This window comes from Populus nigra, chromosome 18, assembly GCF_951802175.1.
Source record: "Populus nigra chromosome 18, ddPopNigr1.1, whole genome shotgun sequence".
NCBI classification, from domain to species: domain Eukaryota; kingdom Viridiplantae; phylum Streptophyta; class Magnoliopsida; order Malpighiales; family Salicaceae; genus Populus; species Populus nigra.
Genome location: NC_084869.1, coordinates 4,963,110 through 5,034,199, shown reverse-complemented (window position 1 = coordinate 5,034,199; position 71,090 = coordinate 4,963,110). Strand labels below are relative to the sequence as shown.

At 32.5% G+C, this 71,090-nt stretch overlaps 7 protein-coding genes across 16 annotated transcripts in view; 4 read left to right on the top strand and 3 right to left on the bottom strand.

The window, feature by feature from the left end:
- The first annotated feature begins 13,128 nt into the window (after window positions 1-13,128).
- Window positions 13,129-14,655, top strand: LOC133678117 (peptidyl-prolyl cis-trans isomerase CYP26-2, chloroplastic). The gene is made up of 2 exons (XM_062100316.1): window positions 13,129-14,346; window positions 14,461-14,655. Exons 1-2 carry the CDS (start codon window positions 13,139-13,141, stop codon window positions 14,558-14,560), a joined length of 1,308 nt encoding a protein of 435 aa, XP_061956300.1. The 5' UTR covers window positions 13,129-13,138; the 3' UTR covers window positions 14,561-14,655.
- LOC133678118 (uncharacterized) lies at window positions 14,458-17,022 on the bottom strand. Its single transcript, XM_062100317.1, has 2 exons — window positions 15,651-17,022; window positions 14,458-15,374 (listed from the first exon to the last, which is right to left on the bottom strand). Exons 1-2 carry the CDS (start codon window positions 15,856-15,858, stop codon window positions 15,121-15,123), a joined length of 462 nt encoding a protein of 153 aa, XP_061956301.1. The 5' UTR covers window positions 15,859-17,022; the 3' UTR covers window positions 14,458-15,120.
- A 6,361-nt stretch (window positions 17,023-23,383) lies between these two features.
- On the top strand, window positions 23,384-28,089 carry LOC133678177 (kinesin-like protein KIN-8A). Of its 2 annotated transcripts, none has more exons than XM_062100408.1 (7): window positions 23,384-24,541; window positions 25,237-25,510; window positions 25,919-25,969; window positions 26,079-26,171; window positions 26,285-26,650; window positions 26,876-27,559; window positions 27,720-28,089. In XM_062100408.1, exons 1-7 carry the CDS (start codon window positions 23,691-23,693, stop codon window positions 27,810-27,812), a joined length of 2,412 nt encoding a protein of 803 aa, XP_061956392.1. In that variant the 5' UTR covers window positions 23,384-23,690; the 3' UTR covers window positions 27,813-28,089. The 2 variants fall into 2 exon arrangements, with proteins under 2 accessions (XP_061956392.1, XP_061956393.1); XM_062100409.1 differs by having other exon boundaries at window positions 23,385-24,541; window positions 27,786-28,089.
- Window positions 28,090-39,370: 11,281 nt separating this feature from the next.
- LOC133678374 (protein MIZU-KUSSEI 1-like) lies at window positions 39,371-40,688 on the bottom strand. The gene has a single exon (XM_062100661.1). It carries the CDS (start codon window positions 40,450-40,452, stop codon window positions 39,703-39,705), a length of 750 nt encoding a protein of 249 aa, XP_061956645.1. The 5' UTR covers window positions 40,453-40,688; the 3' UTR covers window positions 39,371-39,702.
- Window positions 40,689-41,514: 826 nt separating this feature from the next.
- Window positions 41,515-45,833, bottom strand: LOC133677922 (protein Dr1 homolog). 3 transcript variants are annotated; one of them, XM_062100060.1, is made up of 6 exons: window positions 45,594-45,831; window positions 45,401-45,473; window positions 44,543-44,632; window positions 42,945-43,039; window positions 42,314-42,382; window positions 41,515-41,882 (listed from the first exon to the last, which is right to left on the bottom strand). In XM_062100060.1, exons 1-6 carry the CDS (start codon window positions 45,690-45,692, stop codon window positions 41,718-41,720), a joined length of 591 nt encoding a protein of 196 aa, XP_061956044.1. In that variant the 5' UTR covers window positions 45,693-45,831; the 3' UTR covers window positions 41,515-41,717. The 3 variants fall into 3 exon arrangements, with proteins under 3 accessions (XP_061956044.1, XP_061956046.1, XP_061956045.1); XM_062100062.1 differs by having other exon boundaries at window positions 45,557-45,824; XM_062100061.1 differs by lacking the exon at window positions 44,543-44,632 and having other exon boundaries at window positions 45,594-45,833.
- Window positions 45,834-52,344: 6,511 nt separating this feature from the next.
- LOC133678524 (G patch domain-containing protein TGH) lies at window positions 52,345-60,657 on the top strand. 3 transcript variants are annotated; one of them, XM_062100847.1, is made up of 16 exons: window positions 52,345-52,597; window positions 52,678-52,768; window positions 52,837-52,931; window positions 53,028-53,131; window positions 53,609-53,670; window positions 53,765-53,839; window positions 53,989-54,143; window positions 54,616-54,691; window positions 54,799-54,885; window positions 55,035-55,112; window positions 55,667-55,811; window positions 56,055-56,547; window positions 56,767-57,051; window positions 57,132-57,260; window positions 58,162-58,377; window positions 59,328-60,657. In XM_062100847.1, the coding sequence occupies exons 1-16, from the start codon at window positions 52,463-52,465 to the stop codon at window positions 60,000-60,002; spliced, it is 2,901 nt and encodes a 966-aa protein (XP_061956831.1). In that variant the 5' UTR covers window positions 52,345-52,462; the 3' UTR covers window positions 60,003-60,657. The 3 variants fall into 3 exon arrangements, with proteins under 3 accessions (XP_061956831.1, XP_061956832.1, XP_061956834.1); XM_062100848.1 differs by having other exon boundaries at window positions 52,475-52,597; window positions 52,683-52,768; XM_062100850.1 differs by lacking the exons at window positions 52,345-52,597; window positions 52,678-52,768; window positions 52,837-52,931; window positions 53,028-53,131 and adding an exon at window positions 53,160-53,416.
- A 7,887-nt stretch (window positions 60,658-68,544) lies between these two features.
- The window catches only part of LOC133677989 (putative phospholipid-transporting ATPase 9), a 9,018-nt gene continuing 6,472 nt past the window's right edge, over window positions 68,545-71,090 (top strand). The window contains exons 1-5 of one of the 5 annotated variants that reach the window (XM_062100132.1): window positions 68,545-68,748; window positions 68,853-68,920; window positions 69,022-69,120; window positions 69,529-70,092; window positions 70,730-71,090. The exon at window positions 70,730-71,090 is cut by the window's right edge and continues 991 nt beyond it. In XM_062100132.1, coding sequence (XP_061956116.1) covers window positions 69,700-70,092; window positions 70,730-71,090 — 754 coding nt within the window. In that variant the 5' untranslated portion in view covers window positions 68,545-68,748; window positions 68,853-68,920; window positions 69,022-69,120; window positions 69,529-69,699. Of the gene's footprint in view, window positions 68,749-68,852; window positions 68,921-68,953; window positions 69,121-69,141; window positions 70,093-70,729 lie in introns of those variants that run through there. The other 4 variants (XM_062100135.1, XM_062100133.1, XM_062100134.1 and 1 more) reach the window with 4 other exon arrangements.

Genomic DNA, 71,090 nt, shown 5'->3' with positions numbered 1-71,090 from the left:
TAATGTAATTTGATATCCAAAAAAATATGTGAATCTAAATTAAGTACAAATGATGTATTTAAATTAGTTTTCTTTTGAAAACACATAACCTTAATTATGTGGACTAATTTTCTTTAAAATGAATTTATATCTTGAATTATGTCATAATTAAATTAATCATCTCATTATTTGTAATATTTATTGAATAATATAATAATTGATTCATTTGAGTAAATATTAAAGAAGAAGAAGAAGAAGTTCTTATGTTTGGTTTAATACAAATACGAAAGTTTTAGATGATGGAAAAAATATTGAAATTTTTATTTATAGGTTGTGAAAATTAGTTGAGTCAATAACTTGGTATTAAAAAATTAGAGGAAACTCTGTTGAATTTTTAGTAGAAATTAAATAAAAACTCTTGTATTTTCAATGATAATACAATATATATATATATATATATATATATGGAATATTGTGTAAATAAATTAGGGTTATTACAAGTAGCCTTGCAAATCAAATGGAATATAGAAAACTCTACTTGATTTTAACATATCCAAAAGAATGAACTTGAGGCTAAACTAAACATAAAAAATGTAAGAAATCAAAATAAAAAAGATAAAGCTATAAAGACTGTAAACAAAAGCAAAGAAATATAAATAAAGGATAGTTAAAAAAGATAAATTATAGAAGAAATGTGAATTGCATATAAAAATATATGTGTATATGGGGTTGACTATCATTTCCAATATATGTATGAACTTGCAAATCAAATGAAATATAGAGAAACCTATTTGATTTTAATAGATTCAAAAGAAAGAACACAAGGATAAACTAAACTAGAAAAATATAAAAAAACAATATAAAAAAGATAAGCTATAAATATCATAAAGAAAAGTAAGGAAATATAAATAAAGGATAACTTAAAAACGATAAATTATAAAAGAAAGGTAAATTCTATAAAAACAAATATATATATATATATATAGAGGGTTGACCATCATTTCCAATATTTGAATAACCTTTTTATATTGGAATCCTATAAGAACACAATTTTTAACTTTATATAAATGATTCATAGCAAATTAGAAGCTCAGAAAGTGGAATCCTAATACAATTCATATCACTATCAACATCTCTCCTTCATAGTAGTCACATGATTTCTAACTAACTTGTAACTTTTACTATTATATTTGCTATAGACTCTTATCAAAAGTAGAACTTGGTTTTCTAGTCAATAAAGTGAACATTTTTCTCTATGGTTGATTACTTTTTCCAAGTACATCATGACTTCTAACTCTTTTAGACAATCATGACTTTTAATTCTCTTGGTTGATTGCTTCCTAAAAATGATCATAACTTCTAATTTCCTTGGTTAATCGCTTTTTAATTTCTTTGATCGATTTGGACTCTTCCTAGATCTAATCAATTTCACTATTAATGATCAATTTTATCATTCATTTTCATATTTGACAATGAATAAATACTATTCTTACTTACTCGATATGTGGATGTTTGTCTTTGGTGTAAATAATACTCCTCGTATTTTTTTTATTTTAGAGCAAATGAAGGAATATCCATTGTCATTTAAATGCTAAAATGAATGGAAGGAATTGACCCTAAATGATGTGAAAAATAAAACTTATTACCCAAAAACATCAACTATACCTTTTTGTGTAACATGTCAGCTAATTAAATCATTTCAAACGAGCATGATTTAGCTATTTATATGCAAAACTTAGGTTTTGAGAGACTAAAAATTTTATATTGCAATTATTACCTACCTTATCATTTCCTTCATAAAATCTCAAGCTAAAATGTTTATATTGCAATTTTTACCTAGCTTATCATCTCCTTCATAAAATCCCTAACTCTCTTTCATACAAAAATCATAAAGATTTAGAAAAGAATGGAGCCACAAACCAAGATATGCTCTTACCTTTGTAACCCATTTTCAAAATCACATTGATTGTTTCCCCTATCTAAACTTATGTGTTATCAATAACACATCAGCAAATATGACTAAGAAATTTCTTAATCATCTCTAAAAAAATATTCCTAAGGAAAAACAATTATTGAAAAAGAAGATCTCCACTTCAAAACTATCATATAGATCTCAACAATAAGAAAAATGATATTCCTATATGGCTTATCATTGCTACTGCAAACTATATTGGATGGTTCAACAAATACAACAACATTATAGTGAGGAATAAAGATTCTATAAGATTGTTTATGAGATTCAATTGTCTAGAATTCTTACTAAACTAGACAAAAGATTACTAACAATCAAGGAACTACTAGTTGTCATTTCTCTATTCCATGGTTTCATATAGGGACTTGACATATTGCTAGTTTTTCTTTAACAAATAGACAATGAAGTTCACATGCATTTGAACATTTAGGAGAACTATTCATCTTCCATTTTATAGTTACTAACAATAACATCTATTGTAAAGATCTCTCCTTAATTGAAACTTTTCAATTTCCTTGATCTTATTAACTGACACGACCAAAAGATTGATGTCTTCTCCCAAGTGCAGGAGTGTCAAAGTAATAAATAACCCGGCAAGACCGGGGTCGAACCACAGGGAGGTTACTTGTATAAATTATAGATAACAATAATACAACAACAACAATAATAATAATAGTGAAGAAGAAGAGGAAGAAGTTGATGAGAACTTTGAGATGAAAGATTAACGTAAGGATTAAACAATGATAACAACAAATGTCAAGGTTCAAGGATCCACTAATGGTACTTCAAACAAGTATAGTATAAACTCTTATTATTTAATTGGAAACCACACACAAAGGAGGTTCCAATCAGATTATAAATTGTTAACATGATTACATTAGTTATCTTATTCGAATAATGCTAATACTTGTAAATGTTGTCAGGCATTCATGATTATAACTTATGTTAACAACAAATCAAGTTCCTTTCATAGCTCAGGTGTCGGTTATACCATACAGTATGGGCTATGAAAGTGCCAAGTATTTGTTGTACCAAGTGTTATACAACATAAATCTAGATTAACCATTTAACAAGCAAAGTATTATAAGTGAACAAGATAGCAAATATAAAGCATGTTAGTATCCAACAGTAAGGTCCATGTTAAGTTTATATTATACTTATTCTTACACCATTAGTGTACCCTTTTCACCTTGACATAATTAATTTAGCTAGACATAATGAAAGAAAGAAACATAAATAAGCAAGGAAAGGAAATGAAAAGCATAAGCAAGAGATTAATTATAAGCAAAACTTAAGCATTACAAAATATAAAGAGAGAAAGCAAGAGCATGATCTTGATCTGAAAACCAAGATGCCTAAATACATGGCAAATGCCTCCTTTTATAGGCCAAAATTCGGAACTATTGATTTGTTGACTAATTGATGAGTGGGTGGCCACATCTTGACTTGGTGACAATTCTTATCTTCTTGTCTGCCAAAAACGTCATTGATGACGTCATAATTTGAACAAACTTGAATCATGAAAGTTCTAGGAAATTGTCTCATTTTTCTAGGGTAAAAATTTGAGATCATTTGGACTTCTAGAACTCGAGATATGGGCTGAACACTGAACAGTGTCTGGGCTGCAGGACAGATTCAGACTTCTTCTTTGTTGCTACAATTTGGACTTGAAAAAGGCCTTGTTAAATCTTGGGCTCCACATGAAAGTTGTAGGCCTATGTCTTATCTTTCCATCCATATAAAATGGACCTAAATCCAACATCCACAGCTCCAGATATGACCCAATTACCGAACTATGTTCCAGTTTGGACTGCACCAGCATCTCTTTGGCCATCTTTTTGTCCTTTCAATTTCAGTATTTCAACTCATCAATCAATTCTTTCATTTATGTGATAGGCCTGCATTTAAGATCATCATTTACCATAAATTAAAGGTATCTTATATAATTAGATATGTTATTATAAAACATGCTTTAGTTAAGGAGTTATTGATACTTTAAGTGCAAAATGATGATATAAAACCTTGATAAAAATGCACTTTTAAGTACTAATCACACCCCCCAACCAGCTTATTACTAGTCCCTAGTAATTAAGGCGTTAAAATAGAAAAACAATTTGCAAATTTCCACAAAGCAAGGCATTCATCATTCAACTTCCATTAATCTATCCAGATAAACAAACTCTCATTAAATTTATATATCTGCTCAATACCTCTTAAACAAAATATTAATAAACCTTCCTTGTTATGTGCTCAATGTATGAAACATAGATGATGGGGCTTTTGTTGGAAGAAAACAATATTTTTGTTCTAATGTTTAAGGTTAACTTCCTTGGGTTGGGATTATTTTATTTTATTTTATTTTACTTTTTTTTTTAATATCTATACATATAACTTAAAACACAATGCATCTTTAACCCATGTAACGAGCTTTCGGCTAATGACTCCCAGACCAGTTGATCTTAGGGCATTAGGTGTTGAGACACCCCTACGAGCTTAGTAACTCGGGTTGCAGATACTGATACGTAGATAGTACAATGTTTGATTCCCTTAAGCTTTTCTCCTTAACCCATGTAACAAGCTTTGGGCCAATAGCTCCCAAGTCAGTTGACTTTAGGGTATTAGGTGTTAAAACACCCCTTCGGGCTTAATTGCTTAGGTTAGGGAGGCTACGAAATCAAACTTATCTACGTTTTTATTATCATCATTTTCTTTTTCTTTTTCTTTTTCTTTTTCTTTTTTTTTTCTTTTTTTTTCTTTTTTTTCTTTGCAAATTATAGACTATCCCTATCCCTTAGTTGTTACCTTTAACAAAAGAACATAAATAATGTAATAATCCAATGTGCAACCCACAATCATATGTTAAAGTGTGTGTGTGAAAATGAAGGTTTAAGAATACTTGTTAAATGAGTATATGAGCAGAATTAAGTGATAACAATGCGAGAGTTTGTAAACCTGAATATTTCAAGAAGTATTCTAATAGGCCTTGTTATGAATATTGCAAATAACCATTAGAAAATGTTTACTAAGATGCGTCTCAAGAGTCATTCCCCCTTACTCTGCCATCCTAGTAATAACAGTTTTGCCAAATGGTTTTTAAAAACAAAAACAGTTAGTTGGTTAGTTTTTTTTTTTTTTTTTTTTAATGTCAACTACTACCCTCTCCCCCCAACCAAAACGAGACATTGTCCTCAATGTCCTAAGGTAGAAAGATAGAGTATAGAAGACATCACCTGAAACAACGAACACTGACAATCCTGAAACACACTTAAATAAATATAAGAGATAACAAAACAAAAAGATATTATGCTATTAATAAAACCAAAAGACATAAATTTTTACAAACTAAGACTCAAATCGTAGTTGTGATTGTGGCTCACATCTTCCCTTGGTTTTACGTCCAAGAACGGCTTAAACGCCCTCTATGGGTCGGGGATAGGCTTCCCATCTAGTTTTCTTAAAAACTAGCAAACAGGGTCTTTTACAGTCAGATTCCCAAGACTAAGTCGATCACGTTCTTTATGGAAATGGGGTCATAAGTCTTGAAATGCACAATGCACATCTCCACCAGGATATGTCTTCAAAGTCAATAGAAGATTATCTAATGATTCCTTATGTTTTGAAATAAATCCTGACTTTTGACAATTTTCACAAGCTTTGCAAAATGCATGCGTGTCCTTGAACATGGTGGGCCAATAAAATCCATTTTGAAAGATTTTCGCAATGGTCTTTTTTGACGAGAAATGACTTCCACATGCTTCAGAATGATAAAATTTAATGACACTACTTACCTCATTGTCCGCAATGCATCTTTGAAATATTTGATCCGGACAATGTTTGAATAAGTTAGGGTCATCCCAATAAAATTTCTTCACTTCGTTCAGAAACTCACCTTTGTCTTCGGTACTCCACTGAGTTGGCAAATCTCCTGACGCAAGAAAATTGATATTTTTAGCAAACCAAGGCATTGAACTAAGAGAAAGTAAGGATTTATCAGGAAAGTAATCATCGGTTGGTGTGATGTCAGATATCGAATCTGTTGTCACTCTTGACAAAAGATTCGCATCAACATTTTCAATGCCTTTTTCATCCGTGATTTCTTCCTGAGAATAAGTCATTTGCAAATCTTCAGATTCATCAAACTCAGTATTACTCAAAGTAGATTCAAATTGATCACAAACTAATTCTTCAATAAAATCTACTTCTTGTAAATCATTATCATCTCGAGGTTGCTTGCAAATGTTGAAAATATTCATCTCCAATGTCATGTTCCCAAATGATAGCTTCATCAGTCCATTCCTACAATTAATCAATGCATTAGAAGTTGCAAGAAATGGACGCCCTAAAATAACAGGAAATGAATTGCATGCTTCAACAGGTTGTGTGTCCAAGACAATAAAATCCACAGGATAAATGAACTTATCGACTTGTACTAACACATCTTCAACTATTCCTCTAGGCATTTTTACAGATCTATCGGCAAGTAAAAGAGTTACAGAAGTTGGTTTTAACTCACCTAGATTGAGACTTTGAAAAACTGAATATGGAAGTAAATTCACACTAGCTCCAAGATCAAGTAAAGCTCTTTCAATTTTATGTTCTCCAACAAAGCATGAAATTGTAGGACAACCAGGGTCTTTATATTTCAATGCATTATTGTTCTGAAGAATGGCACTTACTTGTTCGGCTAAAAAGGCTTTCTTTTTCACATTCAGTCTTCTCTTCACAGTGCACAGATCTTTCAAAAATTTAGCATAAGAAGGAACCTGTTTAATAGCATCCAGCAAAGGTATATTGATCCTTACCTGTTTGAAAGTTTCAAAGATTTCAGAGTTGTGATTGACTTTCCTTTGTTTAGTCATGGCATGAGGAAATGGAAGTGCTGGCGGAGAATCAGTCTTTTCTTTGCAATGATCAGATTCAACCCCTTCCTTACCCTCAGAGATTGATTCATCATCATTCTCACAAGGTTCAAGAATGGGTTTTTCAATAACCTTACCACTGCGAAGAGTGATGACTGATTTGGCTTGATCCATGTGTTGGCTTCCAGAACTACTTGCATTTACATTGTATTGCCCCTTTGGATTTTGTTGTGGTTGAGAAGGAAACTTACCTTTCTCTTGGAAACTGAGAGCAGATGTCAATTTTGCAAGAGTATCTTTAAAATCTGTCATGCTTTGAGCAAGTTGAGTGTTAATTGCCTCTTGCTTTTCCATAAATGCATGCAATGTTTCCTCAAGATTTCTTCTAGGAGGGGGAGCATAAGGAGGTGCATATCCATGAGAATTTTGGAAATTAGGGTGTGCTTGAAACGGTGGCTGTGAAGTTTGAGCATTATTGTTCTCACTCTTCCAACTAAAATTTGGGTGGTTTCTCCAACCAGGGTTGTATGTTTGTGAATATGGGTTATGATTGGGCCTTTGAAAACTGTTTAATGCATGGGCTTGTTCATGGAGACATTCTTTAAAAGAAGGCAAGGTTGGACAGTCATTGGTTGAATGTTCGTTGGTTTCACAGATTTGACATGCAATGTCATGAACAGATTTTAGTTGACCACTCTTTTTTAATTCCAATGCCTCAACCTTTCTAGCTAAAGATGCAAACTTGGCTTGGAGGTCATGATCTTCCCTAAGGTTGTACATACCTCCACTAGATGTATGAGGTTGGGTTTTACTTGGTGCCTCATAAGTACCTGTGGTGTCCCAATTTTGCGCATTTTCAGCTAGCAAGTCTAGGTATTCCATTGCTTCATTAGGGTCTTTATCCTCAAAAGTTCCATTGCACATCAATTCAACCATTTGCCTATCTCTAGGAGTTAACCCCTCATAAAAATGTGAAACTAATCTCCATGTTTCAAAACCATGATGGGGGCAAGTATTAAGTAAGTCTCGATACCTATCCCAACATTGATAAAATGTTTCTCCTGGTTTTTGAGAGAAAGTAATGATTTGTCTTTTGAAAGAGTTTGTTCTGTGGGATGGAAAAAACTTCTTTAAAAATTGTTGTTGCATTTCATCCCAAGCACGAATGGATCCAGGTCTCAAATTTTGTAGCCATGTTTTAGCTTTATCTTTTAATGAAAAAGGAAAAAGCTTCAATCTAATGGTGTTCATGCTACAATTTGAGTCATTATACGTGTTGCAAACCTCCTCAAATTCCCTTAAATGCAAGTATGGATTTTCTAAATCTAAGCCATGAAAAGATGGTAAAAGTTGAATAATGCCTGTCTTAAAATTAAAATGAGATGCATCAGGAGGAAAAACTATGCATGAGGGTGCACTTGTTCTTGTGGGATTCATGTGGTCTCTAAGAGTTCTAACCCGAATATTCTCATTATTCTCATTATGAAGTGATTGGTTATCTTCTTCAGCCATATTTTCTGAAAATGATGAGGATACCCTACAAAGTCTACCACTTAATGTACGTGACCACACTCTCATGCACGTGTAAGAAAAGAATAAAAGGAAGAAAAGAAAAACAATAGAAAAAGAAACAAAACAAAAGAAACAAAGTTAGATACAAGAAAAGAGAAAAGAGAAAATAAAATAAATACTATAATTTGTACAAGAATTTACCTCCCCGGCAACGGCGCCAAAAACTTGACACGACCAAAAGATTGATGTCTTCTCCCAAGTGCAGGAGTGTCAAAGTAATAAATAACCCGGCAAGACCGGGGTCGAACCACAGGGAGGTTACTTGTATAAATTATAGATAACAATAATACAACAACAACAATAATAATAATAGTGAAGAAGAAGAGGAAGAAGTTGATGAGAACTTTGAGATGAAAGATTAACGTAAGGATTAAACAATGATAACAACAAATGTCAAGGTTCAAGGATCCACTAATGGTACTTCAAACAAGTATAGTATAAACTCTTATTATTTAATTGGAAACCACACACAAAGGAGGTTCCAATCAGATTATAAATTGTTAACATGATTACATTAGTTATCTTATTCGAATAATGCTAATACTTGTAAATGTTGTCAGGCATTCATGATTATAACTTATGTTAACAACAAATCAAGTTCCTTTCATAGCTCAGGTGTCGGTTATACCATACAGTATGGGCTATGAAAGTGCCAAGTATTTGTTGTACCAAGTGTTATACAACATAAATCTAGATTAACCATTTAACAAGCAAAGTATTATAAGTGAACAAGATAGCAAATATAAAGCATGTTAGTATCCAACAGTAAGGTCCATGTTAAGTTTATATTATACTTATTCTTACACCATTAGTGTACCCTTTTCACCTTGACATAATTAATTTAGCTAGACATAATGAAAGAAAGAAACATAAATAAGCAAGGAAAGGAAATGAAAAGCATAAGCAAGAGATTAATTATAAGCAAAACTTAAGCATTACAAAATATAAAGAGAGAAAGCAAGAGCATGATCTTGATCTGAAAACCAAGATGCCTAAATACATGGCAAATGCCTCCTTTTATAGGCCAAAATTCGGAACTATTGATTTGTTGACTAATTGATGAGTGGGTGGCCACATCTTGACTTGGTGACAATTCTTATCTTCTTGTCTGCCAAAAACGTCATTGATGACGTCATAATTTGAACAAACTTGAATCATGAAAGTTCTAGGAAATTGTCTCATTTTTCTAGGGTAAAAATTTGAGATCATTTGGACTTCTAGAACTCGAGATATGGGCTGAACACTGAACAGTGTCTGGGCTGCAGGACAGATTCAGACTTCTTCTTTGTTGCTACAATTTGGACTTGAAAAAGGCCTTGTTAAATCTTGGGCTCCACATGAAAGTTGTAGGCCTATGTCTTATCTTTCCATCCATATAAAATGGACCTAAATCCAACATCCACAGCTCCAGATATGACCCAATTACCGAACTATGTTCCAGTTTGGACTGCACCAGCATCTCTTTGGCCATCTTTTTGTCCTTTCAATTTCAGTATTTCAACTCATCAATCAATTCTTTCATTTATGTGATAGGCCTGCATTTAAGATCATCATTTACCATAAATTAAAGGTATCTTATATAATTAGATATGTTATTATAAAACATGCTTTAGTTAAGGAGTTATTGATACTTTAAGTGCAAAATGATGATATAAAACCTTGATAAAAATGCACTTTTAAGTACTAATCATTAACTTTAAACTCTAGTAAATGATATGAACATATTATGTACTACTGAACCAAAACATCTGCAAAACATAAGGAGATAGAAATTGGATGGAGAAACTTAGAAGTGATTTTTAGAAAGAGAATTTCTTTAAGCTATTTTATTATTGTAACAACAATTTTTATTTTCTTTTTACTTTTGATAGTTTCATAAATACATTATAAATTTTATAATATTGTGCTTCTAATGAAATTTGTCTATATTCATTACTTGTATGTGAACTTTCTGAAGAAAAAAAATGCTTTCAATTTCTGTTCTATAATTTGTGAACAAAATTGTTCATTAGTAATATTTTTCATTATTAATTTTATGTATCTTATCCAAGGGTTTGCATTTATTCTTGGTTGTTGGTCAATAGTAGTCCTTGAGGAAAGATTATTTACATTACCTTGTTAGAAGACAACTTGATATTGCCAAAGCACATGTTGAGTTATCTGTAAGTGAGGTTGTTAAGCCATGTAATTAGTTTGAGGGTACCTATATACATATGGAGGGGGTGGTACTTTGTGTGTGATCATGCTATATTATTATTAGGTTTATGATTGTGCTTGCTACATAGACATATAATATCTAGAATGTGGTTGGAAACTCATATACAATATCCATTTTAAAGTGTTCATTATTGGAAGATGCCTTGACACTTGCCTTTTTAATGTGCAAAAAAGATCGATTTTATCTCTACTAACTCTGAATCTGAATGAGTGGATCGATCATGACTCATATTGTTTTATTGACTATCATAATATTATTATAATAAATTATGTTTTTTGTGTTTTTCATCTCCAACTAGATGACTCTTAAATTAGTATTAGATAGATTCATTTGTTGATAAAACAATGATCCTCTAGGAAGAGCCATTAATGGCTAATTAGAATTTGACACAATGGTTATAAACACATGACAAAACCATCCATTCTTAAAAATAGATATGTGTTAAGGATGTAGAAATACAATCGTGTCCTTTAGAGGTTGGTGGAAATGATGACGTTAAGAAATGTAGCAAAGGTATAGATTGTATAGAAGCAGGACTCTATCCATATACAACCCTTTATTGATCAAAAGAGTTAGATGATAAAAGACAATCACTTGATACATCTAATTAAGGCTACTGAGTTGGTGATTGATTATCAAATTCTTCATGGCCATGTAATTGACCTTTGTCAATTACTTGTATTGATTGTTCATAAATCATTATTATGATTTTTTACCAATTTATTTTTTATGTGGTATAATGACGCATTTATTGTTATATTAACAAATAGGTAGTACCAATATGTTAGCCTTTAATAGTGTAATTTGTTAAAATAAGTAAGTCGCGCTAGGCACGCCAATATATTAATCAGTTAAATAGTTTTTGGATCAATTATGCTATATTTTTTTTTTCAATAATGAAAAAATAAAATTAGCAAATTAATCCTAAGAGGAGACAAATAGCTTCCTCACAAATCAAATGGAATATAAGGAGCTCTACTTCATTTTAATAAATCTGAAAGAAAGAATATTAACTAAACTAGAAAAATATAAAAAAGTAATAAAAACAAAATAAAGTTGTAAAGATTGTAAAGAAAAAAATTATATAAATAAAAAGTAACTTACAAAAGATACATTGCAGATATAAGCTAAATTGTATATAAGAAATTATGTATATGGGTTTGGCCATTGTTACACTAACTAGATAACCATTTTATATTTATAAAAATAGAATTTTATGAGAACTACAATTTCTAACTCTATACAAACTACTCATAACATATCAAGAGCTCATAACATGAATTCTAATACAATTCATATCCTTATTTACACGTTTTTTTCTTGATAGTTGTATGACTCTTAACTAACTTGTAACTTATGCCAATATAATTTACTACAGACTCTTATTTAAAATAAGACTTTGTCTTCTGATTAATCATGTGAACCTTTATCTCTGTTGTTGATTGCTTTTTCCCGGCCGATCATATATTAGCTCTCATAAACAATTATGATTTCTAATTTTACCACCTTCTAACTTCCCTGGTTCATTTGAATTCTTTTTAAACCTAGTTGATTTATTGTTGATGATTATGTTTAACCTTTCTTTTAATGTTCAATAGTGAATAACTACTATTCTCACTTAATCGGCATATGGATGTTTATTTATTGTGTAAATGCCCTAAAAATCAATTAAATGTTCCTTTCCTTTCTATTCAATTTTGATTTATGATTTTTGGTTTATGAATTTCTATTTGGTAAACAAAATAATTTATATTATGTTTTGTTGAAGATAGTAGCGTTGGTGACTTATGGTTTCTGGTTTTTAGATCTAAGATTTTAAGAATTTTTTGTTTATATATTTGGGGATTTTTTTTATGATTTGGTATAAAAAAATATTTATATTGGATTTTGATGGAGCTGGCTATGTTTTATGGTGACTGGATAGCTAGCTTGTTTATAATGGTCGGGGTTATAAAAGGGAAGAGCGAGGTTAAAGAGAGACAAGAGAAGAATAATGTTTTTAGGACCCCATATATATATATATATATAATTCTTTAAATTAAACCATTTTGGAATACAATTACTTTTACTAAGATTTCTCAAAATATCCGGGCTAAATTTATTTATACACAAAAATAAGGCTAAATTGATTTACCATAAAATTTTAAATTAATTTTTTTAGTGTTTTTAAATCATTTTAATATATTAATATTAAAAATAAATTTTAAAAATAAAAAAATATTTTGATATATTTTTAAATAAAAAATATTTTGAAAAGCAATTATCACTACAATACCAAACGAGTTTTAAGTTTAATAAAAAATAAAAAAATAATCTGATATGACAACGATAAAAAAAAAAAAACTATGGTTAATCCACAATTCAATTCACCTAATCAAAACTTATTAATTGTTATTTTTATATAAAAAATTCAAAATAAAATTAATGTAATTTTTTTAAGAAAAGTAAAATTAATCTACCCAAAATAGGGTCCATGCCTTGTCCTCGGTGAGGTTTAATAATCATGAATGGGACTCGAAATATGGACACCCCGCAGAAATGACAGGATTTCCTTTTTCCTTTCTTTTTGAATTGAATTTTGCTCTCTACTCTTTTGTACAACTGGAGGATGTCCCACAGAAGAGTCTTGTTTCAGATAAATCGGGTGCGTTACATGCCATGAAAACCATCAATTTTTATTCCTGTAATCCTGTGGATGGATTGTGCTTCCATCTTCCTTATCCTAAAACAAAAACCAAAAAAACAGTAGAAGAAACAGAGACTTCCTTGACACCAGAAAACAATCTTGAACAAGTTCAAGAAACAAACCCAGGAGAAGCAGTGAAGAAAACAAATCCACCAAAACCTCTTCAAAGGGAAATGTTGCGGAACCCAGAAGTATTTCAGTCCTCCATTAAACTCCTTGTTCCAGTACCACCAACACACCCTTCACAGATCCAAAACATACCCAGTTCTCCATCATCTACCGTAATCAAGCAATGCTGCAAACTATCGCGACGAAAGCTTGCCATTTTTGGCAACTCTTCATTGCTTCTTCTTCTAAGCTCTCAAACCCTAGAGCCATTCAATACGTCCAAAGCAAAAGCCGAAGAAGCTTTGCCAGATGCCAATGAAAATGGTCCACAAGAAGAAAATAATACAAGCACTAGACCAGAGTGCAGCAATAAAACTACAGCGCGAGCATTTCTTGATATATCAATTGATGGAGAACCTGTTGGCCGCATTGTTGTTGGACTATATGGAGAGGATGTCCCAGCTGGAGCTGCTAGGTTTAGCGATCTTGTAAGAGGAGCTGCTGGTGTTAGTTACAGAAGAAAAGAATTCATCAAAATCACGCCCAACTATGTGCAGCATGGTGGGGTAAGGTCATATGGTGTGGATGCTGAGCTTGCGCAGAGAACGGGAAGCAACTTGGCAGCGGAAAGTCTAGTAGATGAATGGGAGAGGGAGTATGAAACCTGTCCAGGTATCAAGAATCTGGCTGGAACTGTAAGCATTATTGTAAGGGATCCTTCTAAACCGCCTCCGAAGTTGAAGTTGGTCGCAAGGAAAGGAAAGCTTGAGATCGATCAAGAGGAAGTTGGGACTGACCCCAACGGTACCGAGTTTGTGATAGCCACTAAGGACTCACCAGAGCTGGATGCCTCGTCTCTGGTAGTTGGAAGAGTATTGGAAGGGATGGAGGTTGTAGAGAAGATTGGACAAGTGAAGACCGTGCAGGAGAATACCAGATCTCCTTATTTCAGGTCAGTTGACGAATCTGCTGGAGAAAGCAATGATTATGTACCTCAATCTAAGCTGATAATAACGTAGCATTGCATCAATCATTGACAGTAATATTTATTTTGTTTGGTGAGCAGAGTTGCAAAGCTGATAGGGGACAAGAGAGCTGTGGTTGCAGAAAGAGGCTTTAACCGACCGTATTCTAAAGTGGTGGTCACTAATTGCGGCATGGAGTAACACCAAATGTTAGTTGCATCCCTTTTTCTGTTGATTTATTTTTAAATGACGGGATCACAAATTTTGTGAGAAAAAAATTCTATTGCTATTCCTCACTACAATCTCATAATATCTCTGAAAGCACTTCCACACCCTGCAAAACTAATCAGCTGAACCAGCTGCTTCAGCTTGATCCACTAGTAGGCATGAAAAGCTTTCTAACTGAAGCAATGGGATCATCCACCTTTTAAATAACAAATTTTGAGCAATCATCCATCAAAGATAAAAATTACAGAACAAGGCTGTTCAACCAAAACAAACCCCAGATATTAGTGTCATTGATTCTGGCAACATCTACAAGATGGAGGGACCGAGACAGAATCATCACTTCCCTCCATATGTAGTCTTCATTACAAACATCAATATTCCTCAAGTATTTACCAGTATCTCACACACCACTCTAGTTGATTTCAATTGTCTAAAACCTGACATTGCCTTTATGATGATGTTAATTTTAATTAAAAAAGATATCACTGATTTGGTGGATGGCACAAAAGTTTGAAAAAGACTCTGAGAGGTCATTAAACATAGTTAGCACCATAGTGCGTCACCAAAAGGGATGTAAGGTCTCTCATTACCTTGATCAGGGAGGAAGATGGAGGAGAATTTGTAGAAGGAAGAGAGAACTCTTTCTGACGCTCTAAAGCAGATAGTGTTTGTTGCCAACCAGGTGGCCCGCTGCTTGTTGATACAATCCAGGTGCAAAAATGTCTACGCTGCCTGTTTGGATTAAATCCCAATGTTTTGTCTAATGCCAGTTGCTTAGGATCCTTTCCTGGAACATGAAGGCATCTTGGTTAATAAACATCTTTCATGATTAAATGAAAATTAGTAAAGAAAAGCACTTGAATGTTGACTGCAACCTCTGCAGATGCGTGGTAGGAAAACGTATTCTTCAAATGACAAGCTACATATCAAAAACTTCAATAAAAGATCTAGACAGAATTTTATATGCCAATGTTCCATTCATTTGGAAAATGCTTCTATCGATCCAAGGTGTGATGAATGTTCAATCAACTTCAATATTAGAGTCAAAGGACAAGAAGGCTACCTGTACTGTAGGCCACAACTTCACTGTTCACTGGAACCTGCACTCCACCTGTGGTGCCGTGGCCTTTTTCTTGAGCACCTATAGTGTTTTGGATATCAGAACAAGTTTGACTTTTCCTCATATCTATCTGACAGGCAACATTTTTACTGCCTGAGATATCTGCTCCTGGAATTTGTTGTCCATCATGATTGATAGATGAAATAATCATCTCTGAGGAGTTGCTTTCACTTCTCTTTCCATTTCCAACAGGGACAATAGCATATGACCAAGAAACTTGAGATGTGCTAACTTGATTACCTCGTAAAGCCCCCACAACCGAACCAAGCAATTCAATATTATTTTCAATAGTATCTTAACCATGCACTGTGTTTCTTGGACTCTGTGTCGAACATTGCACGCAGAATCATGCCCAGCAGTTTCAGGAAAAGTTGGTTCTCTAGTGATATCTGTCCTTTCTGAAGAAATCTGGGAGTTACTCTCTTTTATAAATGCAACACCTTCACTACTTTCAAAGTTCAAACAAGAAGATTGGTTGCCTCTTGCATAACTACACTGCCCCTGCCCTGATCATGATTATTGCTCTTCAACAGACCCACAGCTTCATGCTGACTTCACCAAAATTCTGTTCTGCAGATTCCCTTTCTTCTGAAGTTAGATTATTGTTTTCAGATTCAGATCGAGTAATTTCTTGGTTATCACATATACGATCCCTAAAATCAGAATCATAAGAAAGCCTGGCCCTTAAATTCGGGCCAATAACAGGCAATGAGATTGTTGCTTTGAAGTTCTGTTTTGTGGGGAGTGGACCCCCAACAATCGTCACACTTAAATCTGATGGTCTATGCATGGAAGACAAAGCACCATTTGAGGCAGAGTCTCCAATGACTCCCCTGCTGCCCGCATGATTTTCGTTAGCTGAAACTTGTCCTGAATTACTGTCACTATGACTTCAGTATATCCGACCAATCTAAACAACTCTAATGGCTGTGGAACCATAGAAAAATTCCGTAATCCCACACTTGCCCCACAGAGCTTGCAATCTAAAACAACAGCATTAGGATCAGCATGTCGCCCACTACAAGAGCCAGATTGTTCATTTGCCTCCACACTTTGCTCAGAAGCAACATAATGGAATCGGATACTTGGATTCTGCCCATTAATGACCATATGGTATGAATCCCTGACATCCGAATCCTTAACAAGCTGTGTAGATCTGTCCTTGCAGTCAACAACGTAAGGCAGTGCACGTGGTTCCCAGCCACATAAACTGACGAGTTTTTGTGCCTGCAAATGCTTGAGATTGTCATTACTCTTATCAAAATTCCAGAACAAGGAAAACTACCATCAACATATTGATCATGAACACATGGCAAAGAAAATTATCTCTTGTACTGGTCATTGTTTCGCACACATTTAATATTCTTGTGAGCATAGAACCTACAAACACGGTGCAATTAATATACTGAAAAGAAAAGATAATATTAACAAAAAGGCTTATGGCCCTGCATATGCTTAAAGCTAAAATTATTCTTACACTTCACCAGCAAATCTAGCACAAGGAAAACAGCCATTGACATATTGTGTGAATGTATAGCAACTATTTCATGCATCTAATCATTGTTTAGCTTTAAGCATATATGAAAAAAAGATTATGCAAATATGAAAACCACACCCACACACACAGTACATATATATATATATATATATATATATATATATATAGAGAGAGAGAGAGAGAGAGAGAGAGATGCAGGAATACTATATTAATGTAAGCGCAGAGGCAGTGCCATAAATTTATAAAAACAAGCGAAAGCAGTGCACAGCAAAAGAGGTACATACAAATTCAGTAATATATAAGAAGAAGAAAAAAGTCCCTCACAGTAAATCAGAAGCATAAGGTTTCCTGGTTCAGGATGATGTTAAGGGCTTCTACTATCAGAGCTAGCTCTCATTATGTTTTAGGATGGTATAACAGGCTTGATTTTACTTGGCCTAACGTTAACGAATGTACCACTTACAGAACTGAGGGAGGGAGGAATATAAAACACACCGAAGAGGAAGCCCCATCGTTCAACAAAAAGTTGCTTTGGAGATTGGATTCCGCATATTGAAATGGTTAAATCATCTGGAGACGACATTCCTCAAAAAAACCCATCCATACATATGCACAAAGTCAGCCACAAGAAGAGAAATTGAAAGTAAACGAACCTTGGGCTTAGCGAACCAGGTCATTGACTTAAAAGTGGCAAGCCTCCTCACAAGATCTCCTCTGTCCCAGGGCCTACACAGAGGAGGTTCAGGTGAAGAAACATGCCCAACACTCACTCTTGTTTTACCAGTTGGTTCCACTACTGATAAAGCAGACTCGGGAGGATGGCTTCGTTTTTTTCCTCTGGATATTTGTCTACAATAGGTTTGTTTTTACGTTTTTAAAAAAAAATATTATTTTTTTAATTTTTTTTTAAATTAATATTTTTTAATTTTAATAAACTAATATCAAAAATAATTTTTGAAAAATAAAAAATAATTTTTTGATATTTTTCCGAGTAAAAAACACTTTAAAAAATAATAACAATTACAATCACAACCACACTCCCAAACACACATTTCACAATCAAATCAATCCATCAATAAAAACCCACAAAACATTTAAAAAAAAACACTCTTGAAAACTTGGTGCAAAGGAAAAAAGCAAGCTGTTTTCTCTTTATTAATTTATTCATTTTGAACTATTATATGTAATTTATTTGAGAGTTGTGAAATAAAAACTTGTTTGTTTTTGTATTTTAAAAATATTTTTGAAAAAATTTAAATTTTTAAATATTTTTTCTTTAAATTAATATATTTTTAGTATTTTTATATCATTTTGATATATCGATATTAAAAAAAATTTAAAAATTATTTTAATATATTTCTAATTAAAATATATTTTAAAAAATAATCACAATCATATTTCTAAACATGTTATTGAAATACATCAATTTTAAAAAAGTACAGAAAAAATCAATAAAATTAAAAGATGAAATGCCTATTGGTTTGATCGTGTTGTTGTCGTCACAAGCCTTCTACAATCCTGTAGATAAAAACCAAATTAGATCTCCCGACCTCCATAATTTGAGATCTATAATACACATTCATATTCCTCTTTAAAGATCATTAAAAAAAAATTAATCATATATTATTTCATAGAACATATCTAATTTGCTATCCTATTTTGGTTTCTTGGTTAAAGTTATTTGGATTTTATCTTATTTTATTTTTCAAATAGATGTTCAAAGGATAATGCATAATTAAAATATATAATATATCAATTTTAATGAAATTCAATTTGTGGTTTTGTTTTATAAGGAAAAAAATAATATGAAACTTTTTATTTCTGTTAAATCTATCTTATTTATATATTATAGTCAAAGGTAATTTTCTTTTTTTCTCTCTAAGTAACTATTATAGCAATTGTTACTTTTCAAGTGTGTTAAATAAGATAATTTATTATACATAAAGTATTACTACTACATTATATATTGAATTCTCTAACATGGTTGATAGAGCTTTTATCTTGATGTTGACAAATAATAATTATGCATATTTGATTTAAATGTTTAATTGGATTTGATTTACTTTGTTTGTGGAAGGTTTGGTCCATATCATTACTTTATTAATTGTTTCTACTACATGATATGACTGAATGTATTATATAAGTTTTTTATATTTTAAACTAGCTATTATAGACACTATGATATGAGTAGAATTTCAAGTTAATTTCAAACATAAAAAAAAGCACTGATAATATGAATTTGTTTTTTGATATCATGAAATTTGTTAGCTTAGAAATGTAAAAATAATATTCATACTTAATATCATAAATTAAAAAAAAATGAAAGTTAATTAAATACTAAAGTGAGAAGATAATTTTTTCAACAAGAAGTAAAAGATAGATACAAATGTAAATATTTTACCTTGACTTTCCTTTTTATTTTGCTCATTTTCTTTTATTTATCTTGGAGATTTACTATGGTTGTCAAGTACATATGATTTTTATTCTTATAAATATATAATGCAAATAAAATTCTTATATCTTAAATTTAACAAGAAAAAAAGAAGTAAAGATTAATTAAAATAATTTTTTTGAGCTATTATGAAACTATATATAAAAAAAATTATAAAGTAATGATATGGACAAGTTAAAAAATAGTTAAACTAAACAAGCTAAAATAAATAAAAGACAAGATATTAATTAAAAATCAAATAAAAAAATAAAACTAATGAAAAATTAAAAAAAAAAGGTCAAGAGTTGCTAGTCCTAGAAGATCAAGCCCACAAGCCTAGTTAAAAAGAAAAAAAAGTCTAAATGCTTATAAATCTCTTTTGTTTTTTCAAAAGAAATGTGTGGATCACACGTTATCAATCTATTCTTTCTAAAAAAATTTGATCAGATGACTCGTTATCCTTTTAGGCAGATGATGTGTCATTAACTATCATGTTTTCTAGGCACCTTTAATGATTAGAAAAATTGAATTCAAATCTTCAAACCTCAAAAACCTAACTCTCATCCTATTTTTTATGTGGAAAAATCCCAAAAACAATCTAAGAATCTCAATAAACTTATATCCAACCTCAAAACACCATCTAATCACTCTAAAAAAAATCCAACCAAATAAAAAATAATTATAGGGGCTCCGACCTACTTTTTCTAACATGTTTAAAGAGCAACACAACCTCAACTAAACTCTACTCTTTAAGTAGAATTTATTGACAAGATTGATTTTTTTTAATGGTTGGAATATGGTTGAACAAACCATTTCTCTCCTCTTTTTTTTTTTTTAATGACTTTCTCCCTTCTTCAATAATGGTTAAGGATTGAAGTGTAAACAAAATCAAGTTTAAGACTAAACATAATTTTTTTTAAGAAAAAGAGGATCAAATTTACAATAAATAAATAAATAAAATGACCAAACTTGACATGTGAGTGTTCTTTAATGGTTCTATTGATGTTGAACAACTTGAGTTTGGGTTGGCAATGCAAATAAAATTCTTGATGTTGTTTACTATCAACTCATGGGCCAACTTTGAGCCTAAATTTGCATGAAAAAATAAGTTAATCTTGTGTGTTTTTTAAGTTCAAAACATGATTTTTTTTTTATTATCCAACCATGCCTGTATTAAAGTTATGTACAAGAAGTTATGATTATTTTAGTTTTCAAGCTTCTTTTGCATTTGTTTGTGTTTCTAATGCGTAAAAAAATATATGTTCATTATTATTTGTCTAGGTTTTTTTTTATATCAAATTCATTTATTTTCGTCTCAATTCTATTATTATGGTTTTCCCTAGACTAAAAGGGTTGTTCAAAGTATATAATGATCATTCAAACCATGTATTAGAATTTTTTATGAAAATTTAAATGAAAAGTCTTTGACTTAGCCTTTTAGCATCGTATTCAGATTTATATCTCCTTATAAATGATGAATTTTTATCCATTAACTTTATATGTCTAACATTTTCTTCATTTTTTAAACCCTAATCCTAACCTTAAATTCCTAAATAATCTCTTAAAGAGCCAAAGTTACAAATTGGAAGGTTGAATGTCACAATAAGTTTTTAAACTTTAGCACAAATGAGAAGAGATAAAGAAAGTAAATTCATGTGGCCTATCCCAACTAGTTTACATTAGCATTTTATCAAACATCATATGGCCATTCAAAGCAGTAAGTAAAAAAAATTTCTTCTTGAGAAAAATATTAGTACTCAATTTATAAGAAGTTATTAATTCAAACTTTATATAATGAGAAAATGAGACCCATAAATTGTAAGTTGATTCAATATGATACTGTAAATATAAGATAAAATAGCATGTAAAGGGATAAAAGACATTATACATATGTTTTTGGAAGGTTCCTTGTCATTGAGAACTTTTATCTGAAGTTGTTAACAAATAAAAAGTGTTAGCATATATTAAAAAAACTGAGGAAATCAAGAAATGGCCATAACAATTATGATATTTTTCATTTCATTCCATAATTGAAACCATTATGACATTGCATGGCCAAATGTTTATTGTTTAGCTATCTCAAATTTAGGTATGACAATTCATTCCCACCTAATGTATAATTTAGGCCTTTAAGCATGATAGACATTAGATTAATAGCGAGTAAATTCAGGCAAGGTATTTATATGAAACTTGAACTTATCATACTTACACTTTATTTTTTTGGAGATCCTTGATAAAATCTAACTTTACTTTATTCTTGTGAGGATCCCTCTTCAAATAATTAAAGTAAGATTTTAGATTCCTCTTTGTTAGCTAGGTTTTAGTGAGAAAGAAGAAGGAATGAAAAAGAGAGAGAATGAGAAGTTCTAATATATATATATATATATATATATATATAAGAACTACAAGCTGAATACTATCTATAAGGAATATAGAACTCATTAAAATCTTTATAATTCATCATTTTTTTAATTGTAGACTAGTATTATTCTCACATCATAGAAAAAGATTTATTTTATAGTGCTACAAAATTACAAATGATTTTGTTATTATTTATATGTATCTAATTCATAGAATTGTGTTTCGGATTTTTTTTATAGATTGAATATCTTTTTTAATTCCTCATAAAAATTCAATGATTTTTTAGTTACATTATTATAGTGATTGCTACCCTATCTTATATGCATTCTCCCTAGATTTGAATATACATTCTATAACAGCTGCTCACGTCTAAAATTAAAAATTTTAGAATTTTTTGTTCTCATATATCTCATATATATACATATTTTCTTTCATAATTTTTTATCACTTATTTTAATGAAATGTCTCACATCATTAAAAAAAAACAATAATTCAAATACATTAAAGAAAAATAACACCATGAGTACATTGACTTTATACTTTTATTCTATCGAGTATATAGATCTTAAAAAAACCTCAAAAACATAAAAATTGAAAAACATAAAAATTAAAAAATCTAAAAAAATAACTTTGGTGAATTCAAAAAATGAAAAACCCATGTCCATCAAGTAAAAAGTAATTCAAATATAATTTTAATAGTTTTCTTATATATATATATATATATATATATATTTCATATGTACTTTTATCACTATTTTAGATGAATATACATTACAACCATCAAAAGAAAAATCAATTTTCAAAATAAAAAAAATAAAAGAATGAAAAGTTAATTTAAACAAAACCTGAGAAGCCAAATAACATAAAAATAAAAAAAAATGAAAAGCCTAGAATAAAAATAAAAACCATGTCCACGAAGCATTATAAATAAAAATATATCTTAGCAATAAAATAATATTCATAGGATATGGGATTCTCAAGATTTTCATTAATTACCAACGTTTTTATATATTCAATGGGTTAGTTCGAAATTGTTTTTTTTTTTTTTGAAATGTTCCAACGATTTAACTTTCATGTGTTTTTCAATTTTTTTCATTTTTAAAAGTTTTTGGGTTTTTTTCAGCTTAACTTGATTATAAAATAAAAATAAAAATAGCTATCGTTTCTTATGTTTAACTGAGAATAAAAAAGATTTTGAAAAAGATTTTGCTTTTAATATTCCCAGATGGACCCCACATCGTCGAATAGCTAACCGTTTGGCCTGACAATATTTTGACCGTTACAATCAATCGTTTTTTAAATCTTCATTTCAAAAATTTAACCCTAACACTCCCCCAATTATAACTCTTTCCACTCCACTTCCTGCTCCTATGTAGGGCACTACTTTGGATTCCAGCGGAGTGCAAGAAGCAAAAAGAGGGCTGACACTGGCACTAAACTTTGAAAGTCATCTTCCCCGCTTTACTACAAACCGTCCGATCTAAATCCAAATCAATGGCTCGTATTTTCCACCAAATCAGTCAAACTTGTGATATTGATCTTCCCTCTCTTCCCTTTTCTTTTCTTTAGCTTCCATTCACCTGTCCAAACCATTTTTCATCAAGATCCAAACTTTCTTGCATTTTGATAAGTTTCACCAACTGGGTCACTGAAAAAACCATCAGGGCATGTTTGGATAGAGAGAGAATTTACAATGCCAGTGTCAACAAGGTCTAAAGCCATCAGCCAAGAACAAAATGGCCCAAACCCAAATCTAAAAACAAGACCACCCAGCTACTCAAATCAAGAAGACAGTAACATGGATGTTCTGTTGAGAAATCCACATCATGGCTTGAAAGAAAAGATGAAAGCCTTAACTCTCTTGTATGAGCAGCAGAAGAAATCTTCTTTAACTTTAAGGAACCCGTCTCCGAAACCTGAAGAGAAGCGATTCTCAACACATTCGAGTGTGGATCTTCTGAATGGTTGCAAGAGAGAAGAGAAAGATTCAAAAGAAACAAAAGATCCAAAACAAAACAATATAATGAGAGACAATGCATTGCCTACATTGCCCAGTGGAAAGCCTAGTTCTACAGTGACAAGAACCTTTGTGTTACCAGAACCGCCTGTTGATGATGCCAAGGAGAATCTTGTGATGGGTCCGGATCGGGTTATCAGGTTTCTAACATGTCCAAGAAAGACTAAAGACTCAAGTACGGTGGCGAGGAAGCTTTCAATGGAGAGCTCAGTGTCACAGACAGAGCCGAGAGGGTTTATTGGGCCTAAGAAAGTGCAAGAAAATGAAAGATTGGAGACTGTTTCCTGTAAAAATGATGCAAGTGGAAGCCGGATTTTGGTGTTTGTGAGGCTTAGGCCAATGGCCAAGAAGGAGAGAGAGGCTGGTTTGAGGTGTTGTGTGAGGATTGTGAATAGGAGAGATGTTTATCTGACTGAGTTTGCTAACGAGAATGATTATCTTAGGCTAAAGAGGCTCCGTGGACGGCATTTTGCATTTGACGCTGCATTTCCAGATTCAACATCTCAAAAGGAAGTTTATTCCACCACGTGAGTGTCTAAAAAAAAAACAGCTTTAATTAGTTTTACATGGATTTGTTTCCTTTTGGTTCTGCAACATTTTAATGCTTCTTTGGTATTGTGCTTTTGAATTATTCATTATATTGGTGTTTGTTTTGGTGATTAGTAGAGTTGGCTCATTTCCGGCACTAGTTTTTTGGTTGCTAGAGACAAAAATTGAGTTCTGAATTTTATGGTTCTCGTGCACATTTTGAATTCTCCATAATTATAATGTTTGATTTGGTAATTTGGTAGTTAGCCCATTTTTTGAAATAAGTTTCGGATACTAGAAACACAATTTTGAGAGCTGAATTTTATGGTTCTCGCTGCAATCTCTCTGTTAATGTTGTCTAAGACATGTCATGGTCTTTGTACTCGGATATGGGATCACTTACCAAATCTCTGCTAAATATTTGAAGAGTGATAAAGTTAATGAGTCTAATGATTCAATGGAGTCGCTGTTTAGCGAATCACATTATGAACAACTTAGTGTTGTTGTTAGTTTCCTACCTCGAATTTTCTGAGCAACCAAACAGAATATAAGGTTTTCCTGTCGGAGAAACTGCAGCTCAATTTTTTGTCCCAGCGTTTCATTTTCACAATATGAAACGTCAGGGGACCGTATGTTTGTATGTGATAGATTGCTTAACCGACAAGATGGGTATTCATTTGAATTGCATTTTCAGGACTGCAGATCTTGTAGAACAAGTATTGCAGGGAAGGAATGGATCAGTGTTCTGCTATGGTGCCACAGGAGCTGGTAAAACATATACAATGCTGGGGACAGTAGAGAATCCAGGAGTGATGGTTTTGGCAATTAAGGATCTTTTTACCAAAATTAGGCAAAGGAGCTGTGATGGAAACCATGTGGTTCACCTCTCATATCTTGAAGTTTATAATGAAACTGTCAGAGATTTGCTCTCTCCAGGAAGGCCTCTGGTGCTCCGAGAAGATAAACAGGTCTTCCCTCTATTTTTCTTAGTAGAAAACAACTAAATTTTCTGGTACTCTAGTTGGAATGACCCTGTGCCACTTAGGATGTTTTATAGAGAAAGTTCCTCTTTTCCTTGCAAGACCTGGTTGGTTTTTTTTCCCTGTTATATTCCCCTAGCGTAGGCCATAACATAAACGCTCCCTCTTTTTTCATTCTTTTCCAGGAAGAATTCACATATTCACTATGTTTAATCTTGTGGTATAGGCATAACATAATTTTGATGCAAGTAAATGTTAAAGGAGATTATATCATGATTTTCCTCTGGTCCAGCTTATCAGGATTGGATCTCAGCAATGAAACATGATAATTATTCAACTTACATTAGTCATTTTAGATTTGATATGCTGTTGACGATATTCGTTTCAATGTAACAGGGAATAGTAGCAGCAGGTCTCACTCAGTACAGAGCTTATTCCACTGATGAAGTAATTTCCGACTTCCATAAATTTGAACATTTAAGATATGATAAAGTTCGAACTCTTCATAAGCGAGTATATTGGAACGTCTTACTATTTTTGCCCTGTATTGTGGCAGGTGATGGCATTGCTTCAGCAAGGAAACCAAAACCGAACCACTGAACCAACTCGTGCCAACGAAACCTCTTCACGATCACATGCTATACTGCAGGTAATATCTGTTTCTTTACGTACGTATATATTGCTCTAGCATGCACAAACACGCACATGGTCCTTTTTTACTTGTATTTTTGCTGTTTTAAAGTTTGGCTGTGCTCTTTTCAGGTGGTTGTTGAATACCGAGTTAGAGATGCTTCCATGAATGTTGTCCAAAGAGTGGGAAAGCTGTCACTCATTGACCTTGCTGGCTCAGAGAGGGCCCTTGCAACTGATCAGAGAACACTTAGATCACTTGAGGGTGCCAATATAAATAGGTCACTTCTTGCACTAAGCAGCTGCATCAATGCCCTTGTAGAGGGTAAGAAACATATCCCATACCGAAATTCAAAGCTCACTCAACTTCTCAAGGATTCGTTAGGAGGAGCTTGTAACACTGCAATGATTGCAAATATAAGTCCAAGTAATCTCTCGTTTGGGGAAACTCAAAACACCTTGCATTGGGCTGATCGAGCTAAGGAGATCCGAACCAAGGTCATCCTTTTAGCTGATCATCTGTTCATGTTCATTATATTCTGTACTACTCATTGCAATTTTGACTATTATTCCATTAGGAAGAGCTCATATCTGTTTTCCTAATGAGGATTCATAATGGTTTTTCTGCACCATCCGCGATGAAGTTTACGGCCTAGAGATTCTGCTATAATAAAACTATAATATGGGGGAAAAAAGCTTTCTTACCTCTCATTTTAATTGCAGGCATGCGAGACCCTAGAAGAAATACAGTTACCAGAATGTGAAACTGACCAGGCCAAGCTGTTGCTTGAAGTGCAAAAAGAAAATCGCGAATTGCGAGTGCAATTGGTACACCAACAACAAAAGCTACTTTCACTCCAGGCACAATTGTTGGCTGCAAATACCTCTCCAACTCCTCCTTCAATTACCTTTACTCAGACTCCTCCATCTACTGCCAGACCAATTGAAAAAAGGAAAGCTAGACCCTCTTTCTTAGGTGGGAACTGTTTCACACCAGAATCAAGAAAAAGGGGCGCAGAGGAAGCAGTCAGAGAGCATCGGCAGACTGTCAAGTCATTAGAGGCAGAAATTGAGAAATTAAAGAAAGATCATGCTACACAGCTAAAGGAGAAGGATGATCGTATACATGAGCTTTCCCGAAAGAGTGAGAAGCCATCAGCTGGAGGAACAATGCAAGGAGCAAAGAGGGTAGTGACAAGAGCTAGTTTGCGGCCAAAGGAAAAAAACAATGGTGAATTGAAGAGTCCAAGCCACCGGTTCAAGTCCCCAATTCCAACAGCAAAGAAAAGAAGCTTTTGGGACATAACAACAGCTAACAGTCCATCAGTTGCTACACTAAATGGAAGAAAAACTAGAAGTCATGTCATTGCTGATAACACTGCTGCAGCTCCATCCATGCTTCTTCAGGTATCATGACCTTATAATCTCTCTTTCAGTTCATGTCATAGGCTCAAAGGATTCTTGCAAAACATTCTAATATATAGTGTTCACCTAGAAACAAGGGTGGTCCAAATATCGTCTAGATGTGTCTTTTATGGATATGAGTTTTTTCCTATAACTGATGCAGCTTGCATATCCATGTTTCTGGTTTGTGTTCATGTTTGGACCACACATCGTCAATTATATCATTCAGCCAGGTTTTGCTCGTCAACGACCATGACCATTTGAAGCAGACGCATTAACAAGAAAACGAGCGCGCAGCAAACTGCAAATTAAAGAGATTAAAAGAAGAGGGAGGCGGCTATTTCATTGCTCCAGTTAGTGTGATCAAAGAATTGTCTAGTTATGTTAATGTGATCAAAGAAATTCAAGATTATTTGTATTTCTTCAGTTCAATTTATTAACTTCTTCTAATCATGTTTTTTTCTTAATTATTCTTTAGTATTTAACCGTGTCCCTTCATTTATTTATTGAATTCAATCTTACATTTTAGACCAGGCTTCATTTGTTGTCAAAGTTTGTGCTTATTTTGGTTTGCCGATGACTCGTATTCGTCCCTTGCATAAATCAAGTTTCCTCACATATTTGTTCGAACGATTCATACCGTTTTTCATATCTCAAATCCCTTCCCTGGATTTGACCAGAATAAAATTTCTATTTGCCTCCCCACCACAATGATGTATTCCTTTTCATACCGTTTTTTCTGCCCTCGAAGGTATATTTTTATACGATATCAATTTCCCATGAAGGCATAACTTATTATTATATAATTTTCGATATCATTTTCCCACCATGAATAATCAATATCATTTGAAATTTATTTAATATCATAACCTTGTATAAGACAACTCAAATTTTATCATTTACAACAATAACTTGAAAACTGAAGAGATAAGGGCAAACCCTTACCTAGATATGGTTTTTGAACTTATTTTTTCTAATACGTATTTTTACACTAACAAGCATAGTTTTATATCCAACCATTGAATCAGGTTAAGATTTTATCAAAAAAATTTAGAGGTCATGTTTTATACATGATTAAAATTTTATAGCTATCAAATATTAAAAAAAAACCTTGCAATATGGTCCGGAATCTAATATACAAGAATTGTTTTATTTTCCTAGTTGATTTATGATTTTTTTTCTATTTTATTTAGAAACCTTTTATTATTTTTCTAGAAATGTTTAAGACTTTTTATCTATTATAAATAGAGTTATTTAGCTTGTATTTAGGTTTTTTTTATAGAATTTGATTTCAGGATAATATATTGTGTGATTGTGAAATGATTCTTTTAATTTTGTTCTTTCATTGAACTACCATAGCTTATCAAAGAATTAACCAAGCTTTATGGTATCTTTTACACTTGTCATTTGTGTTCCTTTATAGCTGTTGGATGAGAGTTTGATTTCTATAGTCTTGGTGCCTTAATACAGGTTATCATTGTGTCAAGCTTATTCACAAGCTTAAACTTTGCTTTCTTAGAAAGAGTCGATTTGACTATGAAATTTCTGAATCTTTATTACCACGGGGTTCACATAAGTTGGTATCAAAATAAGACTCTAAAATCATGTTATATCCCTTTATCTTTTAGTTTTCGTGTTATTTCATTATTATCATCATCTAAAACCTAGTTGTGGCAAAGTTATGAAGGAAAGGTTATTTATGCTCTGGTTGTCTATAATTAAAAACAAAGAAGAAATGTCAAAGAAATAGCATAACGGGAAAAGGTAAGGCATATGCTGTAAATTTGGATTTTTCATCAAATCTTGGATTCAACAACTCAAATATGAGAATTCTTTATTCTTGGGATGTCTTAGTGTCAAATCTTGATTTTGAGATTATTTAAAAATATTTTAATGGGTTATTTCTAAGAATTACAAAAAACAAATTCATAATTAGTAGCTTTGTGCAAAAAAAACTCTTTTGTTGTTGATTTCGAGTTAACTACACAAAATTTAGTCTAAAAATACTATATTTGCTTAGTTTAGGTTATTTGAGTCTTATTTCATTAGTTTTCTTATTCACACCAATTTTTTTGTGTCTTCGTATCGTTCATATTTCATATTAATTCACTTTATTATTCGCAATTTCATATTCATAGGTTTTGTATTGATTTTTTTTTTTATTTCTTCTTAAGTCTATATATTATTTTGGATTGCGCTGCTAAGTTAAATTTTTTTATTTGTTATGAATTAATTCCTTAAAGAACTAAAGTTTTTGAAATTGAGTAGTAAAAGGCAAAAAAATGAGCTTATTATAGTTAAAAGCCAAATATATATATATATATATATATATATATATATATCACAAGAGGAGTGACATCTATTGAGTGTGAGGATATATTTTCTTGATATTAACATGATTTTTAGATCCTGACAATGTCAACCAAATGTGGATCATCACCATCGAATAATAAGAATAATCCGAAATGAATTTATTTTGCCATACAACAATAATTGGTGATGATGAACATGAGGTTCAAAGAGTTTATGAACAAGATAGTTGGATTGAGAACCAATTTAGCTAGCCATTGAGATGGGTTAGTCTGTAAGGATCTTGAGTGTAGAAGGCCTATGAGATGAGCTATTTCACCTTCTGAGAAGTTTATAGCCTAAAATATAGATGAAAAATACAGTCTATAATATAATCTAATTCGGGTTTTATGAAATTTGTTTTGGAATTGAGTGTTTTGTATTAAATTTATGATAGTGGCATGAGATGGGTAATAACTAGAGTGAAAACATAGACAAATTGAAAGTAAATTAAAAGGGGAATTACTCACATATAGGATGATCTTGAGGAGAACTTGATGGGAGATGGAAAATTGTTTTGAATCTTATAATATTGCATGTTTATTTAGGATTGTGTTTAGGATTGAACTTATGATTGATTATGTAGATTACATGTTCTATTATATAAGTATGTATTAGATTGAAGTGGAATTATGGGTTAAATGTATAATGCATGGAAATTAAAAATTATGAAAATTTTAAAAGTAAGCATGATTGTTATATTATGGAAGTGAAAAACTATTATAATTGTATATGAAATTATTAGAATTTTATATGAATAGTGTTTTGATATTAAAGGAAAGATGTATGAATTACAAATTGTGGATATTATGATAAAATTATGAATGTTGTGAACAATTGGTCAAAATATTAGTTTAGTAAATTTTGAGAAATTTAGAAAGTGACCTTAATGGTTTGGTTAAATTTATTAACCTTTGGGTCTCATATTAATATTTATATATTTTGATGATAACAATTAAATAAAAATGAACTAATGATATGGCTAGTTGAGACTAAGTTTAAGCATGTTTATATGAAGAATATCAAGAAGCATGAATAATTAAATGAAGAAATAAATAAGTTCAAGATACAAAGAAAGTGAAGTCTTAGTTCTTGAGGATTTATTTTAGTGCTAATTATGTAAATTTTTATATCTTACTTGATAGCACAAATTAAAATGAATTCACACACTTCATGTTGCATGCATTATAAGGCTGATATGCATTTAGTCGATCCAAAATTCACCAGGTTTAAAATTATCGTATCTGGGTTTTAAGTGGAACTAGTTGACCGTTTGTTCATCAAGAATAAACACCTAGGAATCTATAGGAACATGCCAGTTGATTGTCCTGACTAATATGAACCGGTCGACCATTTCATTAAGGTTATAAAACAACTAATTTTTGCTACAAACATATACATAGCTTATCTAATTGAAGAATTAAGAGCAACATTTGAATATATATCATACACAAACTATTTTAAGAGCAAAAACAACTTTAAATCATCAATCCTAAATCATACTCAAATTTGTGCATTAAAACCTTTATATTCTTACACAAGAGTATAAATTTTCACATTCAATACACTTAAATACCTCTATACATTCTAAGTGTTATTGAGTGAGTTATAGAGATATAAGCTTTAATTTTATTGTCTAACTTTGAGAGAGTGTTGCTACATTTCAAATAATTGTAATCCCTTAAGAATTTAAGTGAAAAACTCTTGGTCATTAGTGAGGTATATCACTAAGATAAAAAAATCTTGAAGAGAGTATTTCTTTGAGTGGTGAAAAGGGGCTTAATGAAGATTCATTAAAGACATTATAATCTTTAGATTGGATTGATGAAGAATACAATACTTAAGACTGTTTTAGTGCTTGAGGAGTGGATGTAGGCTTACCGAACCACATTAAAAACCAAATTTGTAATTTCTATCCCTATACTATTTACTTTAAGCACTTTAATTTCATTGTTGATTAATTGTATTTATTATGTTTAATTGAGTTAATTTCAATATTGGTTATTATTAGTGGAACACAGAATTATAGTTGCCTTAATCCTATAATAATAAAATTATGTTATGTCAATGTATTATGTGTGAGGTGGTGATTGTGAATAAGATTAGATGGAATTACTATGAAAAAAATATAAAAAAAGTTTAATTATACAAATTTGAAAAAATTTACTTATCAAGTTTAGTTGATTTTATGTTAAGCTAAGTTGTTAATCTAGTTAGATTTGAAATGGGTCTATTTGAGATTTAAATTAAAAAGGATACCATGGAAGTAAGTTAACATGTTTTAGGAAGCTAGTGATATAAAATGTTAGTATTTATAAGGGGTGTATAAAATAGATTGATACATGTTAATACGGCATATATGGGGAGATTGTGTATGTTTGAATGAGAATTGGTTATGGTAAGATGTAATGACATCTTGAAACTAAGAATCTACTCATGTGAGATATGAGGGTTCTATGTTTAAATGTATATGGGTGACAAGAAATAACTGGATTGATAATTATTGATATGAACATATGAAATTAGATGTATTCAAGAGTAATTTGGTGATTTGAGAATATGAAAATTGAATGTTCAAAAGTTAGGACATATCATGGAATATAAATTGCAAGTATAGAAATTTGATGAAAATGTGTGAGTTAAGTTATTGGAAATTAGGATTTATTGTATAAGTGGATAATTATAGTCATGTTTTTGGAAAATATAGGATTTATAATCATAAGTTTAATGTGGTTAAGATGTTTATTAACTAAAGATTTGATTAATATATGTTGTTGCAATGTTTTACATATTTGAATTTGAATGTGAATAGAATATGGTTGACTATTTGTGTGTGTGGTAGCTAAGAGAAATGGAAAATTTATTAATGTAGGTTTGGGAATTTGTGTGATTAAATATAATTGGGAAGTATGGAGATTTATATGGTTGAGTTTTAATTAGTGATGTAAACATTAATAGTTATTGTTTGGGAGTTGTGTTCGATGTGGGACCCAACTTCTCAGGAGCTTGTGTAGCAGGAGCTCAAGGTAAAGGTTGCAAAAAAAATTTAGAATGTAATAGAAATCATATATATGTTGTATAATTGTGTATCATGAGAAAAATTATGTCTTCTAAGCAAGAAAACAATATCAGAAAACAATTATGCTTTTTGAGCAGGAAAATGATATTAGAAAGAAATTATACCTTCGGGGTAGAAAAAAATAATATCATGTGAATTATGTTTTTAAAGCAGGAAAATGATACTAGATAAATTATGCCTACAGGGGATGAAAATATTGTTATATAAATTATGCTTATAGGGCAGGAAAATAATATGATGTAAATTATACTTTTAGAGCATTAGATTGATATTATATCAATTATGCCTTTGAGGCATGGTAATGACATTAAGTGAAAACATATGTACCAGGAGAGGGAAAATGATATGAAAAGAAAGTAATTTCATGGTAGGAAATCAATATTTTATGAATTAAATGGACCACAATAGCATAACTTAATATGTGAAATCAGAATTAACCTCAATGATGTGATTTAATTAATTGCATTATAACAATGAGATTTAATTAAATCCACAAAGGTAGAATTTAATACGTGAAATTAAAATTAATTATAATGGTGAGATTGAATTAAATAGACCACAACAACATAATGCAATTGGTATTAACCACAATGGTGAGATTTAATTAATTAGATCACAATGGTGGAATTTAATTAAATGGATCAAAATTTAATACCTGAAATTGAAATTAACTATAGTGGTGAAATTTAATTAAATAGGTCAAAACGACAAAATTTTATATGTTCAAATTAACTCGGCCACAATGACAAAATTTTATATTGTGAATATTAAATTGATCACAATAACAAAATTTAATATGTGAGAATTAAGTGGATTGTAATGGCGGGATTTAATATGTAAAAGTGAAACTAATCATAACGACGAGTTTAATTAAATGTACTGCACCAGAGGAATATAAGATAAAAAATAAATAAATTGACTGCAACGATGAAATATAAGATTAAAAAAAACTCAAATTTACCATGATGGTAGAATTTATTATGTGATCTTTGAATTGAACATAACAACAAGATTTAATATGTAAAATTGGAACTGGTCGCAACAACGGGTTCAAATTTAATAAAATAAATATTTGAAGGTTCAATAAATGGGCACAAAGAGCATTTAAGATGGAAAAATAAAATAGATGAGCCAAAAATAATTATAAAACGTATTGAGAATAGAAGAAATATATGGATGAGTCATAGTTGGACCAAAAATATATTAAGCTTGAAAAAAAAAGAAATTATAGATAAACCATAATAAGCATGGAAGATGTTAAGATTGAAAATTGATATTGATAAGCCAAAAATAATATAATAGACATTAAAATGAATTAACAAAATCGGTTGACCATAAATAACATATTAGATGTTTTAAAAAGACTAAATGTGGTTGATAAACTCAAAGTAATATTCATGAACATTGAAGGTATTAAATGGATTGATTATGGACTATGAGTTAAACGTATTTTTGATGATTTTATAAAAGTAGTTAAGTTATAACCTGAATAAGGATGATTATGATGTTGTTATGAATTTGATCAATTCAAAAACACAAGTGATGATTATAACAAGATGGGTTAAGAAATAGATTAGAAATGAGAGAATCATTATGATTATGATGATAATAGCGCAATGAATATAAGAGAGAGAAATTTAAGAAGATACAAATGAACTTCCATGTATAGAAGTAGTGGATAAAGGTGATGATTGTATATTTGTAAAGTAAAAAAATAGTTAAATGAATTATCTTCATTTGAATATAGGGATTGAAATAAATCATGGGATATTATTAACATATTTATTCTATAATTAGTTTGTGATATGCAGATACTTTTTGCCAATCGCCTCAACCGTCACTGCTTACTTTATAATTTCTTGTTGTAACATTATTTAGGTATAACTCTGAAATAAGTTATAATATGTGTATTCTAATTACATAACCTTAAGTTAAGATAATACAACAATATAGGGAAATAAATGGTTATCTTGATATGTGGATAATTTAAGTATCAACAATCTACAATCATTCTTCCCAATCCAATACCTATTTAAATCCATTATAATATTTTAAGCACATTCCCAAAATTTCTATCCCAAGTATTACATTTGTAAACCTCCACTTCAAAAATTGGTAAACTAGTGTTACCAGGGAAATCCTCAATTTAAAAATAATAAATTAAGTAGAAAAATTATTGCGATTTGGGATGAACATTTCCAGTAATTAATTTAAATTTTGGATGAGATAAAATAATAAATCAATATGTGAAATGTCATCTCAATGACAAATCATGTAAATTTCTCGATTGGGTAAAATAATTATTTAAATGAAACTTTTTTATATAAATTGGGGTCAAAATAGTTAGACAATAATAATAATAATAATAAAGTGGAATTTTAAATAAAATAATGTATGTTTTTACACATGATTAACGTTAACCGCTAGTGGAAAAAACTTTGAGGAAGATTTTACTGTGACTATGGATGGAGTCCCCAATGAATTAAATTGAAAATCTCATTGAATTAAGTAATAAAACAGTATTCAAAAATACCAATGACCGGATAAAACATTGGAAAAGAACATAAGAGAAATAAGAAATGGTAAACCTATAATTTTAACCAAAATTCATCTCCTTCTATAAATAAATGGTCGACAACCACGAACAAAAGAGAAGTTTCATTTTCTTCTTGCTTTCTTCAAAAATTTGTATTATTCTCTCTAAATGATGAGATTTGGAGAGTGTGGGAGTGATTTTTAATTGAAAGACACTAATAAAAATGGGGATTTAGGAGAGAAAACAAGTTGGTAGTTTAGAGTTCTAGAGAGAGAGAAACAAGAAATTTAAAGAAGGAAGAAGAATTATAGGGAGAACTTGCAAAGGAACCTTACTTGTAGATAATGAATATGTAATTTGTAACCAACTGTAACAATGGATACCCACCAATAAATTATAAATGATTGCAATGCCATAAAGAAATGTGTGAATTTGAATTAGACCCTAACAATGAATTTTATAAAGATACATAGTCAATCCTTTTGATTGGGATTATGGGCTTAGTTGGCCAGGATTGATAACCAAGAGTATTAATTTCATAGTCAGTCATTATAATGATGATTACAGACTTAGTTGTTTGGAGATGACAACTAAGGGATTAGTGATTATTACATAGTCGGTTTTTATGATGGAGACTATGAACTTAGTTGGTCGAGGATGGAAACTAAAAAATTATTGATTTTATAATTAATCTTTGAATGAGGACTAAGGTTATGAAATTCACTACTTAGTCAGTCATGTAAATGAGACCAAGGTTATGTAATTGTTACCTAGTCGGTATGTAAACGAGACTAAGATTATGAAATATATTACTTAATAGACCACGTGGACGGTGGCTAAAGACATGAATATGGAGAAATGACATGAAAAGAAATATGATTTTTGTGGGAGGAATTTAATATGAGAATGTAACATGTATAGGTGGGCCACAATAAATAAGTCAAATAAATATTTATGAATGTAAAATTTTACTGATCGATAAACTGACAAAAAATTTTCATGGATAATAATATTTTATTAGCCTATTTATTCATGTTTAAATTAACTATGAGTTTACTAACAGATATGAAATCACCGACATGACACCATCCAACAACACGATTCCTACAATAAATCTATGGGTGATATTTTAACCGACGGAAACTAAGCTTACACACCTACGAAATATTTACTGCCACGTTTTGGGATTCAAGATAGCAAATCATAAAAGTCATTACTTCCAAGAAACCTTTGGAAACTAATTGAATCTGTCCCCATTGAAGATCAGATTAGTACTTTGCTAGGTGCTTCTTCATGGATGGTAGTAACTTCTTTTTGGACCTCGGTGATTGAGTAAAGAGGTAACAGAAAAATGGCACTCAGTGACCACCTTTCACTTGCTTAATGCATGAAAGTGTGAGTCACCAGCATCTATGGACCAAAGAATCTGCATTTGTTTTCTCGGAAATTGAAGCAAAGTAACTGCCTTTAACAACATAGGTGCTGTTCGAAAACATTTGAGTTTTTGCAGATAACACACGTCTCTTAGCTCACTTTATGCAACTTACTTGTACTGACATTCTGAAATATCCTACATGTATTCAGGTACATTCATGCTTTCGACCTCAGTAAAGAGAGCAGGCACACTTGTTGAATTTGTATTTATCTGGATAATGAAGATCATGCGGGCTCCTATTTCTAGTTCTTGGCTGGGAAACCAACGATATGCAGTTTAAGTTTTAGGTTGCGCAGATCAAACTTGCTGGTGCTAGGAAGTCTTTCAGTGCTCGCCATTATACCAAACATACACCTCTCTGGTTGCCCTTTATTTTAGTGCAGATTCCCTTTTATTTTAGGCCATAATCTAGCTATTAAGTAGTAAATACTGCGAAGTAGCCATGCTATAATAAGCCCACAAAAACTAGACGTGGCCTACAAGTAGCCCGAGCTCTTGCTGTGGACAACTTTTATAGCATAATTAATAGTGTTATACCATATCTAAATATTCAGAAAACGCATTAATGATGTTATAGCATTATTGCATATAATAATGCATTAATCAGAACCATCAATTTCCTCCCCTCCTTTTATCCTACTTATAGGGACAGTCTAGAAATACAAAATAATAAACCCAGTGCAGCAGCCACTCCGAATGGTGGGCTTCGAGCAACTTACGAGCCACCTTTAAACCAAAGTTTTGCAATTCAGTGGAGTTATAATGGCATAAAGCAGCGGTGGCCTTGCTTTTGTGCATAGCAAACAACTTTTGAATCTTTTGAAGAATGATGAGTAGATGATGCGAAACATACTTTGATATTCGTGTAAGGTAATCTTAACGGATTGTTTTTGTCCCAGCTGTAACCCACAGCCTCTGCCATGCCCCCCATGGCCCTTCCTTCTCTTTTACTTCTTTCTTTTCTATTTTCGTTTTTTGCAGAGAGAAGGATGTTATAAAGCCTTGAAACTTGCAGAGAGGGCCGTGGGAGACACTGGAACAGTGTCGCAGACTACAAACTAACCTTTTCATGGTGACCATATTTTCCCTCAGGTTAAAAAGCCAAAATAATGCAGGATGTAACAGTGAAGCTTTAAATCTTGTATCAGAGCATCTTGCAGAAGCCATTTGGAAGAGCAAAATGGTTGATATAGCTTCTTGAAAACTGTAAATATGGCTTCTTCTTTTTTCTTATATACATTCCAATAGGAGAAATCATTTTAACAATTTATTTGTATTTTAATATATTTAATATCAATATTTTTTGCTTTTTGAGAAAAACTATTGAAAAAAGTTGAATTGATGTTTAAATAATTTATTTTAATGTTTTGGTTTCTTTTATAGATATTTAGGAATGATTTCTCTGCATGTACTTTTCTTTTTTAAAAAAAAAAAGAGTTATTTTAGCTGCTCTTCCAGGGAAGAAAAGTTAAAAAATTATTTTTTTTTATTTTTAAATCTTTTTATCTCTCCCATTAGATATGCCTAAGCATAAGGAATCAAAGCGGCAAGGGGAAAAAAGCAGTCAACAAATGACAAAGGCCTAATCATACTGTCAGGGATTGGATTTTTTTTTTCTTTTTATATTTTGCTTTTGATGACTTCTATGATTAGGCTTTAATAAAATCTCTTGGAATCAATCCACACAGAATGTAAGCGCTAAAAACAAATGATTGGAATAATGAATTTAATTAAAAAAATTTATTATTAGCATAGTTTTAAAATAAATTTGGCAAATTAGATATCACGGTTGCTGTGATTTTTTTTAATATATAGTTTTTAATTGTGGTTTTTTAATAGCTGTGATATTAAAAAAAAATAAAAAACTGTCTGTGACAGAAAAATGCTTATAATTGATGCACTCAAATCTCCTCAAAGAAAGAAAAAAATACAGTTCTTCAGTGAAATGCCTTCTCTGCCAAGAAGGGAGAAGGAAAAACACCAGTCATGTTATATGCAAAGGTTATATATAGTATCTTAACATGCAAGCAAATGGAATAATATATAGAGTTGCTAGTTTCTTGTTTGAGAATCAAATTCCAAATTAAACTCACACCAGAAATGCATTTTTCAAAGAAAGAAAGATTATCCAGATGTATTCTGCAGCTCGTCCCTTGAGCTTAAGATTGTCGAATGTAGAGTAGAAAAGGTAAATTGCTCGTGATTTGTAAAACAGATCGATTCGAAGGTGGAAAGGGAACGCATACGAGCAGCGTAGCAGAATGTTGATGCCAGCATGAAATTTCACACATAAGGAGACGCATTGAAAAATCCTAGCTACTGCTGTTCTCTGACACTCGCTGTTTTTGATAGCGTCCCTTCCTTGGAAATTCCACATCAATACGAGCATGGGATGGAAATAATTGATGAGAGAAATTAAACAAAATGAGAAGACTGCCATGGTTGCTGCGTTAGCCCCTTGTCTCATCACTTGCTAAAAAAGAGAGAAGAAAAACTACACATATACACCATCATTACCCCACCTATCCATATCCATCATGTTATAATGTATTGCCCCTCCACCTAAAACTAACAAAATACAGGTAAAGCTCACTTTCCCATTTTCTCCCAAGGAGAAATAACGAACAGAAAAAGGAAAAAAACAAAAAAAAAAAAAAAGTTTGAGAGAGCTAGACCTCCATTTTCTTGCCCAGGAAACCTTAAAAAAAGGGAAGAAAAAATACAAAGAAATATAAATAACCGGACTTTTAGACTCTGAGCAGGTAGATGCTGAGCTCAGGAGCTCCATTGCTATCAGGGTTCATCATGTAGAAAGCCTCAGAGTCTCTAGACCCCACAATTCTTTCAAACTTAGCTCTCATATACATGAGTTCACCATCAGCTCCACCCTCTGCTGCACACCCTGGCAAAACACCTGCACCCATTGAGATTGGCTCTACAGCTTTCAGTACCTTCCACTCTTTATGCCCACATTCCTTCAGCGTGGCAAAACCACATCTCTTTCCATTGCAATAAGTCCTCCACATTGGCTCTTCCAGCAATTTCACAGCTTTCTTTTGATCTTCCTTCTCTTTGTCACATTCCAATGCAATTCTGACTAACCCGGATGCCATCTCTCTAACCAATCCACTTATTGGTGTAGCCAGCTCAATAAGGAAAGTAGGAGGTGAATTGGGATCCCTTTGAAATGCGAAATGGACATGACCCCGGCGATATCCAAAAAGGGTACCAACCACTCGGGATCCAAGCCCCATTGGAAGGCTTGATCGGTTCTTACCGAGGGCTGCAAGAACCGATCGGAGCCTAGCAACTGCTACTGCTGGTAGTCTTTTCTTCGGGGTTGGCATTGCAACATGGCTCTTAACATTTTCATTTTTGTCTTCTTCGTTGGGGTTTGAGGAGGACTTGATGCTTGGAGCTTCAACATCTTCGTTTCCAACCTTTTTGGTCCAGTGGAAGTGTCTCTTGGAGGAGGAGTCTTCAGAGGTTCTAGCCATATAAGTTGTTGATGACTTCAATATGTGAAAGCAGAATCAAGGGGAAGGTTAGTCCTTATAGATGGTGAGGCAGAGGTAGTTGAGGCTTGAGAGAGGGGGGGGAGGGAGGAGGAGGATGATGATTCTTTCTGGGTTTTGTAGCTTTTATTATTTGTGGGGCTTCCATTGAATTCCTTGTTTCTAGCCCATAGTAGTAGTGCAAGAGAATCCTGACGAAAGAAACAGAGGCTGCCCCCACCAAACTGATCTAGGAATGAGAAAGAGATTTTGAAAATAAAAAAAGAGAGGAATCTGAGGGAACAATGGGGGTGTTATTTCACTTTCTTGTGGGGGCAGGGATTTGGCTTGACTGACTCTTTTGACTTGGAATCCAAAAGCAGCAAATAGGGTGAGACGACGCGAGAACTAACCCCAAAAAAAACAACCACGGTAAACCAAAGCCAAAGCCAAAGCCAAAGCCATCGTGCTATTCAATCATAGACATGATCTGCGCCAATGTTTTCTAGTGTAAACTCGCTCCAGGGAGATGTTGGGTTCTGAAGAGTAATTCAGGTGAAGTGTCCACGTTTTACCTACCTAGGAACTGACACATCATTGTTTGTGGGACCTCTAAAATACCCCTTCCATTTGTCTGGTTTCGTTTGGCGCAGTGAGATGTTTTCAGGTTATAAACCTGCTTTATTTTTATTGTTAAAACCTCTCTTAAATATGGTAAAAATTTTGTTTGAAAGAAATTACAGACATGCATTTACACGAAAACCTGGACCAGGTGGGAACCCCGCTCCATTTGTTCAGGTTTCCCCACAAACTGTCCACATGGCTCATCCCCATTGGTGTCAGATATTGGTTTTACCTATGAGCACAACGGCTGGGATTGAAATTTCAGCTGCCTTCGATCATCAGAGCAGCATGAGAGGCTGATCCTCTTCACAAGTTGTAAAGGTAAAGACCAACATGATTGATTGATTGATTGATTGAAACACAAATGAATAGTGCAAACAAATAAGTCTGATTGTAACTAAATATGATAATCACCGTCGCTAGTACTGAGAAAGGGGGGGATTTGGACGAACTTGCACTAATTACATTTAAGTTATAAACATGATCCATAAGATAAACAAAGAGTACAAATCGAAGTGGCATATCCACAGAGGTCACTTCTTGCACTTTGCCAATGACTTTGTACACTGTATATGATAAGACTTGTCGTGCAAAGGGGAGAATTGATTGCTTGCCTACGGTTCAAGAAATTAAAGTCCCTAAGGCTAGCTCTCTAAACTTTGGTTAGCCTCTGGCTGCTTGGGGGCACTGACCACACCATTCATTCTTGCACGCGCCTCATCAAACATCCTTTGCTGCGCCGCCGCCGCTTCTTCCTCAGTCATCGCCGCTCCAGTGCTCCATTTACCACCACCTTTTAAAGAGTCATGCTGGAAGAAAAAAAAGATTTTATTAAACTATAATTACGTTGTGCTTTATAAGCCCGACTGTAATAAAATATCATTTTGTGCTTTCAAAGCTCAATTATATGTGGCCAAATCAACTAAAACAGTGAATCTACACAATTCAAAATATATATATATACATATATATATATATATGTGGAAAGAAGGCTCGATAAAGTTCATAACACCAATCCATTGTGGCAAAAAGAAATAAAAGAAAGCAGAAGTTGAACCGGCTGGACTATCTTAATCAGATACATTGCTTTGTCATGTGGAGAGGTCTAATTTAAAATAATCTTGTGAACTGGCTAGACTATCTTAATTTGTTACATGGCTTTGACACGTGGAGAGATCTGATGTAAGAAAATCTTCTTACAGAAAATGAAAGTGCAGAGGGGGGGGGGGGTATAAATTACCATGGTCTCCAGCTTGTGTTGCTCATATGCTGTATAAACATCCTCAATGTACTCTCCAAACCCAAGAACCTGTAGATCAGAGCATATATCAGATTGTACTTGCAAATAACAATTGTAAAACCTTGACCCCAATCATTCTTTAGTATCAAAATTGCAGAATGACAACCAGAATATCTTGAGAAGGCACATGGATTTCAAATGCTGATTGCCAATCAATTCCATTATAAAACAAATTTCCTTCAAAAAAAAAAAACAGAGAGAGAGACTGATGTTGAAGGCATTTACAGCAAAACAGCTTCTCCGAGTTAAAAGTAACTCAAGGATTATCACATGGGTTAAAAGGTCTATGAAACTTCTCAGTATGTGAATTGTTAGCGGGAAAATAAGTTTCACCAATCATTCTGAAAACAACATGAGACATGAAAGCATAAAGTACAAACAGGTGTCAGTATTGGAAGAAATAAACCTAGGTTAAATTGGCATGCACAAAAAATCTTGCTTCCAGTGAATGTTAAGATAGAGAGAAAACTATATGTTGATATGCAAAAGGTTCTATAAAATAATATAGAGGACACGAGAAATTATGCGCGTCAAAAGCACACAATAGAGAGAGATTGGATTAGTCAAAGACCTGTAAAGCCTTGAGTACATGCTCAGGTGCAATTGTTCGCTTGTCCTCTCTGCTGCATACTTCATTGGACTCTGATGATACAAGGTTTATAAATTCTGCAAAGAAACACATTCCTCAGTAATTTTTAAAACTCTAATCACAAAACCATATTAAAAAGTAGAGACTATTTGGCAATCAGAGAGAAGAAAAAACAGAGATGCCCAAAGTAATCGCTGAAGTAAGAAAAACATGACATTTATGTGGATGGATGACTTGGTTTAAATAGTATTGAACAAAGCCAAACTTATAACCAAACAAATATTAGGCACTTGCATGTGATACTATGTTGGTTACATCCAAAATATTCTAATTTTGACTTCTGACAAATATTAAGTTCAAAAATCTCAGACCACAAGTTGGATTAAGGAAATTAAAGAGTGCGGATTAACACATCATATAGGAAAACAGTTTTTGTTTTTCTCTTGGACATGCTATCATCAAAAGAAATGGTGCCACAGACGACTTCTAAATGATATTGCAACTTAAGTATTTAAGTAGGCCAATCTTAGCAACAGTTTCCTGAGAGGTTATCCTATAAAAAGTAAGGGCAAGATACAAAGCTGTTGTTCAATATTATAACTTAATTTATATCTTTCTGCTTATTATTCAGGATCATACCTTACAGCCTAGTAAGGGGAAGTTGTTTTCATCTTTGAAAGGTAGGTTCCACAAGGTCAGAAACTTACACATATTAACAGTCATTTCCAAAATAAAAAACAGCCTCTCAATATTCCAACCAATGTCAATCCAGCAAGCATTTTGATTAGTGGAAGCTTAAAAGAAACTTTTCATAGGGTTTCTTAGAGAGATTTCCAATACCACCTAATGAACCACATCTTGGAATAAAAAATTCTTGCCATGAAATGGTTTTTGAAGGCATGTTGTAGCTGCAAACATGCATATGAAAGATAAATTATTTTAGAAGAAAACAAAAAAAAACAATCCCCCAAATGAGAACATTTTTAATTTTTTGGAATGGACCACTAAGCTTTTGTTAAGGTATTTGCTTTGTTGCAACAGCTCCAAACAATCAATTGATAAAGGTACGTCTTTGGAAAATGTCATGTGGAAATGACTGTAGCAAAATCAAAAGGCCAAAATTGAAATTTAAAAATATTATCATTTAGTATTTTATCTTAGGCTAAGAATAAGTAATTCATAAATGAAGCTTGCTTCAGAATTCTCATTGGCTTTGGATCTTTAGCTCCAGAGGTCCTGCCTCTCTTTCTATTCATGTTCCCTTTTCTTTTCTTTCCTTTTCCTTTTCTTTCTGTCCTTTTTAATAAGGTTGTATGTGTGAAGTGGACAATGACATGGTCTGAAGCGGTTGGCCATTTAGATTTCATCTGATCAAACTGACACAAGTATCATAACACAAAGGACCAGAAATGATTTAAAGGACCACACTCATTTGCTCTTCAAATACATGATTTTTTTTCCATCGAAATGTTTTTCCTAGAGGTGTATTAATGGGGAAAAAAAATGATAATCTATCAATGCCAATAATATGAAAAAAAAAATCAAGTTAGACAAAAGCCACAAAATTACATTAGTCTCACCTACACAACACTCAATTAAAAGATCTTGAGTATCTCTGGCAACACGAACATCTGGGGGTAACATCTCTTTAATAATTTTGGTCATGGTTGCTGGAAAAAATATCCATAACTAGCATCAGAAAAACAGTCAAATAAAACACGATATGAAGTAATTTTCAGCTACATAGTTTAAGCATCAGAGCCGACTCAAAATCAAGTATAACTCCAAACTCTCACACAGGTGTGCACACCGACATCCATGATTATGTATAGTGTTTCTGCTATTTGTCCAGTTCAATTGAACAATGATTCAGAACAAGTTAATGTGGACCTCATTAGTTCTAGCTTGATCATAACTGCATCATATTGATCAAACCCCACAAACCTGACCTCACAAGAATAGACCATTTACTGACCATTCATCACCATTTCTAGGACTACGAAGTCACAAGCCCTCAACCCAAAGCGTTTAGAAGTTAAAAACACAACACCAAACAGATATCACACAGAGAAACGCCTAAATGACTACAAAACACAACAACACCAGGTCATTGCTATTCCTATTTGTCCCAAAACCCTTCAATATGCATCGCTATTGCAATTTGCTGCGAATATAGTCACAGATGTGAAAACCCTAACTCATAACTATAATTCTTAAACTCTTAACTCGTAAATTCGATAATCTCTCAGAAGAAACATAAGATTAACGATTCAAAAATTCAATCTAAAAATTAAAAAAAAAATCAAACTTGCAACATCACAAAATTAACAAAATAACAAGCCAAGAGAAGAAAAAAATTAATATAAATAAAAATGAACAAACAACTTACAATTAAAATACGCAAAAATTAAATCTTATATTTACCATTTTTTTATTACCTTTAGGAAGCGAAGCATCCTCCTTGGATTTACCAACTATATCCATCGGTTCCATCGTCAAATCGTTCAAACCCTAAAGAAAAAGCCAAACAGATATATAAACACACAGATCTACAACCATATTAATCAATCAATGAATCGAGAGAGTAAACTCACAGAGTCAAAACACGGAGATAAAATAGCGTGAATCTACCAGCGCAGAGACCGAGTCAACCGATTCAGAACCGTATTTGCAAGTGCGTGTTATTGCTGTATTGGTGGAATGAGAGATCAAGAGGAGGAAAGGAGGCATGGCTGCTGCTGCTGCTGCTGTTGTTGATATATGATGGATTTATCAACTAAGGTCATGATTTGATTTTGGTGTTTGTTTCTCTCTTCTTCACGATAAGACTTCCAGGTCCTGCTCGCACACGATTTGCTCAACCCTGAAAACTACTGTTCCTCTCTATTTAAACGCGCGTTTTGGTTCGATTACACGTATAATTTAACGCGAGCCTGGCGAGTCGACCTAATTAAAAAACAGGGGCTCGGGTCAAGCCAGCCTCAACAAAACGTGCCGAGTACTTACGTAGTCTTTTTTTTTTTTTCGATTTATATTTCTATTTTTTTGTGATATGTTGACCTTGATATATAATTCTATGTTTCATTTTTTTCATCCAATAAACTATAAATAGAAATTAAATCCTCCTTAAAAATAGATAGTAGCCTCGGAGTTTGGAAACTCCAAACCTTGAACATTACAAAAGTTACAGGTTTTCAAAGAAGGAAAATAAAGTGTTTAAAAAAGAAATAAAATAAAAGTGTTGAGATTTAAAGAAAGCATTAGATAAAGTCGTAAAAGAAAGCAATAAAAATAGAAAAGAAAGATAAATTGAATAAATGAAATCGCACACCAATGCTTTGCATTTTTATTTCTTTTATGTAAAAAAAATTGGAGTAAGGACACTAAAATTGAATATAAAACTTGGATCTTATGTCTATCAAAACCTAGATAAATGCTCATTTATCAGTCAAATGAATGCTAGAATGATGTCTTTTTGCACATAACCAAAAATGATTTAGCTTATTAAGTATGTATTATCTCTTAATTAGTGATAGGCCACGAAGATATGATTGAACAATAAAGAAAAATCCTAAGTATATGGGTTGAGTGCAAGATGTAAAAATAGAGCAGTTTGAGTGCAAGTCATAAAAAGATGAAATAACGAGTCATAATATACGTGATCTCTTTCCAATTCATTTACTGTTTGTTATTTAATATAAAATAAATAAAGTAATATATATATATATATATATAATATATTTAGTTATTCAAATAAAATAAACTTAAACTAAAAAAATAATGAAAAAGGGCTATGTTACTAAAAATATAAAAAGAAAAGTGTGGAGGAGGTCCGACAACTCACTCTTTCTTCTCACTAACTCAGGTTGTGAAACATGAAATTAAATGAAATTTTGCAAAAAAAAATAAAAAAATATCATAAATACATGGATTAAAAATGAAAAAAATTACAGCGACCAAAAATATAAAAAATATATCTTGTTTTACTAGGGATGACACCATAGCCTAGTTACCCTATAGAATGGCTTCATCTGAGTTAGTCGAGTTAAAAGTGCAATTACAAGAGTTGGTGGACAAGGGATTCATTCGCCTAAGTAATTCACCTTGGGAAGCTCCGATATTATTTATGAAAAAAAAGGATGGCACCCTTACATTATATATCAATTACCAATAATTGAATAGGGTAACTATGAAGAATAGACATCTTTTACCTCGATTAGATGATATGTTTGATTAAATAAAGGGAGCGATAGTATTTTCTAAGATCGACCTGAGGTCTAGGTATCATCAACCAAGTATTAAGGAGCAGGATGTCTAGAAGACTGTGTTTAGGACCCAGTACGGTCATTATGAGTTCCTAGTAATGCTTTTTGGGCTGACAAATGCTCTTGCAATATTTATGGATCTAATGAACATGGTATTTAGATTGTTTTTGGACAAGTTTGTAGTAATGTTTATAAATTATATTCTAATTTATTCAAGTTCACTTGAGAAATATGGGTATATATAAGAAGAGTATTGCAAGTGTTAAGGGGGAACCTGTTGTATGCCAAAATCGATAAGTGTGAGTTTTGGCTAAAAGAAATAGTTTTTTTAGGACATGTTATCTCAATAGAAGGAATTTTATGAAGTCCAAGAAAAGTGGAAGCAATTTTAAAATGGGAAAAAAGCCTATAATTATGATTGAAATTTGAAGCTGCTTGGGCTTAACTGAGTGTTATCAAAGATTCATAGAAAGATTCTTTACTATTGTTTCCCTTCTCACTCGATTGATTTGAAAAAGAGTGGAATTTGAATGGATTGGGGAATGTGAAGTGAGTTTTTAGGAGTTAAAGAAAATGCTTAAAACTGCCCCAATATTGACTCTTTCTTCAGCGACTGGGGGGTTTGTGGTACATAGTGATGCATTAAAGAAAGGTTTATGATGTGTGTTGATACAACATAAGAAATTCATATCATATGCATCGAGACAATTAAAAACTTATGAGGTGAATTATCCTATGCATGATATAGAACTGACAGCAACAATGTGTGCTTTAAAGGTTTAAAGGCATTATTTGTATGGCACTCCAATACAAATTTTTACTGACCATAAAAGCTTCAGGTATTTAATATCACAAAAAAAATTGAAAATGTGACAAAGATATTAGGTTGAATTGATAAAATATTATAATTGTGTAATTGAGTCTTATCTTGAAAAAGCAAATTTCGTAAACAATACACAAAGTAAGAAGATCACTTACCCTTAATGTATTTTATGTGTCATTACTTCAAAAGTCTATGGTAGATAGATCCCTTATGGGTATTGCCATGAGTTTCATTGAAGATTGAAGAGGATTTAACATTGGAAATAAAACCGATAAGTATTGTGGATAATACAAAAAGGAGTTAAAGAACAAGAAAGTTCCTTTAGTAAGCATGTTATGGAGGAACTCTCAAGTTAATTTATATCTTTCTATTTATTATTCAGGATCTTACCTTACAGCCTAGTAAGGGGATCAAATTTTGGGGATCAAATTTCTGTTAGGAGAGGAGAATGTAAAACCCCAAGTTTTTATTATATAAAGAAAAAAGCAAAGTAAATTATGGTTCGTTTGAAAGACCTAAAATAATAATAAAAATTGAAATTGGTAAGGGAAAAAAAAAGATTTTAAGGTTGAATGTGAGAGATGCAAATTAGAAGGAGGGAGTAAATGAATTTAAAAAAGTAAAAGGTTAATAAAATAATAAAAAAGAAATAAAAAAGAAAAAAACAATCTCTTTATTAAGGGAGAAGAGGAGCCACCACTTTAAATAAAAGAAAGAAGGGAAGCGATTGAAATTGGTAAGGGAAAAAAAAGATATTAAGGTTGAATGTGAGAGATGCAAATTAGAAGGAGGGAGTAAATGAATTTAAAAAAGTAAAAGGTTAATAAAATAATAAAAAATAAATAAAAAAGAAAAAAACAATCTCTTTATTAAGGGAGAAGAGGAGCCACCACTTTAAATAAAAGAAAGAAGGGAAGCGAGAGCTTTCTGTGACTTTTTAACTCTAAAAGAGAACACTTGGGAATTGAGAGAAATATAAAAAGAGATTGACATTAAAAGCATACATATACAAGACTCAAGAAACAACAAGACGAACAAGAGGGGTTAGGGTTCTTTGATTTCTTCTTCTCATTCTTGATGAAATATTCACCAAAAGTTTGAAGTTCATTGAATCCAACAACTATTGAAGCTTTCATTTTGCTGCCAAAATTGGATTCGCTCTTTTTTAGAACCAAAAGATCTTTTACAAATGATAAATGATCTTGAAAAGTTTAAAAAACTAAAATAAAACGAAGATTTTACTAGTTTAGCTATTTTATTATTAACAATATCTAAATGGTGTGGAGAATCACTGTTCCCCCACCCCTGAATCACTGTGGATTACAATCCATAGTGCTTTTTCCTTCTTCTTCTTCTTTTTTTTTCATTTTTTTTCACTTTTTTGTTTTTTTCACTTTATTTTTTTTGCACTTTTTTTCTCTTTTTTTATTCGTTTTTTTTAAATTATCTTTGTCAATTTTAATTTTTTAATATTGAGTTAATTAAAAATTTTGCTTTGTAATTTTTTCCTTTAAAATACTGTGGATTGCTACAGTATTTTTCCACACTGTTTTTCTATTTTATTCTTTTATTTTTTAAAATTATATTTGTTGATTTTATTTTTTCAATATTAAGCTAATTGATAATTTAGCTTTTTAATTTTTTTATTTAAAACATTGTTGATTGCTACAGTTTTTCTCCATGAGGTTTTTTTTTGTTTGTTTTTTTATAATTTTCTCAAAATTATCTTTTTAAATTTTATTTTTTTAATATTGAGCTGGTTAAAAATTACAGTTATAATATGTGAGGGAAGCATTGTAGCTTTCCTTGCAAATTATTGTGGATTGCTACGGTGTTTTTTTCCACATAGTTTTTTTTTTCTAAAATTGTCTTTGTCAATTTTATTTTTTTGATATTAAGCTGGTTAGAAATTACAATTAAGTAATAAGCTAAAGGGTGCGATGAATTTATTGTTCACCCACACCCAATGCATTGTGGATTACAATAGTAATCCACAGTGCATTCCTCTTCTTCTTCTTTTTTTTTTACTTTTTTTTTCATCTTTTTTTTTTCCAAAATTACTTTCCTTTTTTTCCAACTTTCCCTTTTTTTTGTTTATTTTTTTCTTCAAAATTATCTTTCTCAATTTTACTTTTTTAATATTGAGCTGATTAAAATTTTTGTTTTGTAATTTTTTTCTTTAAAATACTATAAATTTCTATGGCATTTTCCCACATGGTTTTTCTTTTTGATTTTTTGATTTTTTAAAATTATATTTATTGATTTTATTTTTTTAATATTGAGCTGATTGAGAATTTAGTTTTGTAAATTTTTTTTCTTTAAAACATTGTTGATTGCTTATAGTGTTTCTCCACATGGTTTTTGTTATTTTGTTTTTTGATGATTTTCTCAGAAATTAACTTTTTCAATTTTATTTTTTAATATTAAGCTGGTGAAAAATTACAGTTACAATATGTGAGAAAACATTGTAACTTTCCTTGTAAATTACTGTGAATTGTCATAATAGTGTTTTTCCCCACATGATTTTTTTCAGTTTCTTTTGTGTTTTCTTTTTTTGTAATATTTTTCTCAAAATTATTTTTGTCAATTTTATTTTTTTAATATTGAGCTGGTTAGAGTTTAACTTTGTAATAAAGCTTAATCATGTGGAGAAAGCATTGTATCTTTCCTCACAAAACATTATGAATTGCTAGAGTGTCTCTCAACATGGTTTTTTTTTTCTTATGATTTTTTCAAAATTATCTTTGTCAATTTTATTTTTTTAATATTGAGTTGATTAAGAATTACAATTATAAGTCATTACAAATAAGGCTAAATTATGTGGGAAATCACTATAGTCTTCATCACAAAACATTGTGAATTGCTACAATGTTTCCAACATGGTTTTTTTCCCCTGTTTTTTTGTTATTTTTTTTCTAAAATTGTATCTGTCGATTTTATTTTTTTAATATTGAGCTTATTGAGAATTTAGCTTTGTAATTTTTTTTTAAAACACTGTGAATTGTTGTAGTGTTTTCCCATATGATTTTTTTATAATTATTTTCAAAATTATCTTTGTCGATTTGTTTTTGAATATTGAGTTGGTTAAGAATTATAATTACAATAAAGCTAAATCATATGGGAAAACGTTGTAGCTTTTATCACAAAATACTGTGAATTGCTACAGTATTTCTCTAAATGGTTTTTTTTATGATTTTTTTCTAAAATTATCTTTGTCGATTTTATTGGAGAAAGCACTGTAATTTTCCTCACAAAACATTGTCAATTGCTACAACGTTTTTTCTCATGAGTTTTTTTTTCCTTCCAAGATTATTTTTGTTGTTTTTTTAATGTTAAGTTGGTAGAGAATTTAGCTTTGTAATTTTTTAAAAATATGGCGAAAACAATCATTTTGTTCAGCCTCTAAGTTTTTGATCACCAACATAATTTTTTTTTCATTATGAAATATTGCTTCATCATAACTTTAGTTTTTATTATTTATCTAGTGCTGATTCATAATTATAACACTATCAAGTATATTTGTTTTATAAACTCGTGGTAGTGTGCGGGCATGCCATCTCGATAGCTTTCTGGACTCTTACCTGCACGCTTTCTACTCATTATAGAAGTTAGAGTTGCACTGATTTATTATACAGATCTGTGGCTTTGTAGAATATAGAAAACAATGTGAATAATGAGTGTATTATTTTATAGTTTGTAAACAGTGGAACATTTAACAAAGTTAATCACCTTGTCTCTTGGATTTTATTATGTATAAAGTTTAATATATGAATATTATTCTAAAAAAAAATCAGCTAAATATATTTAACCCATTAGAATCTAAAAAAATTAAAAAAATTAAGTTTAGAATTTATAAAAAATCAAAAGTTAAGTTAATATAATTATTTATTAAAACTCGATGAAATATATCTATGAACATCGCTACTAATAAAAGCTCGAGGAGACCAAGTACAATGATTTTACAAGTATAATGTATTGTTTTAAAACTTGGCCCCACGAGTTGACCTGACTGATTCAAGATTAGAACCGGGCCGGGTTTGTGAAAAAATAAGGGTAATTTAAAACTCGACTGACTCGGTGATTCGGTTGACCTGATAAGACCAGATCAAAAACTCGATTGTAATTCGTTGACTATTTTTATTTTTATTAAAATACCATCATTTTGATTTGTAAAACAAATTGAGGTTGACCTGGTAACCTGGTCAAAACTCGTGACCTGGGTCTTGGGCCGGGTTGACCGTCGGACGGTCGGACCGGGTTAAAAACATTGGTAGAACGACATGTTGCGTGTAAACGGAAACGAGTTGACGTTTGAGCGAACAGTCCAGTAGTCGTGTGCCGGTGGTATTTCCTCTCTCCCCCGACAAATCCCAGGAAAATTCACTCTCAAAAAACCTAACCTCAACCTAAGCATGGATATAGACGAAGATGATTTCGTCTTCTACGGTACACCGATAGAGCGTGAGGAAGAGCTCAACAGTCGCAAGAAAAAAGCCGTCGCTGAAGCTTCCGGTCACCTCCGTACGCTTCCTTCTTGGAAGCAAGAGGTCATTTTGTTTGTTTATTTTTAAATATTTTTTTAAAATATAAATTTATTGATTTTAAAATTTAATTTAATTTAATTTAGGTTAGAGATGAAGAAGGAAGGAGAAGATTTCATGGAGCATTTACTGGTGGATTCTCGGCTGGTTATTACAATACAGCTGGTTCAAAAGAAGGTAAATCAGTGTTTTCTTGTTTTTTTTTTTTTAAAAAAAACATAATTTTATTTATAATTTGTGTGTAGGATGGACTCCTCAGTCGTTCACGTCTTCCCGGAAAAATAGAGCTGAATTTAAACAGCAGAGCATGCTCAACTTCTTAGACGAAGATGAGAAAGAGGTAAGCCTGCACGCGTTTGTGTGCTATTTTTAATTTATTTCCTTAATGACTTTTTTGATAATGATTATGAAAGCATAATTATTGTTTGCATTTTAGGAATTGGAAGGTCGATCTTTGGGGACGGCGTCCCAGTTTGATACGTTTGGGTTTACAGCTGCTGAAATTGCTCGCAAACAAGCCGAGAAGGAACAGCAGCAGAGGTTTCCTAAGTGCTTGTGATAGTTTTTATTTTTATGTTTTATTGGTGATTATTTGTTGAAATAGATATTCAGTTTGTTTCTGCTATTAGTGCATATTGTGAATTATGAGCACACATATTTTAGTCTCTTTTCATGCTAATAACTTCATCAAATGAATAGCATTTCAAGGATTTTTTTCCCCAAGCTTTGTGAATAGAACTGCTGTCTAATTTTGTGAAATTTGGAAAGTTTCCAACAGGTGGATTCATAGATTTCTTTTTCTACTTCTTCTGCAAATAGAATTTGGTAGGTTTATTTAGTGAATGTTTGTTCCATTTTGTTGTTTTCACGTGTATTGTTGTAGTTACCTCATCTGATGATTTAACTTACGTGCGTGCACATACATGTGGACATTTCAACCATTTGGTACTTTTTTCTTCATTTTCAATTTCATGTGGACGGCAATGTGAAATTCTCTTTCTGGATTGCCAATTACAGACCTTCTGCTGTTCCTGGACCTGCTCCTGATGAGATAGTTCTTCCAGCCACAGAGTCTATTGGTTAGTTTTAGCTCATCTTCAATCCTGTTTTCAGTAGAATTACTTCTGATTGCAAATCGACTAATCCTGAATCCACCTTGCTGTTCTTGGTTAGGTGTAAAATTGCTTCTGAAGATGGGATGGAGACATGGTCACTCAATCAAGGATTCACACGCAAATTCACTTTACAGTATGCTCTCTGCACATCTTATTGCCTGTTTGACCTTGTCACTTAACAACTATGGGATGCCTTTAGTCAATTTGGCATCATTAATCATTAATGCTCAGTACAGTAAGGTCTTATGTTTTGTATTTTTGCAACCTTTATATTTTACTTAGAGGCTCGTAGAGAAGCAAGAAAAGCTTTCCTAGCATTTTCATCTGATGATGCAAAATCACAGCCTGAAGTCTCTGAGCCTGGTGAGGAAGACCACAAAAGCATTTTAGACCACCAGCCTATTGATGATGATTTCCCCTCTTCTCAAAGCACACCTGTGAGGATTTCTCCTGTATTATCCTGTATTTTATTTTGGTTTTATTTTTTCTTTGTTTGACTTTGGATCCTTACAAATTGTTTCTTTGTTATTCCTTTAAGTTTGTGGACTCTGCTCTAAGGTTAAATCCTGAAAGGCGGTCAGTTGAGTGAAGGCTTTTAGCTTTTGAAATATATCATAGAAAAAAATGAACTAATTTGTACTTTATCCTCCCTTTTCTCTTCTGTTACAATAAACTGCAAGTACCATCTCCCTTTCTAGGTGAAATTTTCACAGGAACCCCCCCCCTTGTGTTGCCGACTAAGCACCCTCACCTCATTGATAGCAGAAGAAATGAAACAGAAATAAGAATCTGATTTTCTATATTCTAAGAGTGATCCTGGATTTATGTACCATAAGATAATTTGTTTATCTAAGCTGTTGTTAGAGTAGTCTTTCAAAGTTTTATAAAATGGCGTGTCTCGTCTTGTAGGTGTATATGCTAAACCCAAAGGAGGACACACATGGTTTAGGGTATGATCCTTACAAGCATGCTCCTGAGTTCAGAGGTATCTAAGCTGAACTAGACTAGTTTATATTTAATGATTTCATTTCTATGAATCCTGTTGTATTATAGGGGTTTTCTTTTCTTTTTTTGTTTCTTTATTATTTACAGAAAAGAAAACAACACGTGTATCTGGAAAAAGAGGGTCTGGGAATAAACAAGCTTTATCTATCAAAGATAGTCTTTTTGGCTTGAAGTGTAAGAAATGTTTTTTGATGAACCACTTTTCATGTCCTTATTTGTAATTCTATTCCTTGCTTTGTGCTGCTGTTTTAACTATTTATTTTAGGTTTCCTTGCTCTGCTTATTTTGAAGGTTCATTTAAATAGTTACTTTTGGTCCATCAGCAGGAAGGGCTGCGCCTGGTTTTGGCATTGGAGCACTTGAAGATTATGATGCCGAAGATGAAGATGTATATGCCACTGGTTAGTATACATTATTTGATTCGAGTAATAGGATCACCTTTGCTGTGTGCCTGTCATGTTAGTTGCTACGAGGATTAAACTACCTATTGGTGGATTAGGGACTGATCTACACCTTCAATGTTTGGTTATTCATGTTTTGCTTTATTGTTTCTACTTCATCTTTTACAGTGCACTGATAAGAAGTTTAGACTTTTTTGCTTTGTAAGAATTTCATCTCTTTTTTTATGTTTGAAATATATCGGGGTCTATTTTTCTATTTCACCTTATTTGCTGATCAATTTAGCATTGGGGTATACATATAATACAGTGCTCTTCTGGTGTTGTTTTATTTCCTACTAACTCCATAAATAGAAAGTTTGGAAGTTCCTTTCATTCATTCTTACAAGTTCACTTTTCCAATTATGCTTACCTGCATTCATGAGAGTTTGGCTCTATTATCGTGAATAAATTCACCATTTCTTTATTCACTTGCTATTCATCTCATGAGATGTCAATTTCTATTTTAATTTTTTTTGGTACAAAGGTTAGTTTTATTCACTCTACTTCTTGATCAGCTTATGACATTGAAGATACATATATCCAAGAAGATGAAGAGCCCTTGATATCCAACACTGAAAATAAGCCAAAATTGGTTTGGAAAGAGCAGGGTGTTCTACCTGGCTTTAAAGTTGCATCGAATTCTGACTACCAGTTGGAGAGGTAATTGGGAAATCATGGTTTATAAGGCATACAAATTTGTACATCTATTTCATATTATTTAGTGATTTTGAGGATAAGGAAAATCTGAACTTGAGTTAACTTTTGTTATCATAACCACCATCAAGTTAATTATCCTTACCATGTTGTAATAGTATTACTGGAGAAAACAATGGACATCTCATGCACTGACTTTTCTATTTGGGTGTTCCCTTTTCTGTGTTTCAAAATTGAAATTTTCTTCAGATTTGATCCTCCGGTAATCCCAAAGGATTTTTTGCCGCACCATAAATTTCCCGGTCCTCTTGAGTTTGACAAGAAGCCTGCCACTCTCTCTCCCCCTCCCCCGGAGGTTCCTCCTCCAGAGGATGATAACTCGAAAGTCTTAATTGAGGGGGTTGCAACTTTAGTTGCTCGATGTGGTAAATTATTTGAAGATCTTTCTAGAGAGAAGAATCAATCAAATCCTTTATTTAGTTTTCTTACTGGAGGAAATGGTCATGACTATTATTCAAGAAAGTTGTGGGAGGAGCAACAGAAACGTAATGGTCAAAAGAAGATCGCTTTGGATGGGAAATTATCTTCAAGTGTGGACAAGATGACTGTAGAGAGCCGTGGCAAAATTTTAGGGGAAATGCCTTTGGAAAGAAGCTCAAGAGATTTAAGTTCATCCATTGCATCTGTAAATGTCAATCTCCCGTTCAATCTTTCAGATACATTTACAAAGCCTGAATCTTTTGTAAGTGGTTTAATTTCTTCTGCATTTGCATTCCTTTTTTTCAAATTCACACACTTTTTACAGTAATAAAGTTTCTTGCAAGCATAAATTGGTAAACTCTTATTTCTTTGGATCAATACTTTGCTTTGATGAAGTAGGCTATTTCTACAATTGATTAGAGATTTTTTTTTCCTTTTCCTTTTTTCGTTTTCATGTTTCTTAATTACTGTCCTTTTTAAGAGTGAGTTCCCAGAAGTAGCAAAACCATTCCAAGATGATCCTGGAAAGCAAGAAAGATTTGAGCAGTTTCTCAAGGAAAAATACCAAGGAGGGATTCGCACGACAGCTTCTGCTGGAGCTAGCAATGTGTCGGAAGCAGCTCGTGCACGCGAGAGATTAGATTTTGAGGCTGCAGCTGAGGCAATAGAAAAAGGGAAACTCAACAAGGAAAACAAACTCCATAGTCAGCAGCTCATGGCGTTTCCTGCCAGTGGAGGGATGCAATTCACTCTTGGTGGACTACAGGTGTATTTCAAGTGCAATAATTTTAGTATATGAGGTGACTGCTTTGGACAATTTGTCTAAACTAAAAGTTTCTGGAACAGCAAGGTAAAGATACTCCAGATGAAGATTTAGCAACTAAGAAAATTTACCCCAGAAGGGAAGAATTTCAATGGCGTCCTTCATCTGTCCTGTGCAAGCGCTTTGATCTAATTGACCCTTTTATGGGGAAGGTAATCTTACATGCTGGCTTTCTGGTGGGCAATTCATGTATTTGATCCTTAAATGTTAAAATGCAAATGCAAATTTGGATCTTCAATTTCATGGACTCAAATTTAGAAAAGAAATATCGTAAACATGCTTGTTTATGTAGCATAATAAAGCAGGCCTCTTTGGATAACAGTCTTATGTTACCATTACATTTTCAACCATTTTCTTACATGTTCTGGATAAGTGCCTCGTTTAATTCAATGATTAAAGGGTTGGGCTTGCAGCTAAGAATGTTGCAAGCGTGAGAGAAGTAACTTTTTGAGAAAATGCTGAAGTGGATCGGTTGATTCCCCTTTTGATGACCCTACTTTGATAGCATTGTAACTGAGTAATGAAATTTTTTTTTTCTTGTTTTAGATATTATGATTTGTTTTAAGGGCTAGGAACATGATATAAACAACTAAAATGCTGAAGGGGATTGTTCGATTTCCCTTTCCATGACACCCTACTTTGATGGCATTGTAATTGAGTAATGAGCAATTTTTTTTCCTTGTTTTAGATATTATGATTCGTTTGAAGGGCTAGGAACATGATATAAACAACTATAATTTTTTTTCGAAGTTCTCTTGTTCTTTGTTTATTGATTATCTTTTTTTTTTTTGGCTGGAATTTTGCCCTTTTTGGTGGGTTGGCATAGTGTAGTTTGGGTGGTAAGAGCAATTTTAGCTTTCCATTCACTAGGTGCAAGTCATTTTCCTTTCTCTGCCTCGGCATTGGATCCTATTTATTAGCAAGCTTTTTTTTTCATGGTAGATCCATATTTAGTCCAAAATGCGTGGTTTGGTTATCGAAGCTGTCAGACTGGGGAATTTTTTTTTTCACAACTGTGCATTAACTGAGGAGGTATTGTATTTCTATTTACAGCCGCCGCCACCTCCACGGATGAGAAGCAAGATGGATTCTCTAATAGTTACATCAGATTTAAAAGCAATGAAAATGGAGGAAGCTTTTAGTGCAGATAGAAATCAACCTTTGGCTCTTCAATTTTCACCTCAAGAAGTAAGCAAAGATGTAGTTGATAGGGAAACTGAACCCGAGGTTCAAGTTGAAAATGTGGAGAGGCCAGTTGACCTCTATAAGGTATAGTTTTTCTGCTGAATTATACTTATGTCTGTTGACATGCTCAAGGTTTTGCATCAGGAATGGATACGTGCATGGTAGTCCTTTTTAGCTGTGTGGAGCACTTGTCACTGGGACTCGAAAATGGAATGCACTTGCAATCCAAATTACTATTCACTGAACACTCTACAGCATGCATTTCTCTTCTCTGCTTGACTTGCAACTTTGACCTAAATATTTTAAATGTGCTCAAAATTATCATTTCATTTCTCTCTTCCCCAAGCATCTGCATCCAAGTATATGGGAGTCGTTTTCCTTGTCTTCATAGGGCCTTCATTATGTCCCAGTTCCTTGCTTGTGCGCAAAGCATCTCATATAGCTCTTAATATTGTCTTCTATTTAAGCTCTGTATATTGATATTGTGTTCAATTTGCCCATCTCAACTTTACTCTATACATGCTGTATCTGTAGACCTGTTTTTCATCCTTAGATTGTCATCCATCTAATAAGAAAGCAGGATAAAAGCCTTCACTTTACCCTTTAACCCATAATTATTGACTGATTCTCATAAATGAGTTAACCAAGATAAGAAAAAAAAATGTGTTTGAGCACTTTTCATAGTATTATGTTCATACTGTGAGCATAATATGCTGACAATCAGGAAAATGTGCCCCCATCATGTAGAGGTAATGTTAAGATTTTAGTTCTTTCGTCAAAATAAACTTCTGTTCTTTTTTTTCCTGCTCTTTGTTGAGCATATGCTTTCACAGAATACTTGAATTGGCATACATTGAACTTGCCAATTATTGTGATTGAGACCTGCATTTGTGTGGATACTTATATTAATGTGCTTGCTCATGTTTTCCTGACAATCTTACACCAGCAGCCAATTCAGATGTTCTTTCATTGATGAGCACGCTCAAGAGGATGTGCTGCACTTTTTCTGGCAATAATGTTCATTTTTGGTGCAGGCTATTTTCTCTGATGATTCTGATGATGAGATTGAAGCCTCAAATTTCAACGCAAAGGAGGATCCAGAAAAGAAGATTGAGGTGGCTCACTCAACATTAAATCGCTTGATGGCCGGTGACTTTCTAGAATCACTGGGGAAAGAACTGGGATTAGAGGTCCCTCCTAATCCTCCTTACTCAACAAATATTGCCAGGTCTTCTCATCAAAAAGAATCTGCAATTGCCAATGCTGGTAATGATAATATCCTGTCAGTTGAAGAAAAATCATTTTCCATTCCTATTGCCCACGGTGTTTCCCAAGAAGAAAGGGTGGCTAATGATGAAAAGACTGCTAAAAAGGGTGAGTCCCGAAAGGATGAACAGCCTAGGCCATCTGAAGACAAATCTGACAAAGCTTATTCAGGAAAGATAGCCCAAGAAGATAAGAAGAAAGCTAAATTGCCTCGTAGTGTCCATAGAAAAAGGAGCAGTACATCATCAGAAGATGAAAGGAGTAGGAAACGGTCTAGGCAACATCGGTACAGTAGTAGTGACTCGTATAGTGATTCATCTAATGATCATCGAGACCGATACCGTTCTAGGTCAAAAGGAAGAAAGAAAAGGTCCTCTCGAGAGAAGAAAAGCAGCAAAAAATATTCTAAACAACATAAGCATGGAAGCAGGGACTCCCAGTAGATCTTGCTATGGTACTGAAAAAGAAAATTTGGAAGCCAAGAGAGAGAGGAGAAATTTGAGGGATTGAACAGTAAACTTCTTTTTCAGTACAATCAAATTAGAACAACCTGCTGGAAAAATCTGTGGTTTGATTCTTTTGTAAAAGAATCACCTCTTTATAGGAAGTTCATATTTCGTAGCCTTTTTGGGGTATCCCTCCCGTAGTACATTGAATGGGCTACCTCAGATGTGCCTCCATGCTTGTTCCGAGGCTTCATATAAAAAACCAGATCTTTTTGCTGGGAGGTATGATATGGGAGTTAAATTATTGCAAATTGCAATATTGAAGCTAAAATCCAAGCAGACATCTTTTCGATGCTTACAACGTGCTTAACAGCTTGTCAATAGATATTCTTTGCTGCAAGAATGAATTGAATCAGGACGCACAGCTTCTGCGTAGACACTGTTCTGAAGTTTGATGATCCAAGGAATCATTTTGATGCTTTTAATGCTTTGGGTGCGGCCTACCGTGCGGTCGGCCACATTCCCAAACAGGTTAAGCCCATGTCTTGTATGTATTAGCTCTTCTGAATGGTCAGCCCACTGAGGATTTGCCATGTCATGTAGAATGATGTGTCTCAGTGTCACAGTCAATTAAAGGACATGTTTTTAATTATGCTTTGTGCATTGTCACCAAGTATATAATCTGCGTGTGGGTGTGTATTTTTTGGATAAAGACTGAAGGGAAGAAATTGTACAGAGAACGAGTGGCACGCCTTGAGAAGTACACAAGTTTGTTATCTTGGTTTTACCCGATCCAAACTAACAAGGAAAAGATGCAAAAATTAAGAAGCAAAAGATTTTTCTTTTTTAAAAAAAAAAACCTGAAAAAATACAAAGCAAACTTTGAAGTCAAACAACCGGCTTCTAGAAATTTCTTAATTGGTTGACTGGCTGATTTCATATCAATATGTGCTCATCAAAATCAACAATAGCAATAGTATTTCAGAACTCTCGGATGCGCTAAAAGTAGTTAGGATGTAAAATCTTGTTCGAGTTCTACCAGATAGGATGGGATCAAATTAAAAATATTCTTGTAAATATCTTGATGAGATCAGTAAATATGATAAAAAAGTGTCTTGGGTTGAAACCTAGAAATCAAGAAGATGATTTATAAAGTCTGTGAAACTGGAATCTCTAAAAACCTTCCATGTCGAGTCAATGAAGAACCTCCCGGTGAGTGAGAAGATGGTGGGTGGATATTCTATGTGTTGATTTAGGCAGATTCTGTTTACCCTTACTCACCTAGGAGGTGCCCCAACCTCCTGGTCCATAGGTTTGCCTACTTTCTGTTCAAGTCTATGGTTCGCATGATAGCAGTTAATATATTTGCAAGCTTGTATCCTTTTTGGAATCGATTAATTAGCAGGTTTTCGTCTGATTGTGGTGTCCTATCCCTTCTTCTTGCATCCATTACATTTGTAGAGGCAGAAGCCAATGCGTTGCAATTTTTCATCTAACATGAAGCGTTCATTCATAGAGGATTCAAGGACAGATTCTCTCAAAGAAAAGGCGTGACAGAACAAGGTTTTCAAGAACCCTTACGGTCGTCAAGATGGCTAAGGGGTGACAATTAATGGCTATTTCGAGCTCCTGGACATGAAGAAGCCTCGTACAAAAAGGTTTAACACGTTGATTCTAGATGCAAGGAGAAAAGTGCTGCTCATTTGGAGTTGCTTCTTAGCCTTGGAGGGAATTAAACTGGGCACCGGCCATTGGTGGGGTGGATGGGATCTTATCCATTTGGTGACAGCCTCCCTCACAGGTCAAGAAAGCAACGAATTGCAGGTCTCCTTTACGAGCAAAATATCTTGAAATTTAGAAAATTGAACGATGGGTTACATTCCACAGAGTGGCCATGCAACAACCTCATGGGTGCTTTTCAATCTGTGTTATAAAGTGGGCATGACTTTGTACAAAGTAGGAGTCGGGTGAGGTCCATAGCCGACAAGGACCTTTGTCCCCCAGAATTGAAATACAAGTAGCGGCCTATCAAAATAACGTGTACAGTGGTAGTTGGGCAATTGAAACTAACATCTTGGCTTGGCTTGGCTTGGTCGATACCAAACTGTTATGGTTGGTGTTTCGTGTCATGTATATCTCGAGCGTTATGAATCCACCGGTGCCTGCCGATTCCAAATGCCATGAACAGGGAGAATGTTTTTGGCTTTCAGAAATCTCTCCTCGAGAACATCCACTTTGGAGTGGTTACATGAAGAAAAAAGCGTGAATTTGTGAACGTTAAAGGTTTGTGCCCGTGATTCTTCGGGGAAGAAGAAGAAGAAAAGGGTTTTTTTTTTTTTTTTACAGTGGGACCGATTCTTAAAGGGGATCGATGTGGTCCAAGGAGGGAATAATTTTGAATTTCATTTTCAATTATGCGGTCGCCGTAGGTTATTCACGTGTCATGCTGTAGGTTAGATTAGAATCTTTTTAAATATAAAAAATAATGCTCGGACTATGAAAAATCATCTGACATTATTATTAAACCAGGTCTGATAGATCAAACTTGAAAAAAACTCTTTATCTAAATTTTTTTATCTAATTATATGTTGAACAAACACTTAATAAATTAAATTGCTTGGGTATAACATGCCCATTATTTGTCTACACTTTAGTTGTTTGGAGAGACCAAAAAAAAAGAAAAAATACAAACAATCGATCATTGGTAGCAATCTGACTATTATTAGCCTACACGCGCCACACCATATGTAAGAGGACACGACTGCACATCCAGTTAGACGGTGGATGACTAGATTTGACCACCGAGAAGCGTCATATGCGTCTTTTTAATTGCGCGGATGTCGCCGACTCGTTGAGGCGTGAGGAACACAATCCCATAACTTTTCAATTAAAAAATAACAAATGTATCATGAAAGTACTAAAACACCCCTAGAGTCCTCTTAATTACACATGTAAAAATATCAAAACACCATTTTGCCTTCTTTTTTGTCTTTTCTAAGGTTAAAAATGTTATTTAACTATATTTGAAAATTAAAAAAACCTGAATATACCTATAAGAAACATTTATCCATTCATGAAGAAATAAAAAATTAAAAATAAAACTATTATTATAACGCATAATAAAAGATCTCACGATACCGTACATCATTTAACTTTTGATATAAATATACATAAAAATATCGTGAACGTCGGAGCCGGGGCCATTGGGTACTTTGGCATAAAAAATAGCAAAGTCCATAATGGATTAATAAGACAAAGGATAACTAACATTACGGGAGAACACAAATTGTTAATTGAGTTTGACATTGTCAATGTCAGTGAGCAAGTGCCCACCTTAAACACCACGGCGTGAAGAGGTCTTACCGGTAAGAATTCAAGGGCTTTTTTTTTGCATCCATAAATTTATATATTTTAATGTAAATTACCCTCTCCCATCCAAGAAATAATACCTTTTTCATTATATAATTTCCTCTTAAATTGTTTTCGTTTTTTTTAATTAAAAAAACACCACTTGTACACCAATTTTGCCTTTTTTAAACAATTAATTTTGCAAAAGATTAATCTCGAACATCACCTTTTCATTTGAATTCCGAACTAAGACGAGGAAAACTTATTCAAGCAAAAGCCATAACTACAAGTCCCTCTCGAGAATCATAACTACAAGTCCCTCTCGAGAATGGACTTTACCAAAACTTCCTCCCTCGAACTAAAGGCGGTGGCCCCGATTCTAGGCTAGATTTTTGCGAAAACTCATGTGCCAAATATTAACAAAAGATTTGTGGTGGAGATTTAACACCTCAAATCTTTTTATTTTCATTCATATCCTTCTTCTTTTATGTTTTTGATTAGGCCATCCCTTTTCATTTCCATTTTTTTTACCGAGTCATTTTTTTGCTTCTTATTTAATAATTATAGTTTGATTTTATAAAATTAACACCGTGTGAAACATGAAATGATGTTTAAGTTATCAATAGTGAATCACCACAACTTAATTTTATTTTTTAATTTACATCATTTTTTTTGTTTGGATCATTTGTTTTTTCAATTTGCATACATCCTTTTGTTTTATCAAGTCTTTACTTTCTATTTAATAATTGCAGTTTAGCTTCCTAAAATAATTAATGATGGATAAACCATAAAACGATATTTAGAATCATTAAAAACGCGAGGCAATGAGAGATCAAATAAATATTAAAAAAATTAAAATGCAACATAGAAAAGAAGTAAAATTCACTGTGGGTTTGCAATAGTTACCCACATGTGTTTTCTTTTTCTCCTTTTCTTTTCTTTATCACTTGATTTTTTCTATTTTCTATTTAATTATTTCACATTAAGTTAAGTTAACTTGGGATTGAGTTTAAATTTTTATTTTGATTAACTTTATATGAGGTTTTCACGATGTTAAAAATAAGTTTTAACCTTGCATTAATGCTCGATATATGATAAAACTCAATTTTATTGATTCAAATCAATTAAATCTTTAGGGATCTAATTTCAAACTGAAATAACTATTTAATTTTTTTTCCTAAAAAATAACATCTTTATCTCAGCTTCCCAATTCAACTCTAATTGGAATCAACAAATCTATTATTATTTATTAGAATATATAATTCTCGATTGATATTATTGAATGCACGTGTGAACTTCTCGAGTTCGTTGTTAAGAAATTATCTTGATGATTAAAAATCATTAACAACACATGCTGTAAACCCTTGACCCAAAGTTTTAAACCAATGCTAAATAAGGTAGCTCTCAACCAAAAAATAATAAAATTAAAAGATTTTTTTTTTGGTGATTAGCAATGAAATTTTTTGATAAATTGGTATAAAACCCTGAATAAATTTGCATGAGAAAGTATCAACAATCAGGATCTCACGTTTAACAACAAAATTTTTAACTAAAAAACAATAAAATTTAGATAGATTTTATTATGACCGGTGGTGAAGATTCTCAAGTGAGTTAGAATAAATATATTTAAACGAATTTAGGTGAAATACATAGCTAAAATAACATTTTCTTGAAAATAATACGGTGAGAGTTATATTTATCATTTTTTTATTTAGATATTTGGAATCAAAGTATATTTTATAATTTTTAACAAAATCTTTAAAGAACTTAGATGTCAACTCAAATTTTTATATTTTCTTTAATTGCAAAGATTCCATTAATATTGAGTGCAACAAACTAACAAGGTATATTTTATAATTTTTAACAAAATCTTTAAAGAACTTAGATGTCAACTCAAATTTTTATATTTTCTTTAATTGCAAAGATTCCATTAATATTGAGTGCAACAAACTAACAACTATAACATTTCCGGTCAAAGATTATCTTTAGATCAAATTTAATACATCAAACTTTTTTTTCTCTAAATCCAAATTTGAAAAAAAATCCGTCCACATATCCATGTTATATTCTTTGAAAATGAAATTTTAATGCATGATTATTTATGGTTTTTATTTTTAAATGATAGAATAAAAAATATATGCACTCACCAACCAAAAATGAAGGCTTCAAAGCTCGTGAAACGAAAAGATGGTAATTACCAAGTAATGATAAAAAGGAGTCCTAGTCAAATTTTGCATGCATTTATGATCTGCGCGTTAAGATCCCAACTAGGTCATATCCTTGCAGGAGCTAAGTTTGGGGCAACGACTTATGAACAGGGAGAATCTACCATGAAAGTCAATGAGATTTTTTATATTGGGAAAACAACATGAAGATGCTCTCATTCACTCGAACATTTCCAAGGAAATTTCTTGGGATTATTTCGCCTAAGTTTTGGTCAGCTAGCTAGGAAGGTGCATGGGGTTCTCTTTCATTACCTAAGCCGTGATGTGAACTCAGAACTTCGTGGACGCAGGCAGAGAGATCAGTTTTGGCTCCACGAGAACACAGATTGTTAATTGAGTTTGACATTGTCAAAGTCAGTGAGCAAGTGCCCACCTTAAACGTCGAGGTGGTCGCACGCCTGCTGAAGACGTAGCTGTTGCTCGAGAGAATCCATGGAGATCGATGAGCCATGGAACACCAAACTAAAATACTCCATTTTTATCTCTTCTTAAATTTGTGGATTTGTACGTGGTCTATTTCTTGACGTAGGTAGATAGAATCACGAGCAACAAGTCAACAAGGGAGAAATATAGAATTAAGACTAGATATATTAATTCTTAATTTTATTATTGAATATTTCTTTTTAAATAATTTATATTTGTAAGAGGAATATAACTCTTTAAATAAATTTAAAATCGAATCCAATAAGAATCACTCTCCTCCCAATTCACAACTAGCGGATTAATTTATTGTTATGTTTTTGCATGTCTTTCATCACAGGTTCTTCAAGAATTTCTTTTAATTATGTAATTTGTTTTTATATATTTATTATCACCGTCTTTTGAGCATTTCTCTCTTGATGGGAACTGCTCATCCTCTCTTACTTGAACATATTATACCCTGCAATTTCTTCCGGTCATGGTTATCTAGAAACACACACCAAACAAAATAATCTGAGACTATTGAACACAACAAGCAATAATCTGTGGTTATTGAGTTTTGTAGACAAAAACATAAACAAGAAGCCAATAAACTAAAAAGATAAAATTGAAGTCAAATAAGGTTGTCCAAGATACCCCTAATTCATAATTGTATTATTAAATATTTCTTTCTAAGTACTCTATCTCTTTAAAATAGATTACAACTTCTTAAATAAACCTAAAAACCTACCTAAACCAACAAGAAAACATAAAAATAAGGAAAAATTAATAAAAGTCCAGAAAAAACTAGAAAAATACATCTTAAATAAAGTTAGAAAGATAACAAGAGTTATAATCCATATATATTAAAAAAAAAATCTCAAATCAACAAGGAAAATATAACAAATATTGAAAAGGAACTTATGGAATTTATTTAAAAACTTTTTGGAATTTTAATTTTAGAGAAAATAAGAACTCTAAAATCTTTGATTAAAACTCAATCCAACAACAATATTAAAAGTTATATTCATTAATATAAAACCAAGTATTAAGAAAAAAATCCCATGCATCATCACCTACCCTTTAAATACTTTTCTTAGCTTATTATATCTTTCTTAATTAAACAACCTTTAATTTTAATTCATACCGCCGCACTAAATGCCGAACGGTAGAATTAATAAATACTGAATTTATATCGAAATTACAACAGCAGCATTGAAAAGTTATGAAATTATTATACGGTCCTTTTAACTTAATTTACCGTTAACTGGAGATCCTCGCAGCAAACAGAGAACTTGAACATAAACGGGTTAACTTATTTCTGTTTGGTCTTTGTTAGTTGCCGAAAAAAAGTCAATCTTTTGTTCCAGTGCCAGCCAGCCAGCCTACTAGTTTTTTATATTCCTATTTTATATTCGCACTTAATAATAATAATAATAATAATAATAAGGAAATAAAATGGTGTCATGTGGGGCCAACCAGCAGTCAAATCCACATATATAAAACTCAAGAATTTAGATCCAAAAACAAAAACCAAGTTATTCTATACGTACGCAAATCACAGAGGGTAGAAAAACCAAAAAAAAAAAATAATAATAATAAAATCACAGAGGGTAGAAAAACCAAAAATAATAATAATAATAAAATCACAGAGGGTAGAAAAACCAATAATAATAATAATAATAAAATCACAGAGGGTAGAATCCAAATCTGAAACATGAAATGCAATCTAATACTTGTTGTATGTACCATCCTTATCCTTTAACTTTTTCTTTCCGTGTACCTTTTTTACCCTTCTGATTTGGAGATTCATCCGGTTAAAAAACTGGATTTTAAGTTATATCAATTGACACAAGTTAATTTAGAAAAATTAAAATAAAATTGAAATTTTACTATTTTATATAAAAAATTAAGAAACAATACTTATGAATATAAGTTATAAATATTATCAACCATGTTTTTTTTTGTTGTTCGGATCAGGATCAACCAAATTTTGTTAAATTTTTATTAATTTTTTATTTTATCTAGACCAGTTCAGCAATTAAATTAACTAAATTATGAGTTATCTAATAGGATGTTTGGTCTGCATTTAATAACTATGCTTCTACCAATAACGTGGTTAAATATCTAAGACTGCATCTTCGATTTGTTCATATATCGAGCAAAAACAGTTTGAACTCACTTTCAAATGATGTTAATATTTTAAACAGAAAAATCCCATGTAAAATACGAAAAAAAAATCGAACATTACGCCATAATACATTAAAATAAATGCAAGAAAAATAAAAATAGAAGAAAGACTAATAAAGGCAAGGACATGTAAAGAGTCGTGGTTTGACCCTTCAAACAAGCAGCCTGATCCTCAGCACCACTGCCTAAATTCTATTAGATTAATAGCAGAAAACAGGAATCCTCTCTCTGAACTGTCTTTTTTATTTTATTATATATATATAAAATTAATCTCTAACTGCACTTGGCCTGTGTCATCTCTCCCGTATTCTTATATCTCCGTATCTGTCTGCCAGTTCATAAATCATTTAAATGATAAATGTGTTCACTGTACATGCCTCGTACGTATTGTTATGAGTATAATTCGAATACACTCTGGTTTGTAAATCTTGAAGCTTTCACTGCACCACCTATATAATTAATCTTTCTACGGAAGCAGCTCTGTTGAGTTAAGTTTCTCAGAAAGAATTTGTCATATTAATGCCAACAAAGCAACAAGGTTTCTGGTGGTGACCCAGAAAACCAATCATACTGACTATTCCGTAAGCTTTACCATTCATTCTTTATTTATTATTTTTTTAGTATATATCCATCTTTTCAGCCTTTTATTTTTTATGTTGACCTGCGGGAAGACTTTGCTTGGCAGTCCTTGCAAATTTGTCTCGACTAATTGGGATGTTTATAAACCTTAATAACTTGGTAATTAACAGCCGTGTAAGTTTCTAATCTTCTCTTATGTGCTGGTTTAAGCTTAGATTTGAAGGGAGTTAATGGGTTTAAGCTTCTGTCTTTAATGATATCTGTCTTGTGTACAGTTTGCAGAGTTAAAAACAAGAAGTTGGGTTTTGATGGGAAACCCCAATGTGCACGTTTATGGTTTGCTGTTCTCTTCTAGGCTCTAGCGACAAGTCAAAGTAAGACATGGCTGGCTTCTTTCTTGGACCGCCAGCTTCTTGAACACTAGAAAGAAATATAAATAATCTGAAACTTATAAAATACAAACTCCTTCCTTTTTTCTTGTTTTTCCCATGTTTCATATTCTCTGGTCAATACATCGCCAGGAAACTTTCTAGGTTTTTATTAGTAACTTCTTCTCTTCTTCTTCTTCTTATTTTTTTAGGTTCTCTAAATATTTAATTCTGGGCTTCTATATTTAAGAATTCTAAGTTTAGCTGAAATCTGCAGTTGTATTTTCCGTACCTAGATTTTATTATTTTATACCACTTTTTTGGTTTTCAGTGAGCTTTTGTACCAGACCCCCTTTTGTTTTTTTAGTATTTGTTTTGATCTTGTGTTGTCAAAATTTCTTTGGTGATTTGCAGCTATTTGGGTCTTGGTTTCTACCCAGCTGCTGCTATTTTGGAATCTGGCTCTTTAAATTATTTTTTGATAGACCGAGCTTCTAAGCCTTCTCCCTTGAGAAGCAAATCTGTGACAGTTTGAAGGTTTTATGTGTTTGACCGATTTGGGAATAGAGCTGTGGTTTGCATAGAATGGCCGGTGGTAGAAGAAAGAAGCAGCGTTTTAGTAGAATCCATGCCTTCCCATGTGGAAGAGCATCATTCAGAAGTGAGCATTCACTGATCGGAGGACCTGGCTTCTCTAGGATAGTTTATTGCAATGAACCTGAATGCTTTGAGGCTGGTCTGCAAAATTATGCTAGCAACTATGTCAGAACTACCAAGTACACACTCGCAACGTTTCTCCCAAAGTCACTATTCGAGCAGTTCCGGCGGGTTGCCAACTTTTATTTCCTCCTCTGTGCAATATTGTCGTTCACTCCACTTTCTCCTTACTCAGCCATCAGCAATGTTGTTCCTCTAGTTGTTGTTATTGGTGCTACAATGGGGAAAGAGGTGATTGAAGATTGGAGGAGAAAAAAGCAGGTATGCTTCATGTTACCACTTTACCAGTAGCAAATTTAATACCCCTTGCTGGTCTTTATTTTCACTCCTCTGATGTACAGCGTTTAAATTTATGTTAAGAGGCAAACTAGATCAGGATTTAGTGGCATGATTCACTAAGGGATGTTAGAAGCGTTGTGAGTAAAAGAGAGATCCGTGAAATTCGTTTTTCATGATTTGCAGCAATAAAGAGTGGACTGTTGAAAACTGTGTAATTTTCTGTTTTGCTGAAAATGATTTTGAAAGAAGATTTATATTTACCTTTTTACTGTTTAAAAGCTTTCAATTGGATACTGTTATTGGTTTTCTAGGTTGAAAAGGAAAAGGGAGGGGAGAGGGGAGGGGAGGGGATGGAGTAACTTAATCCATTGTGATTAATTTGCTTATTTGCATATGTGGTTACCAAGTTTCTCATCTCCAATCAGAATAAAATCCAAACCAACACCTTCGCTCTTATCATTGATAACATTTTCTCTGTTCAGGTGAAAGTTTAGAGTTGGCATTAGACCTACACTTCATTTCTTGTTTTCAACTGCAATATCTATATGTTCGATCTTAGTCATTAACTGATTAAACTTGTCTCTCTGGGGTCATAATGTATTCTATAAACTGCTGTCAGGATATTGAAATGAACAATCGAAAAGTAAAAGTGCATTACGGTGAAGGTGTTTTTGATCATGCTAAATGGATGGATTTGAAAGTCGGGGACATAGTAAGGGTGGAAAAGGATGAATATTTTCCTGCTGATCTCATATTGCTGTCTTCAAGTTATGATGAAGCAATTTGCTATGTTGAGACCACAAACCTTGACGGAGAAACCAATTTGAAACTGAAACAAGCACCAGATGTAACTTCAAACTTGCATGAGGACTCTGGCTTTCAAGATTTTAAGGCTATAATTAGATGTGAAGATCCCAATGCAAATCTGTATTCTTTTATAGGCAGTTTGGATCTGGGAGAGGACCCGCATGCTCTTATGC

Coding starts and splice junctions, on each gene's coding strand:
- LOC133678374 (XM_062100661.1), bottom strand. CDS start 40,452: ATGGCTAGAACCTCTGAAGACTCCTCCTCCAAGAGACACTTCCACTGG.
- LOC133678117 (XM_062100316.1), top strand. CDS start 13,139: ATGACAGGATTTCCTTTTTCCTTTCTTTTTGAATTGAATTTTGCTCTC. Junction 14,347..14,460: donor ACCAGATCTCCTTATTTCAG/GTCAGTTGACGA, acceptor TTTGGTGAGCAG/AGTTGCAAAGCTGATAGGGG.
- LOC133678177 (XM_062100408.1), top strand. CDS start 23,691: ATGCCAGTGTCAACAAGGTCTAAAGCCATCAGCCAAGAACAAAATGGC. Junction 24,542..25,236: donor AAGGAAGTTTATTCCACCAC/GTGAGTGTCTAA, acceptor TTGCATTTTCAG/GACTGCAGATCTTGTAGAAC. Junction 27,560..27,719: donor CTCCATCCATGCTTCTTCAG/GTATCATGACCT, acceptor TAACTGATGCAG/CTTGCATATCCATGTTTCTG.
- LOC133678524 (XM_062100847.1), top strand. CDS start 52,463: ATGGATATAGACGAAGATGATTTCGTCTTCTACGGTACACCGATAGAG. Junction 52,932..53,027: donor TAGACGAAGATGAGAAAGAG/GTAAGCCTGCAC, acceptor TTTGCATTTTAG/GAATTGGAAGGTCGATCTTT. Junction 53,132..53,608: donor GAGAAGGAACAGCAGCAGAG/GTTTCCTAAGTG, acceptor TGCCAATTACAG/ACCTTCTGCTGTTCCTGGAC.
- LOC133677922 (XM_062100060.1), bottom strand. CDS start 45,692: ATGCCTCCTTTCCTCCTCTTGATCTCTCATTCCACCAATACAGCAATA. Junction 44,633..45,400: donor GGATGCTTCGCTTCCTAAAG/GTAATAAAAAAA, acceptor TATTTTTTCCAG/CAACCATGACCAAAATTATT. Junction 42,383..42,944: donor ATGTACTCAAGGCTTTACAG/GTCTTTGACTAA, acceptor TCTGATCTACAG/GTTCTTGGGTTTGGAGAGTA.
- LOC133678118 (XM_062100317.1), bottom strand. CDS start 15,858: ATGATTATTTCATCTATCAATCATGATGGACAACAAATTCCAGGAGCA. Junction 15,375..15,650: donor AGTTGTGGCCTACAGTACAG/GTAGCCTTCTTG, acceptor TTCATGTTCCAG/GAAAGGATCCTAAGCAACTG.